The sequence below is a fragment of the Natrix helvetica genome, assembly GCF_964273705.1.
Source record: "Natrix helvetica genome assembly, chromosome: 6".
In the NCBI taxonomy this organism is placed as follows: domain Eukaryota; kingdom Metazoa; phylum Chordata; class Lepidosauria; order Squamata; family Natricidae; genus Natrix; species Natrix helvetica.
The window spans coordinates 29,796,301-29,868,389 of NC_138553.1; the positions used below are offsets into that span (position 1 = coordinate 29,796,301).

The window sequence follows — 72,089 nt, forward strand, 5'->3', positions numbered from 1 at the left end:
CACAATGACTTTAATATCCAGCATCAGAATGGCCATTGTCATCCAGAAATTCCTGGTGGCCTTTCTGGGCTCTGCCCCAGATATGTGCAATGTGATATTCCTTTCATGAGGTTTGGCTGTAAGAATCTGTTGGAACCCCTTTCTCCCTGCAGTGTAGCAGTGTCTTCCCATGTTTATTGACTTTATGGCCGGCTTGGCTGTAGTTTCACATGCTTGTGATCCTGGGAGGTTTCAACCTGCCTTCTTTGGGCCTGGAATTAGAGGTGCTCCCCATGGCTACCATGGATAGGCCCAGTTTATTTAGAGCCCAGTTCTCAGAGCACGTCACACATTGCGTTTTGTTTTTGTTTTAAGGCAGCGGCATCAGGGGTGAAATTCAGCAGGTTCTGACAAGTTCTGGAGAACCGGTAGCGGAAATTTTGAGTAGTTTGGAGAACCGGCAAATATCACCTCTGGCTGGCTCCAGAGTGGGTTTGGTTTGGTTTGGTTTTATTGGACTTATATGCCGCCCTTCTCCCAAAGGACTCAGGGTGGCATACAACATAAAAACACATATGACAAAAGTTAAAAAAGATTAAATAGAAAATCCAATAACCTTCAGTTGACAATTTACATCAAATTTAGGTAAATTAAAATTGACAATTTAAAATTAATAATTTACTTTATTCTATTCAGGCTAGGCCGGCTTGCTGAAAAAGCCAACTTTTTAAGGCGCGCCGGAAGGACCGGAGGTTGGGGGTTATGCGAAGCTCTGAGGACAGCTCATTCCAAAGGGAAGGAGCTCCCATAGAGAAGACACTCTCCCTGGGGGTCGCCAGACAACACTGCCTGGCCAATGGCACCCTGATGAGGCCAACTCTGTGGGATCGTACTGGACAGTGGGAGGCTACCGGTGGCAGTAGGCGGTCTCGCAAGTACCCTGGACCTAAGATATGGAGCGCTTTAAAGATCATAATACCTTGAATCGCACCCGGAAAACAACCGGCAACCAGTGCAGGCCGCCTAAAAGGGGTGTAAAAGCAGCCCTTGAAGAGCATCCGGAGGCTCCAACTAGTCCAGAATGCGGCCGCGTGGGTTGTCATGGGGGGAGCACCTAGGTACCCCCATGACAACCCACGCGGCCACATTCTGGACTAGTTGGAGCCTCCGGATGCTCTTCAAGGGCAGCCCCATGTAGAGAGCATTACAGTAGTCCAGGCGAGAAAGGACGAGGTTAGTGACTGTGTACAGGGCATCCCAATCCAGGAAGGGGTGCAACTGGCGTACCAGGTGAACCTGGTAAAAGGCCCCCTGGTCATGGCCGTAAGATGTTCTTCTAAACTAAGCCATGTATCCAGGACTCCCAGATTGCGGGCCCTATCTGAGAGGGCTAAAACGTCTCCCCCAATCATCAAAGATGGAACGTGATGCACAAATCTGCATGACAGGAACCACAGCCACTCAGTCTTGAAGGGATTAAGCTTGAGCCTGTTCGTCCCCACCCAGATCCGCACAGCCTCCAGGCACCGGAACATGACATTGAGGGCATCGTTTGGGTGGTTTGGGGTAGAGATGAAAAGTTGGGTATCATCATATGCTGATGATACCGTACCCCAAAACTACGGATGCTCTCGCCCAGTGGTTTCATATATATGTTGAACAGGAGAGGTGAGAGAACCGACCTCTGGGGCACCCCCACAAGTGATGCACCTCGGGGTTGATCTGTGCCCTCCAGTCAACACGAACTGTCCCCCACTCCCAACCCCACGAGTCATCGCAATAGGATACCATGGTCGATGGTATCGAAAGTCGCCGAGAGGTCTAATAAGACCAGGACAGAGGAACAGCCCCTGTCCCGGGCCCACCAGAGATCATCAACCAACGCAACCAATGCCGTCTCCGTGCTGTACCTGGGCCTGAAACCCGACTGAAACGGATCCAGGTAGGGTGGGAATGGGGCATGGGTGGGTTCCTGCCAGTTCTAACTTTCTATAGAAGAGGTTCCACAAATCTACAGTGCCGTTTAGAACTGGTTCCAGCTCCCTCCCCCCGCCCGTCTGCACATCATCAAGATGAAGAGCGAGAGGAAGAATTCTGGGAGTTGAAGTCCACAAGTCTTAAAGCTGTCAAGTTTGAACACCCCTGGGAGTTTTTTTCTAAAGGGTTAGGGGTGCAAGGGTCTTGTAACTTGACAGCTTTAAGACTTGCATGCTTCAAATGCCAGAGTTTCTGAGCCAACATTTTGGTTGCTAAGCAAGAGCATTGTTAAGTGAGTTCCACCACATTTTACAAGTTGGCCACGCCCACCTAGTCACATGGCCAGCAAGCCAATCCCACCCGGTCACATGGCCGGCAAGCCATTCCCACCCGGTCATATGGCTGGCAAGCCACTCCCACAAAGCAGGCAACACCTACAGAAGAGGTTCTAAAAAATTTTGAAACCCACCACTGGAATTGGGATTTTGCAATATCCTTCCCCTGCCATGCTCACCAAGCCACACCCACAGAACCGGTAGTAAAAAAAAATGAATTTCACCACTGAGCGGCATGGTGATCTGAAATTGCAGAATATTAATATCAGTTCCATAGACAAATAAAGCCCTTTTGGCCCAGATATCCTGTGGCCACACAAACACACATACACTGCAAAGAGACAGGGTCTATTTAATTGGCCTGCCCCAGGCGACTGATGGAGACAATGAAGTTTCAGCCAAGGCCTCTTGTCATAGTTTGGAATAAGCACATGGCAAGGGCTATGGATTGGATCACAATGGTATGGACTCTGCGGTTGCTGGTCTTGTAGAACTCCTGCAAGCTCATTACAGAGCAACGTTGAGATGGGAGTGTCTGGAGATTCTCAATCATCCAGGTCCTGGTTGTCCCAAAGGTGCTTTTTCCAAGAGGCAACTGGACTTTCTGGTATGTCTTTGAAGATGTTTCGCTGCTCATCCAAGAAGCTTCTTCAGCTCTGAGGGGATGGTGGGGAATGAAAGGATTTATACTCCTTGCAGACAGCTGGACATTTGCATTCTTTTAGCGGGTCATTAAGGTCCCCTGAAGGTTTCTCTGTGTCATCAGGGTCACCTGAGTGGTGCACATTGGTGTAGATGTGAAGCCTCCTTGGAACTGTTGAAAGGACTGTGTTGTAGATTGGAGATAGATGATGTTGTATCCCCCTCCCACTCTGTTGAGAGGGCTGTTCAATTTTGACATAGATGGCCTCTTTAACCCCTCTTTCAATCCAGCGATCCTCTCTGTTCAAAATATGAACTTCCTTGTCTTTGTTGTCTGTTGAGGTGGAGTGATGCAAGAAATGCCAATAGAGCTGCTGGAAAAAGTTGAAGAGAGAAGGTGACCAGCCACAGGTAAGAGCCTCTCCTGTGAAATACCCCATTCCCCAAGGATCTGGCAGGTCCCCACTCTTCTAACCTTCTGAAAGGCCTTAAAAAGCTGGTTCTTCCCAAAACCACTGGGATGAAGTGAGGCTAGAGTTCAGTTATTGTTTTAGGATGCCAGGATTTGGGTTTGACTGTTGGTTTTATTATGATTTTGTGAGTTGCCCAGAATAGTGACCCAGAGAATTCTTTTGAGGGAATGAATGAATAAGATAAACAATTTGTGATCCAGCTGGCCCAGTTTATAGTACATCAGTAATAGAAAGGGAATAAATTAATATCAAAGTGTACTTCTTGCATGCCTAAAGCTATGCTAGATATTAATTCAAAGGGAATTCCATTACAAATCTTTACTGCATCAAAATATCTGCTGTTTACGACCAAATAAAGATTGACATATCACAATATAAACCACAAAAAGAGCAGGGAAAATTACATTTTTGGAATACTACTCACGTGGTTTCCCTGCTACTTTAAATTTAAAGTGATCATCCTCAAAAAGGGTTAGACACTCCCCCCCCCCCCAAGTTTTATCTATATTTCTATTCTCAGCAGTAAGAAACTATTTAAAAATAAATTGTTGGAACAAACCACTAAGCTTTTATTTTGGGTAAATAAAAGTGAAAAAGTGCGCATGTACACATGCTTCTATGTATACAACACCTTTGAATACAAGGAGATAAAAAGATTACAGATTTTCTTATAAATATGGTATAGGAAATAGATTCTTCCTTGCCTTTTCATCCTTCCTGTTAAAACCATTGAGATTATATCTTGAAAAGCAACTCCAGCCCCAGGAAACTCACTCCCCTCCTGCACATTCATATTCCAAGTCCCAATTTAGACAAGATGAGCTAGCAATAAAGGCACTGCTGTTCCTCATGCCATAGTTCTTGCCTCCACCAGCTGATCCGATGACGGCAGTTGGGAGTCTACAATAGGAGGGCATTGACTGTCTGTGCCACTTAAGTACAACCAGTTCTGATCTTTCTCTGCAGAGGCTCCATCTGACTAAGAGCAGCAGATTCAGGCTGGCTTCTGTGCCAATAAAATGATTGTTTTTCTTGCTATAGATTGGCAACAATGAAATCTGTACCTATAGCAAGTCTGTTTTCTCTTTTAAGTAATAGTGAATTATTCTTATACTTGAAACGGGAGGGATTGTGGACCAATTGTGGATGATAAACTACTGTTCATGGTACAGCATGGAGTAAATTAATGGAGATTTATTCAAACCATAGTGAAGTAATTAATAATTAATACAAATGATAAAGTAGACTGGACTTTTAATGCGATGCACGAAGCAGAGGAATGCTTTGCTTTGTTCCAAGTCAGCTGAGCAATAATATTCAAAAAAATTCAATGGCTTGTGTCTTTAATCTCTCCTAATTATTTATATAACTGTTCCAGTTTTTAAGATTGTTTTATTTTGAATCAAGTTCAATTTTCTATTTCAATGTGCCAATATTACGCTGTACTTTCGAATTCACATAGTGATGGCTCTTAGTTTGGGCTGATTTTTTATATGTATCTTAATGTACACATAAACATACTAATGAATTCTGTACCCCAGTAGCACAAAATGGCAAAGCACATTGTGCCCACTGAGACAGCAGTTTTCTGGTGGTATACGTGCCCAATTAAGACCCAACCATCACAATCACTGACTTCCCATTAGCAGAAAGAGCTGCTGCAGCTTCTTTGTAATTTAGAATATTCACTATTGGAAGCCAGCCTTCCTTTTCAAAGAAGACCCTTTGTAGAGTCAACAGTAGCATTACATTCATAGTAACAATTCTGTGGTGGGAAAGACCGAGGGGAGGGTTTTTTTTTGTGCTAATTCTACCATTGTTAAGCACCAGTGACTCCACTAAGGAATCAAATTAAAACATCAGAAGATCTCAACTAGGCTCCTGCAGGGAACAACTGAACAGGGTGAAGAAATCTGGTACGGCTTTCTCAAGTGTAAGAGCAACATTTCCAGGCAGAAGCAGAGAATAGAGATAGCCAAGAGGAACTTTATAGCCCAACAGGGCATGACGAGCTCTCCTTCCCCCAATCCTTCCCTCAACATAGATAGACTATTGTGGAAGACATGGGGATTTTAGGTAGAGAGCAGCTACATGAAAAGAGTTGCCAATACCATTACGTGTGAATAATAGGCCGTGGGAAACAAGCTATATAAACCGATAGAATCTGGTGATAAGAGCTTGTGAGTCATTTACTATACCGTACTATATCTGCAATGCAGGGTGAAATCAACTTACCTTTGCTACCGGTATGCAAATGTGAGTGCGCACACACCACCTCCACACATGCACTGCACATGCGCAGAGGGTAAAAAACAGGACGTGATAACTTTGGGTGGGTGGGCGGAGCCTCTCGCCACCACTGCTACCGGATTGGCTGAACCGGATAGAATTGGCTAAATTGCACCACTGCTGCAATGCCTTCCATATATTAGGCAGTCGGGGTGAAAGACAAAGCTGCACTTAACATCTGATATGAAGCAGGCAGAACAGATCCATCTCTGTCTATTGTTTAAGTTCAGTGGGAGGAACGTGATCTAGATGGGGCACCTTTCTGACAGCAGTTTTGGACTACTGAGCAAGAGTGGCAAAAAGATAGTTACTATTAATGACTTAGAGCGAGGCGGCACAGTGGTTAGAGTGCAGTATTGCCTGCTACTTCAGCTGACTGCTAGCTGCAGTTCAAATCCCACCGGCTCAAGGTTGACTCAGCCTTCCATCCTTCCCAGGTGGGTAAAATGAGGGCCCAGATTGTTGGGGGCAATAGGCTGACTCTGTAAACTGCTTAAGAGTGCACTAAAGCACTACGAAGCCGTATATAAGTCTAAGTGCTCTTGCTCTTAACCCAGATCTGATTGCCATGGCGGAATGTTATTTGCCTATATTTATATAGGGTTACGGGGGAAATGACAGGTTTGTGCTGGATACTGCAGCATCTTGTTCAGACCCACCTTTTAATCATTGGTATGTTGGGGTTCTTCATATGAAAATTGCCATACACAATATGAATAGAACATTACAAACTGCTTTTATTCACAGGAATTCTGCTACATCCTGTTTATTTTTGGTGAATTTTTACTTGAAAGTATAAGATCATCCAAATGGTGAATCTGGGTAGCTAATGTGAGCTTAAAAGCAAAGTAATGTGAAAGAATAGAGATTTGATCTTGGGAACAAAGAAGAGATCATTGAAGCATTAAAGGAGATGAGAAAATAAAAAGTGTGAGAAAGGAACAAGAGTACAGATAAAGAGTTGGAAAGGACCATGGAGGTCATCTAGTCCAACCCACTGCTCAAGCAGTAGACACTATATACCATTCCAGACAAATGGTTGCCCAATCTCTTCTTGAAAACCTCCCACCCACAATGTCTGAAGGCAAGCCACTCCATTGGTTGATTGGATCTGCTTCTGAAAGGTATACATGGCCCACCAACCAATAAATTGCAGCAAAAGTTAAAAAGTGGTTAAGAAATTCAGAGGGATTTTCAAAGGCTCAAAATTTCACAGGTGCATTTTGACGCCCACCAAAACAGGCTCTCACTGACTCTTGTCTAGCAGAAATGCCATCTGGTTTCTCTGCTTAGAAGTACCTTAGGTGAAAACTTTGTGGTGCAACACTTACATTCAAATCAATCCCACTTTGTATGATATTACAAATCAATCCCTCCTTGATTTTGTATGATATAAAATGGGGCAGAGAGAAGAAACTTGACAGGCTATTAAGATGTTTTCATCCCATTCTACAACAATTAAAAATATTGTTGGAATTTTTCCTGCTTCTGAGTTTTGACCTGGCCTACCCTAAAGGCTAAAAAGAGAAAAATGCAGAACCAAATCAACCCACAAATATATTCCAGCCTGAGATATTGGGGCTATTTTAAACAATGTTATTAGTGTTTCCCTTTGAATTTTGGGGAAGTCTATTAGAGGTTAGAGATTATTTTTCTTATACAAAGGACAGGAAGCAATTAATGCAGGATTCCTTAATTACGTGCAATGGAATCCTGTTAGTTTAAAAATGATACATTCTCTACGCTAAATAGAATTCCAATAAGTATTTTTATTTTTCATTATTTAAATTCTAAAAGGAACCTTGGCTAATGCATTTTTGGAAATATTGATTTTTGAATTAATTTGGATTGGCTTTAATCTGAAAAGAAATTTCAATTTCCAGAACCTTTATCGTTTGAGTCCAAAACAAAGATTGCACAGTTTGAAGCCTGTACAATTTGCTTTTCTGCTATTATACCAGTGTTCAGAAAGTGAAAGCTATATCTGCTTTATTTTTAGGTGAGCAAATGATGTACATACTCTTCTTAAGTCAATCTTTTTCCTGGAACTTGGAAACAGAGCAATGATGAGGTTGCATGTAAAATGATACTTCTTGCCTACATCACAAGGTTGACTGCAGAGAAGAGAAAGAAAAAAGGCAGCAACTTCGATCACTTTGTCATTTTCTACTTTATTACTTCAAATTAACAACCACAATAAAGCTCAAAAAAGTCCAATATTTACACAGGAAAAAAGTACAAAATTCCCACCCACCCCCCAAAGTTCAATTTTTTGTTTTTTTGTTTTTGTTTTAAAATTACAAAGTAATAAAAAGGTTTTTTTTTACTTAATTAAAAAAAAGGAGAGAGAGAGAGAGACAGTAAGCAGGGTAAATAAATTAGGGGAAAACAACGACAAAAAAACCTGTTAAATAGAAGAATTAAAAAAAAAAGAAACCCCCAAACGCCAAGGCCGAATCCACTTCCAAACATTCCAGACTGCCCAACGTTTTTAAAAAAATAATAATTCCAAGCTATAGGGCTGGGGGACAGTTGATGATGGCTGTGATGCAGAACGAAAGACATTGTTTTCTTGAATAAAACCTAAATATTTAAAAACACGAACGGGGCAAAAAGGTAGAAGAAATCTTCTTACTGAGGAGGGAAGATGTGTCTGTCCTTCTAAAATTGATGGTACAAGGAGTAACCTCTGCAATCATGTGGCTTCTACTCCCACCCCCTTCATTCACGTACCCCTCCCTTTTCCTCAGCTACTCCTGCAGGAAAATAACAAAAACGGAATAAAAATAATAAAACTAAACACATCCAAACCGGTTGCTTGAGAGAGAGAGAGAGAAAGAGAGAGAGACCACCATCCCTTGCACTAGAAGCAGGGTACATTTCTACACCCTTCACATTTGTTGCTGCTTTGCACAGCAGATATCGCTACCCACATCCACACCAACACACAACTGCTGCCGTGCCAGTCCTGTTCACCTTATTGGTATGCCTGTAGCATCCCACAGGAATGCACGCACAGGGGCAGTGGTGTCCCCAAAAGAAAGAATGCCTGAATACAAATAGCAGCCTTCGTCCACTGAATCTCCCCTGGAGGCAGTGCCAGCTTCCCACTGCAGCCAAATTTGAAATGAATGTTAAACCACCTCCTGAAGCTCCTTGGAGCTGGAATTTTTAAAGTCTCCTGTAAACATCCTCCTCCCCACCCAAGAACCACAGAACAAAGATGCGATTAAAATTGTGTTGGAAACCACCTTTTCTTAACTATCTGGACTTTCAAAAACAATATCGAATAAGGCTTCTCTCTTTTTTTGTTTTGTTTTTTTTGTGAGCGGTACATATAGATCGGAAAGGGGAGCAGAAAGATCTGGGTGGTAGCCACGGCCTGCTGGCATGAGACGGGCAAGGCCTACGGAGAGGAAGCTGCACAACAGCAGCAAAGGTATTCCTTGCAAGGCTCCTGCATGAGTGAATCGTCAAAGGCAATTTGGTTCGGGAACACAGCCGATGATCTCAGGAAAGACAAGAATGCCAGCACAGGGCAGATCCTCTCCTTGTTGCTGGCGGGGGGGAAAAAAGGTTGGCTTTTTTTGTTTGTTTTTTTTCCTTTTAATTTGTTTTTGTTGTTTTGTTTTTTAAAAGAAAAATACAGTGAAGACACTAGAAAAGGAAAAGAAAAGAACAGAGCGTTATAAAGAGGTTTCTTCTCAGAAATTCAAACATTGGATTGTCTTCTAATAAACTGGCTTAGCGCTAAATAAGTCACCACTTATTTTCATGAAGGAATCCCCTTGCCTATCTCAATCTTTGGAACTTTTAAGGGCTAGCAACTGCATTGAAAGAAGGAAAATCATACTCATATCTGCACTCGTGTTTTTAAAGCTATCCACCAAACAGAATTTATACAATATTGTTTTATTTGCAAGGAGTGCAAAGTTATCTCTGGAGCTTCAAGGTGTTTTCATGTTTGATTACTTCGCTTTTAAGAAATTTTCTACCAATTCACAGTGAATATTTTTAAGAACCAAACAGAAACCACGGAGATAAAAGTGAAGCACAAAATGGTCTAAAGTGCTGTATTTATTTTATGTACACTATCTGTTTCTTGCTTGTATGACGTGAAACGCCCAGTTGCATAGATTTAGATCTGCTTTTTAAAGAAAAGAACATCTAATTTTAATGAATTGGCAGTAAAATTAAATAATGGCAATTCTCTTTAGTCTATGGTGTTTTTTCTCAACCTCAGCAACTTTTTAAGATTCATGGACTTCTCCTAGCAGGCTAGCTGGGGAATTCTGGGAACTGAAGTCCACATACAGTATCTTAAAAGATGTTGAGGTTAAGAAAAACAGACCTATACCCTTCCCCTGACCCCAAGACAAATATTCACTATCATATAAATCATTACAGAAGAAATATTTTCTTCTATTAAATCTATGCCTGATTTTCTTTCAGGAACTTGAAGCAATAATACAAATCCCCCCATGACAGACTTAGTATTATAGTTTAGCCATAATCAAATGGGGATGTGAAACTAATAACCCTATCCCAAGTCCAACACCATGGACACTACAGTACAGCTCTTCAAGAAATGTTACATAATAATGATTTCAATTCAGGCTTTCAAGAACGTCTCTGGTGAAACAATGCCAATACCCTGCTACACAGGACTGAAACTTGCTGCTCCTAGCACTCAAACTGCCAGTGGGGATCAATACTTCTGTGAAAACTTGTGTGACTTCACTTGCACAATTCCACTGTAATAAATTACCATGACCACACCGTCTAATGCACACTAATGGAAAGAACTGGCAATATTATTATTATTATTATTATTATTATTATTATTATTATTATTATTATTATTATTATTATTATTATTATTATTATTATGTTAATCTTTGGTGAGATTCACAGCCTTTGGGGCTGGTTGGTAGCCTAACAGCTCGGGTCCTAACCAAGGACCTAGGAACTGTTAAGGTAATTTATTATTATTATTATACGATTGTATCACAGCGGCCAGTTGTTTCGCTGGATTTGGCATTGATTACTAGTTGGGCCCCACCCAGGGGCCTAGGACGCCGTAACGTATTTTCGTAGTATACGTGCAGATCCAAGCAATGCAGCTTTTTGCATTTGACTGATGGTGATTTTGTCAAGTTTTAACTGTTTTAAATGTAATTCCAGTGCTTTTGGAATAGCACCTGGTGTGCCAATTACCACTGCTGGTTTGCGCCATAATTGCTGAATTTCAATTTTTAAGTCCTGGTATTTCGTGACTTTTTCATGTTTCTTCTCCTCAACCCTGCTATCACCTGGTATTGCGATGTCTATGATTGTAACCTTATTTTTCTCAACCAGTGTAATGTCTGGTGTGTTATGCGCCAGTATTTTGTCTGTTTGTATACGAAAATCCCACAGGATCTTGACCATCTGATTTTCGGTGACTTTAATTTAACTGTTTTAAATGTAATTCCAGTGCTTTTGGAATAGCACCCGGTGTGCCAATTACCACTGGAAGCTGGTTTGTGCCATAATCGTTGATTTTCAATTTTTAGGTCCTGGTATTTCGCGATTTTTTCATGTTCCTTCTCGTCGACCCTGCTATCACCTGGTATTGCGATGTCTATGATTGTAACCCTATTTTTCTCAACCAATGTGATGTCATTATTATTATTATTATTATTATTATTATTATTATTATTATTATTATTATTATTATTATTATTATTATTATTATTATTATTATTATTATTGTTATTATTTAGAACATTATGTCCCTTATTGCAAGTCCAGTTTTCTCATCATGGGATGAGGTCATTTGGGCCTTTTAAACATCCTGATTATCCCATTTCCATTTCATTGAGATTTAAGCAGAAAATATGTGGGTTCAGCATGAGCCACCATTCGCTTGATCACATAATAATATGAGCCGTAGTGGCGCACTGGTTAGTGCAGTACTGCAGGCAACTTCCGCTGCCTGCCGGCTGCCTGCAATTTGGCAGATCAAATCTCACCAGGCTCGAGGTTGACTCAGCCTTTCATCCTTCCAAGGAGGGTAAAATGAGGACCCAGATTATTGGGGGCAATAGGCTGACTCTGTAAACCGCTTAGAAAGGGCTGCAAAGCACTCTGAAGCGGTATATAAGTCTAAGTGCTATTGCTATAATGCTGTCATCATAGAACAGGCTGCCAAGGCAGACACTCACCTAAGCAAACACTGGTCTGGTGGAATCCACTCTTCATTTCCCCAGGTGATCAAATGGCACACTGGTCTGCAAATAAATAAAGAACTGAATAGGCTGCAGAAAGAGACCATAGGAAAGGTTGCCCTACTTCAGGTCTTACGGTGTGCCACAATTGTGGGTGTGCGGGCTATCCCGCGCGCACGTGCACCCACACCAATTCAATCCTCCCCGCCCACCTGTGCCCCCCGCGCACGCACACATGACCCCTCCCCAGACTCCGGAGGCTTTCCTGAATCCCAGAGGAGGTGAAAACGGCCTGCTCCGGTCCCCAGAGGACGTCCGGAAGCAGGAAACAGATCATTTCTGATCTGGTTGGCCTGTTGGGCCTGTTTTTTGGCCTCCCCAGCCTCCGGAGGCTTTCCTAAAGCCTGGGGAGGGTGAAAACAGCTTCCTCCGGCCCTCCTGAAGGCAAAAAATCAGCTGGCCGGCGCACGCATGCACACCAGAGCCGATGACTGGCGTGCCAGCAAATACGGCTCTGAGTGCCACCTGTGGCACACGCGCCATAACTTTGCTACCACAGCCCTAGTTCCTTTCTCTCCCTTCTGAAGAGGTGATTCATCACATTCCCTCTCCTAAAATGTATCCCTCTGTCCTCCCCTGAGAAAGATTTTTCATCAATGTATTAAGTGGATAACTTAGGGTGAATGCATTTTTTAATTTTTAAAATGTTCTTCCCAAGGTGACTTAGATATTCTTGAATCTACTGGAAAAGGAATTTTCATACTTAGCAAATCCACAAAAATAGACGATGATGCCAACTCAGATGTTACAAAGGCAGTTGGGACCAGAATTTCTGCCAAGCAATACAGTCATAAAGGGCAACATCATGGGACTGACTGTATGTCAATGAAGATTTCTGTCATTCAGGCAGAGTTGCTTGGAAGCTGAGTCATGGCAACTGGATTTCTTTTCTTGTTGGTTCAAAACATTTCATGGCTTATCCAAATAGCTTCTTCAGCCTGAACAAGTGGGTTAGAAGGATCCCATAAATGTCCTCCAGGGAGGTTTTATTTCTCATCTAACCTGCATAGCTCGTTAGTTGAGTAGGCAGAGAGTTATTGGGATGTAAATGTTTGTTTGTTTGTTTATTGGATTTATATACCATCCTTCTCCCAAAGGACTCAGGACGGCGTACAACATAAAAAAAATCACATATTACAAAAGTTAAAAAGGAAATTAAATAAAGTATCCAAAAACAAACCCAATTAATATTAACAATAAAAATTTAAAAATTAGATTAAAATTAACAATCAAATTAATCATTTATTTTATTCTGTTGAGGCCAGGCTGGCTTGCTGGAAAAGCCAACTTTTTAGGGCATGTCGGAAGGACTGGAGGTCAGGGATTATGCAAAACTCCGGGGCAGTTCATTCCAGAGGGAAGGTGCTCCCTGGGGGTCGCTAGCCGACACTGTCTGGCCGATGGCACCCTTAGGAGGCCAACTCTGTGGGATCGCACTGGACGGTGGCAACTGGCGTACCAGGCGAACCTGGTAAAAGGCCCCCCCTAGTCATGGCCGTAAGATGTTCTTCTAAACTAAGTCGCGTATCCAGGAGGACTCCCAGATTGCGGGCCCTCTCTGAGGGGGCTAAAATCTCTCCCCCTATCATCAAATATGGAACAAGATTCACAAATCGGGATGACGGAAACCACAGCCACTCAGTCTTGGAGGGATTGAGCTAGAGCCTGTTCCTCCCCATCCAGATCCGCACAGCCTCCAGGCATCGGGACATCACGTCAAGGGCATCGTTTGGGTGGTTTGGGGTAGAGATGAAAAGTTGGGTATTATCAGCATATTGATGATAGCGTGCCCCAAATCCACGGATGATCTCGCCCAGCGGTTTCATATATATGTTGAATAGGCGGGGTGAGAGAACAGACCCCTGGGGCACCCCACAAGTGACGTGCCTCGGGGTCGATCCCTGTCCTCCAGTCAACACGAACTGCAACCAATCTGACAAGTAAGAGGAGAACCACTGTAAAACGGTGCCCCCCACTCCCAACCCCCCGAGTCGTCGCAGTAGGATACCATGGTCGATGGTATCGAAAGCTGCCGAGAGGACTAATAGGACCAGGACAGAAGAGCAGCCCCTGTCCCGGGCCCACCAGAGATCATCAACCAACCAACGTGACCAATGCTGTCTCCGTGCTGTACTCGGGCCTGAAACCCGAATGAAACGGATCCTGGTAGGCAGCTTCATTCAGGTTCTGGGGAAGCTGACATGCTACCACACTCTCGACAACCTTCGCTACAAAGCCAAGATTGGAGACTGGACAATAGTTGGCTAAAGAAGCTGGGTCCAGGGAGGGCTTCTTAAGGAGGGCCCTCACCACCGCCTCCTTCAAGGCGGTGGGAAAGAACCCCTCTCTCAATTAAGTGCTGGTAATCTCCTGGAGCCAGCTTCGTGTCACCTCCCGGGAAGCCGAAACTAACCAAGATGGACAAGAGTCCAGCACACAAGTGGCAGCACTCAACCCAGATAGTCTCCACAAGATTCATCCCCATCGACTTACCTGAATCTACCCAGTCAGAGTCCAAGCCTGTCCGGATCTGAGCGATTTTATCCTGCAGATACTGAACAAATTCTTCAGCCCTACCCTGCAAGGGGTTTTTCCCAGTTCCTTGGTTAAGTAAGGAGCGGGTCACCCTAAACAGGGGCGGCTGGGCAGTTATCTGCGGATGCGATAAGAGTAGAAAAATGTTGCCGTTTTGCTGCTTTTATCGCCACTAAGTAGGATTTAATATGAATTCTTATTAGTGTTCAATCAGATTCGGACCGGCTGGTCCTCCAACCACTCTCTAGGTTTCTTTTCCAGCGTTTCATCTCCCAGAGCTCCTCGGTAAACCAGGGAGCCACCCGGGATCGACACCGGATCAGAGGCCGCAAAGGCACAATGCGATCCAAGGCCCCAGTGGCCGCCCTATCCCAGCTTCCACTAGGGCTTCGGTCGAGCTGTGAGCAAGGGATTCAGGAAAAGTCCCAAGCTCCATCAGGAACCTTTCAGGATCCATCAGGCGCCTGGGGCGGAACCATCTAGTCGGTTCCGCCTCCCTGTGGCAAGGGGTAGCAGTATGAAGTCAAGCCTGATAAGGAAATGATCAGACCATGACAAGGGTTGGATAGAAATATCCCCTAAATCTAAATCATTTATCCACTGCTCAGAGACAAAAATCAAGTCGAGCGTGTGTCCCCCGTTATGGGTGGGGTCTTGAATTAACTGAGTTAGGTCCATGGAAGCCATGAACTCCCGAGCTGACTTGGATCTCTCACCAATGGAAGGCAGATTGAAATCCCTCAGGATCATAAGCCTGGGGAAATCAACCGCCAATCCGGCTAATACATCCAGCAGCTCTGGCAGGGCCAATGAAATGTAGCAGGGAGACAGTTACGTAACAAAATGTTCCAACAGCTAAATCATCTACCCTACTAGAGTCATTAAGAGTGGCCTCCCTGATGAACCTGAGAAGTGGCCTCAATCTTCCTAGGGAATGGTGAAAGAGCAGCATAAAGAATGGGGAACAGATTGTGTCTGAGGCCTCCATCTCTACTGAGGGAAGGATTTTCCACTCTAGCACAAATGGACTCCTCTCTCAAACCATCCATCTTCCCTATCCAATATGTGAACATTATTATCCTCCAAAAAGCATCCTTTTTCTTCTAAATGAAGGTGCCCTGCCGATTCAGGTCCTGTAGTGTTGCTTTTCCTGTGCTGGGGGCCACCTTCTTGTGTAAAGGCTGCTTGGTTTTCTCCAATGTAGAGCTCTGAACACTCCTCACCGCGCTGGACTGCTATGCACAACATTACCCTTATATTTTGGTATCCGCTCTTTAGGGTGGACCAGCCTCTCCTAGTGTATTGGTGGGTTTGAAGAATACAGGTATGTGGCATTTTCCAAATATCCGTTTTAGCTTCTCCAATAAGCCAATGGTGTAAGGAATGACCAGATTTTTCTGTTGACTTTGAGTCTCAGCTTTGCCTGCAATTCTTTTGTTGGATCCAAATGCTGATTTAATAAAAGCCCAATTTGGATGCACACCGGCTTTAAGAATTGCCAGGTGCCTATTTTTCTTCTTTTAGGCATCCCTGGTGGTGGGGATGTTTTGTCCTGTGATGTAGTGTCCTGATGACTCCTATTTTAATCCACAGTGTCTGTATGGTCTGTGAAAGCCTGTACTTCCTGGATCTTGATTTCTACTCAGGTGACTGCATTGCTTAGTGACAAAAATCTCTGACGTTCCTATTGAGCAAGCACCTCCTTGCAAGTTCCTGCCAGCTTCCAACAAAGTCAACAGGGAAGCTGGCAGGAAGTTGCAAGTCCCAGGTGACTTGCAAGCTAGGCCAGCATGTAGGTAAATGGTGGCTGCCAGGTGGGAGAGATTGTGTGAGTGATGGGGGAGGGGCAGTGTTAGTGTAGCAGGTCTGCTGTGATGTCCAGAACTTGAAGGAGCCACCGTTAACTACATTGTAAATTCAAATGGTCACTGAGCAAGTAACTGTAAACCAAGGACTACCTGTAGATACTTCTCAGAATCCAAGGAAGCTGAGGTATCATATATCAATAATATTTATCCTCTCTTTGCCTGATTAGATGGACTGTTCAGTGGGCTAGGATGGGATATACTTAAGCTTTTATTGCTGGTCTTATTATGACTTGCTCTGATGATTTTTATCAGAAATATTTTTTTCAGTGAAACAGGATCATCAAAAGAAACTCACCTGTGATGCTGAAATCCGTGACACTTCTTGCCGTCCTGTGAGGTCAGACGAGGAGATGTTGGCGGGGGCTCCTCGGTGTAACCTCATGCTGACCTTGCGTTCCCTGTCTACCCGTGAAATTGCCCTAGGAGATGTGTTTCCTGGCAAGAAGGGAGTAATTATTTATAACATTGATATTTTGCAGTTATATAAAGAGGATGAGAGAAGAAAGAAGAAAAGAAAAAGAAAGAAAAAGTTATAGGATGGGAACAGGGAAGTGTCCATGGCATACTAAGGCTACATCCTATGGGCCCTGGGATGTTACGTTTGTTGGATTTGTACTCTGAAAAGAAAGAGAGCTCCTGCTTCTAATACTGGAAGGGAGATGGACTTGTTCTTCAATAGGTCCCATAGTTGGGATTAATCTATTCCAGTTTTGAAACTGAAATATATTTACTGTATTTTTCGGCGTATAAGACGCACCGGAGTATAAGATGCACCAGGGTTTTGAAGAGGCAATTTTTTTTAAAAAAGTAGATAGGTAGATAGAGGGATAGAGAGGGAGAGAAAGAGAGAGAAATACAGTAGGTAGGTAGGGCAGAGAGAGAGTAGTTAGGTAGATAGGTAGATAAAGGGATAGAGAGAGAAATAGAGATATATAGAGAAATACAGTAGGTAGGTAGGGAGAGAGAGAGTAGTTAGGTAGGTAGGTAAGTAGATAAAGGGAGAGAGAGAGAGAGAGAAATACAGTTGGTAGGTAGGGAAGAGAGAGAGAGTAGTTAGGTAAATAGGTAGATAAAGGGATAGAGAGAGAAATAGAGATATATAGAGAAATACAGTAGGTAGGTAGGGAGAGAGTGTGTGTAGGTAGAGGAAGAAAGAGAGAGAAATAGAAAGATAAAGAGAGAGAAATACAGTAGATAGGTAGGGGGAGAGAGTGAATGAGTAGGTAGGTTGGTAGGTAGAGGGATAGAGAGAGAGAAATAGAGAGATATACAGTAGATAGGGAGAGAGAGAGTAGTTAGGTAGGTAGGTAAGTAGATAAAGAGAGAGAGAGAGAGAGAGAGAGAGAGAGAGAGAAATACAGTTGGTAGGTAGGGAGAGTGTGTGTGTGTGTAGGTAGGTAGGTAGGTAGGTAGGTAGGTAGGTAGGTAGAGGGATAGAGAGAGAGAGAAATACATGAGATAGGTAGGTGTTTCTGCTGGCACAGCACTTGATCAATGTAATTCGCTTCAATCAGTTAAGGAGCTTTCCAAAAGGAAAAAAAAAGTTTTTGCACTCTGCAAACCTCCCAAAAATGGCCCGTTTTTTTTTAAAGGCATGAATAGCCTTGGGGGGACAAAAACCAGTCCATTTTTCATGAAAACGTGCCTGTTTTTTATCAAAAAAAAAATTGCATGCATAGCCTTAGGGAGGCTTATAGAGTGCTGGGGGGCGGGGGGGGGGGGGGGAGAGAAACAGGCCATTTCTGCCCTCTCCAGCCTCCAGTTCTCTGAAAGCCTCCATAAGGCTATACATTGCCATTTTGGTGAAGGGCGCATGGCTTCAGGAGGCAAAAAATACTATATTCGGTGTACAAGACGCACCCAGATTTTCAGCCTCTTTTTTGAGGAAAAAAGGTGCATCTTGTACTCTGAAAAATACGGTACTCTTTATTGCCTCTAATAAAAGATTCCTTTAAAAAAAAAATATATCTTATTTTTGAGGGATAAATTTTCCGAAACAGAAGATAGGGTCGACCAGTCAAGATTTGGGATGAAAAGAAAGTGCTGAAATGCGCAATAGATCAGCATGGCTTGCATGCCATTTTCTGTCCACTCACCAGACTGCTGGATGCGGGAAGTAGGTGTGGAGGCCATGGGTTCAGCGACATTGCGGAGGCGGTTAGCAGTGGCCCCAGCGGGAGGGCCAGGAGGCAGTGCCCGCGTAGCAGAACCCCGGAGCTGCCCCATCCTTTCCTCTCGTTCATGCTCTCGCCTCTCCCGGTCCATATCCTCAGGATTCCGGGCTGCTCCCTGAAATATTTAAATGGCCCACGATGCTTTAATAACCACTGGGAGGTATCAATCGCCTTATGCACAAGCATAAACAACTGCAACAGCAGCTGAGAAAAGCTGAGAAGCAAAACTCCCCGATTTCCCCATCTGAGTCAGAGTCTATTTCGCAAAGCTTTCCCCAAGTTCCTCCACTTCTGAGTGGGACAAGAAGTATGTGTGTGTACGCCTGTAGCCATCAAGCTCTCTGCTTACACATTCAGCTTTTGCTGTACATCAGTATTTCTCCTTTCAGTTCTGCTGTCCTAAGGGAAAAGAAGTCTAGCCAAGCAATATTCCGACTGAAGATTCAGTAAAACATCCGGATCCATTATTGTAGTTGTAAAACATAAAGGCGCTTGGAAAACAGATGCACCTTTGGAAATTAACGTCTTAAAATATAGAAAATTAAACTTGTTTTACTGTAGTAACTACCTACTTAGAAAGAAGTAAAATGTGGCCACTTCTGTCTTGCCACAGGGCTTGTTAGAATGGCTATGTGCCAATGAGAAAATATACAGGACTTGGATCTGCCTTGGGAGTTCCTATGCACTTAGGTCTTGATGCTACTTTTTAGGCAAGCACTATAAAAGCCACTATAACCAGTACACTGAAAAGTTTATTTCACAAGGAAAGCTTCTCAATTTAGAACCCCATAAATACAATACAGGATTTCATCCCATTCCCCCCACCAACTACTAATTGGATATTACAAGAACCAAAGTCCAACAAATTGGAGGGAACCAGGTTGCAAATTCTGGCCAATTTGCACTACAGGGACTCCAAAATGTAATCCAGCATTAAAGAGAGAATGGCTTCCTTAGCCTTCAGCCCCTCCCCAGCCCCCTGATCTGCAAATAATTCTACTATACCAGTGATGGCGAACCTATGGAACCATTTGTCAGGGCACGCGAGGCGCTGCCCTGTCAGCTGGCCAGCGCGCATGCGCGCGCTGGCCAACTGAGTTCACCTTTTTAAAAGCTATTTTTCGCCTTCCCCAGGCTCCAGAGGCTTTATAGGAGCCTGGGGAGGACGAAAAGAGCCTCCCCCGCCTCCCCGGAGGCTTCAGGAACCGCCCGAGGCTTCCCTGAAGCCTTCGGAGTGCTTAAAACCACCCTCCGAGCAAACCGGAAGTGACTTTTCGCCCTCTCCAGGCTCCTATAAAGCCCCTGGAGCCTGGGGAGGGCAAAAAAACATGTAAAAATGGGGGGGGGGGTCGCGCGTTGTGCGTGCATGCGCACTGGGGGGGGTCGCGCGTTGCATTATGGATGCGGCACGCCCGCACACGACCCCCCTGCGCTCCCCCCACTTGTGGCACGCGAGCCAAAAAAGGTTCACCATCACTGTACTATACCAATCACCCCCACCCCCCTTAAAAAATTTGGGTTACTCACAAATTTGAGCATATTCCAGTCAAATACATAGTCATAGGAGAAACCCTGACGGTGGAAGAGATTGCGGAACAGCTGCCTCAGATAAGAGTAATCTGGTTTGTCATCAAACCGCAGTGAACGGCAGAAGTTGAGGTATGTAGAGAACTCAGCTGGGGCAGAAATGAGAGATGGCAACAAGGAATAATTAGCACGAACAATTTTATTCCTCTCTGAGCACTGTTATTCCACCACCCCCACCAGGCCTATATATAGTTTCATGCTATAGATCCCAACGGCATTAGTCCTGTTCAGAGGGCAATGAAAGCCTTCTGTCTGCAATGCACACATTAATCTTAAGAAGTGAAGGGGGTCGTCCTAGTCACCTAGATAAAATAGGAGCCTCCAAACATTTGGAAACAGAGGAAAAATTTGGAATTTTGAAAGCCCACTATAGACACTCCTCAAAATGACGGCCGTGATGGATGTGGCCAGTCACAAAATACCTATTTTTAATAGCGCTTAGCAATAGCACTTAGTCTTACATACCGCTTCATAGTGCTTTTACAGCCCCCTCTAAGCAATTTACAGAGTCAGCCTATTGCCCCCAACAATCTGGGTCCTCATTTTACCGACCTCGGAAGGATGGGAAGCTGAATCAACCTTGAGCCTGGTGAGATTCGAACTGCTGAACTGCTGGCAGTCAGCAATTAGCCTGCAAAACTGCATTCACTGCAAAGCATGGCTCATATTAAACGGCAAACTGGGGAGACCTCCTCTCAATTGTCTTTCTAACCACCTCCAATGTTGCCTTTTTCGTAAACAAGTGAATCTCCAAACTAAGCTACAGATCCCTACAATTTTTTCCTGTTTTGGCATATGCCAGTTTGTATATACCAGGGATTTTAGAAAAACCCCTGGTATATACACAGACTACTGAAATATTATTGGAAATATTTGCAGTTTTCAATTGTGCTAGCTTTGTAGCAAGACATCTTCCCGTTTAACTCTTTTTTAGTTATGAAAATAGAAAAAAAATGTCAGGCAAATATCAAGACAGCTACCTAATGGCACACTGAGGTTTGCAGATACCACCCTAAAGGCCCAAAAGAGGAAAATTAATTTTGTCTTTTGATTCTTTTAAAATTAAAATTAAGCTGGATGTATTGGAGAGAGGATTAATCTATTCCAGCTATTAAAATCCTCCCTGGAGTTCCCCTTTGGCTCCTTGTCACTAAAAGAGGATCTAACTATTTTGGCCATGGCTCTCTGGATCTTTTCCAAAGCTGAACCTAATTCTGCACTCCGCACCCAACCCCCGCTGAAGTAAACATATTATTTATTCACGCTAATCCTTGGTCCTATTTTCATCTTTTTACTCCAATCCACTTATGGAGCCATCTAAACATGCAACTTTCCCTTCTAAATTCATACAAGCTAATCTGCATACCATCTTTCTAACAGCTATTATCCACTATGGTTTTTACTCCTAAAATATGAGACTCAAGGCAGCCTTTCTTCACTCAGGGGCAGCTCCCTAACCACTTCTGAATTACAGTTGCTATTAAATGGCTAATAAAGGTAAGATTCACAGGAAAACTTGTAGTGCTGTCCAGAATAAAAAACTTCCACCTAAATTGATAAGATAGGCTACCAAAAAACTAGACTAGGAGTGTTAAATTGGGCGTGCTTATTACACCCACAGCACTAAAAAAAGAAACCTAGAACTTGAAAATAAGTACAGGGAAATCTTACAAGGGTAGCCTTTGCACAGCACTTCGATGGGTGTCGACATCTTCTTTTCACTGATGCGCTCGTATTTCTGTCGCTTTGTGGCAGCTTTTAGGCCTTGCCAAGGCAATGAGCCAAGATTGAAGTACATCAGTACGTAGCCCAAGCTCTCCAAATCATCACGGCGACTTTGTTCTGGAAAAAGACAGATGCAAATGCAGGCATTGCTAGAGATGTTCCAGCAACAACTCAAAACAAAGGAAAATTATTGTCATCTTGCAACAGCTCAAAACAACACCAGGGAAAGGGAAAAAGACAAACTGAAAGCTACATAATCTGCTATTTGGTCGAATCTGCCAGAAATCCAGGCATTCATGCTTATATTTAAAATGCATGTTAAGTGTTTCATTGCTTCTTATGAAGTCCCGAAAAACTATGTAGGAAGTTATAGGGAAGGCTCTGAAGCTGTACCACTTCATACAAGAAATATAGCAGATGCAGAAATCATCCCTTCCCAGCCCAATCAAATCCTTATAATTAGATATCAAAAAATATATGTGTAACATCTAGCAAAGCTGCTACAGTTTTGTAATATCAATGTTTGCTTCCTCACAATCGAAGATGAATTAATGATACAAACAAATGTTAAAAATCCAGAATTTTCTAACATTAAAAAAATAGTTTTGTACATAATTTCAGAGTATAAATTCTTTTGATTTCTTATTATACACTCCATTGTTATACCCTACTGATTTCAGAGCCAGATTGCACAATAAAAATATTTAGAGTTAGTCCTGTAATTTTATTTTCCACTTTAAATTCAGATTCTCTTCAACATCCAGGGAATGTCTTTAATACATGTTATTTCGCTCTCATAAATTTTGAACTTCTAACCTTTTTCATATAATATAGTACACCTTTTTTCCAGTATGTCTTCTAAAACTCAGAAAAGGAGCCCTAATTTAAAAGAAAATGATTATTTTAGATTTAAATTGTGGGATGTAAGATGGGGAGGTTAGAAGTAGAAATGGGGGAAAATTGTAGTATATCCAATTCAATGAACTCTTGGTCAGCTACAATGGATTTTGACGAAACTTTAGCCCCATGCCATTGGCAAAATAAGTCTATTTTGTCAAAAAAGAAAAAAAATCTATTTTATAATTTTGGTTTCTTTGTATATTATGCCATTTTCTTATTGGGATTACATCCAGAATACTGGAAGAAATATTCTTTAAATATATAAGATTGCTTAATTAATGATCACATTCTCAACAATTTGAAAAAAAGGGAGATTTGTACAAATGTGGTTTTTTTTTTTATCCTGTCTACTTTAAAAAATCTACTTAATGAGACTTCAATATATTTTATAACTGGATATATTTTATCCAGTTTTATTCCTATTGTATGTTTTTGAAAGTCCACAACCCAAGTGAGCTTTTAAATTAGCCAGTCGAGGATACTGTAATAGTATCTTTGCATCAGTGTTGAATGAGGTACTAGGATATTCTAGTTCAGGATACACCCTCTGGGTAATGTTGGGTCAGTCATTCTCAGGCTGGCTTACCTTTTAAGAGTTGTTGCAAGAACAAATTGGAATAGGGAGAAATAACCCCAGAAATAATCCCAGAAACTCCCCAGAAGTAGTTCCCCATAGAAATGCTAGTCCTCAACTTATTACCACAATTAAGCCCAACATGTCCATTGCTAAGCAAGGCAGTTGTTAAGTGTCTTTTGTCCCATTTCACAACCTTTTTTTGCCAGTTGTGAAGTGAATCACTGCAGTGGTTTAGTGAATCCAGCTTTCCCAGTTGACTTTGCTTGTCGGAAAGATTACAAATGGCAATCGCATAACCCAGGACAGTGCTTCTGTCATAAATGCATGCCAGCTGCCTAGTGCCCAAGATCCAATGTGATCAGAAGATCATATGATTATGGGTATGCTGCAATGGTTTTTAAGTCTGAAAAACAGTCATGTCACTTTTTTCAATGCAGTTGTAACTTTGAACGGCCACTAAATGAGTGGTTCTAAGTTAAGGACTACCTGCACATGTATTATTCAAGGCAACTATCTAAGTGACTGTACCACAACACAAGATGATACAAGGCAATGCCACAGGCTTTCAAAAGGGCTATGTATTGCTTAAAAATGCTCCTAAGAGCAAGGAGGGGCACACGCAAGGCCCGCTTTGTAATTCCGGAAAGTAAACATGCTTTTTCCTGACACTATGCTGCAATCCCAAGAAAAGACACAGCTGCATCAAAGGAGCTTCAGACAGGTGGGATGTCAGCATCTTTCTGTGTTTTAACTTTGAGCTCCTGTTTTGCCTTAATAGGGATGCAGTGGCTCAGTGGCTAAGACGCTGAGCTTGTCGATCAGAAAGTCAGCAGTTCAGTGGTTCAAATCCCTAGCACTGCGTAATGGATTGAGTTCCCATTACTTGTCCCAGCTTCTGCCAACCTAGCAGTTTGAAAACATGTAAAAATGCAAGTAGAAAAATAGGAACCACTTTGGTGGGAAGGTAACAGCGCTCCGTGAACCTTTGGTGTTTAGTCATGCCGGCCACATGACCACAGAGACGTCTTCAGACAGTGCTGACTCTTCGGCTTTGAAACGGAGATGAGCACCGCCCCCTAGAGCTGGAAACGACTAACACCCATGTGCAGGGGTACCTTTACCTTGGCCTTAATATTAAACAGAGCTGATATTGAACCACTGAACTGCTGATCAAACTATCTTTTTAAAGACAGAAACGAGGGCCCAGACATTGCCTCAGAGGCAGAGCCATGTTTTATATTTTATTTCACTTTAACTGAATATCTTCCTGAACCCTATTTAACAAACAGAATAAAAAGGTGACATCTATCAGAATGAGGTGTGCTGGGGCAAACACAATTTTTTAAAAAGCAACTCTTGTCAACCTCTATATAAAGGTATGATACTGGCAATCCATTTTAAGAGAAGGGACACATCTGTGTGTTTTTCCACCCACCTTTGCATGCTAATAATATACATTTCTGAATGCATTTTATTTATTTGTTCGTTCGTTCACTCAATTTCTATGGTCGCCCACCTCAGTCAATGACTCTGGGCGGCTTACAATTCAGAAAATATATTACGCTTAAACATCGAAAAGCATTTTAAAACAATAAAAACTGCAAAACCAGTAACATTCAAAACATTCCATTCAGCACCAGAAGAGCAGGATATTGGATCAGGAAATACAGACGCAATAAGGCCAGGAAACGGGGTTATTGGCACATTCAGTGCCCCAGGCTCAGAAACAGAGTTAGGTTTTTAGGGACTTACAAAGGCTACAGAGTTCATGCCATTCTGATCTCTGAATGGAGGATGTTCCATAGAGATGGAACCACTACAGAAAAAGCTTGCCCTTTTCCCCAAAGATTAAGTAGATTCGTTTAAAATGTTCCATGTGTAGGCATTTTAATGTACATTTTTCTTTTAACGTACACATCTTTGTACAAACCAACATTCAGGAGACACAAAGGGTTAACGCATCACAGTTTTCACATCCATATGAAAATTCAAATTAGTTAAGCTCACACTAGTGGGGCAAAAGATTAACCTTTTTTTTTTTTCACTTGCCTGTCGCTTTGGACTTTGAAGTCTCTCCCGACCTCTAACGTATATATACTTCAGGCAGATCTGCATTTTAAATTCTCTGCCATTATCTATTTGGCACTGTACTGTTACAAATAGCAAGGCCCCTGCGGTACATTAAAAGAAACTAATGCATTAATTGCAGCACAATTCAGTCACAAGGTTACTTCAGTTTAATCAATGTGTTTAACAATCTGTTGATTCTGCTCTGTGAAAACAATTTCATAGAGCGCAGAGCAAAATTGCAGACTCCTGGTTTAAAAGGCAAAGGACAAAAATAAAAACAGCTAGATTTCCTGAAAGATTTATGAGTATTCACACGGCTTCTGTCACTGACTTTGCCACAGCTTCATAAGGAAGCGGATACAAAGCCAACCAAGAACCCATTTTTCACTGCTTCCCTCAATGCTGGAAGCCATTTTGCATCATTAATAGGAACAAAACACAGGACTGCCATCCTTATCCTTCTAGTGTTCTCCCTCATACCTGCCATCTTCTTATGCTATGAAGGCGCCCGGCTCTGATATATTTTTTCTTGCCTTAGTCTGGATGAAAGAGACAATGAAATCTGACACAAGCAGATAGCTGTCTCCCAACGTAAGTTGCCATCAAAAGGTTGGAGGATGATTTATTGCCAAGGAACAGCAGTGAGCAAAGTCTCTTATCCACAGCTTTGACGCCCATCTTTTGCCTCTGTTTTCCCTAGCTTAAATCAGCTACAAGCAAAGTGATTTGCATTGGAAGATATGAATCTGCTGTGACACTTTAGTTTTAATTCCCTGGCTATCATGCCCACTTTTTACTAATTCAGGGAAATAAGCCACATATTGAGCTTCCTAAAAGCTCAAGATTTTCCCGCCATCAAATGGATTCTGATCCGCGTCTCTTGTTCTGACCGTTCCCCTGGACATCTGTGTATTGACCAGAGTGGCTCTTGCACAAAGCTACTATGTGGGCAGGTCATCAACATTGCTGGATTTTTTTTTCCCACTGCAGAATGGCAGGAGGAATAGCTCAGCTCTTGTCACTGTGAGCCTCTTCGTCATGGATGTAAGCTATTATTAACAACAACATACAAACATAAAGGGGACTATGCAAACATTTGCATGGCTACAACGGAGGGACTGAATCCACAGCCGCTAAAACTGAGCCTTTAACTGCATCTTATGTTTCTCTCCCCAACTCCCACATTCAATTACTTCTATGAAATCTGCATGAAAAGTTCACATGGATAGTGATTTATTTTAGCATGGAGTCCCTTATGGGTCCTGGGAAAAAAATGATCAGCAGGACTAGAAAGATCTAGTCCTCTACTGAACAATCCAACACTGGGGGAAGTGAACAAATGTACTGAAAAGCAAGAAAGGAGAAGTCACTAGCGTATTTTTATCCTCTTCCAGCTATTTAGACAGGCCTGTTATAGGCCCTTCTTCTGGGCACCTTGGAGTGTGCATTTCAGATATCTTGAGCTCTGAAAGGGGCAGGATACGCAGGAAGTCATCTTCTGAGCATGTGAAAATTGACTGGAATGTATGATTCAAGAGATGCCTTTTCATTTTGCTCCTCCCAATTCTAAAGTCTCCGGCTAAAATTCCCCTCCCAACTTTGTGCTCTAATCTTCTATCCCAGCAGATTTGATTATCCTCACTCCCCAACTCTTCTTTTCCAGACCTTAAACTTGTTCTTGGAATTCATATAAAGTGGTGGGGTTTGCTGCACAATTCAGAAAAGCAGAGACTAATAATACATAAAACTCAAGTCCATCCTTCTCCTCTCCCTAAATCTTATTTTAAAACAACAGAATAAAAGCAAAAGGAAATCCAAAAGGAGTGGAAAAAACCAAGCACAAGTTTATCTACATTTAAGAAGAGTAGAATGTAGCATTTTAGAAGTTTAGAATTTCAGTCTTCAAACATTTTTTCCCCATTTTTATCAGTGGTCTGAATAACAATATATTTCAACCAGAAATATTGTAACCCTAAAATTGAAATAAAGGCTTGAATTTAACTGTTTCAAGTTTGAGACATTTTGCACACTTACTGGTAGCCACCTTTGCCAAAAATTAGGAGCAGACCCACAAATCATACTAAGTCACAGTTCGTTATAACTATGGTACGAACAAACCACAGTGGCTAGGTTTAAAGGTAAAGGTTCCCCTTGCACTTATGTGCTAGTCGATTCCAACTCCAGGGGGCGGTGCTCATCTCTGCTTCAAAACCGAAGAGTCAGTGCTGTCCGAAGATGTCTTCGTGGTCATGTGGCCGGCATGACTAAACGCCGAAGGTGCACGGAACGCTCTTACCTTTCCATCAAAGATGGTTCTTATTTCTTCTACTTGGATTTTTACATGCTTTCGAACTGCTAGGTTGGCAGTAGCTGGGACAAGTAATGGGAGCTCACTCCATTATGCGGTGCTAGGGATTCGAACTGCCGACCTTTCTGATCGACAAGCTCAGCGTCTTAGCCACTACATCCCTTTGACTAGGTTTACAAAAATGCTAATCCAAAACCAAATAAACCAAATATGACTTAGCACACAATGTCATCTTAATCACAGAGAAAAGAACCACAGCTTAATTATGATATTTCTCATGTTCATTTTTCTAGGCTAACATTTTCCATCAAGACCCAAGGCTGGTGTTTCCTGAAGGATCCAGAAAGAAGGATGACAACTTTAATTTCAACTTTTACAATTGAAACCCCCAATATGTGCCAAAAGCACTTTTTATCTTTCTAGGACCAAATGTCCCTAACCTCGGGCTCTTTAAATGCAAATATATGTTTCTGCCAAGTACGGTCGTTGAAATCAGTTTTAAGTGTTATACTTTTTAAAACACTTCTTAGCCACCCGGAGCTGTGGATAAGTAAATAGCTGTAAAAGTTGACATTATAAATTTCTTAATGTGCTATTAATGTGCTATATCTATCACTTGAAACCTGCACAGTTCTATAGATGGCCTACAGTTTACAATTTAAAATGCAAAATCAGTATCAAAATGAATTGATAAAACCAATAACCTAATTTACAGATCTAATACTGAGAATATTAACTAAAATTTGACATTATATAGGGGCTTTTAATTGCAACTCATCTCTAAAAATCCCCTGAAAGAGATACCTTTTCACCAGCTTCTGGAAGGTCATAAGAATGGGTGCCCTTGGCAGACATTCCCAGTTGTTCCAGTTGTGTAGTCAGAAACTACTGGGAAAGGCTGTCTAATGGATAACCAGGCCCTGCACCGTGGATTATAAGTAAATTTAATTCTCATGTGGAATGATCTAGCTAGGATTGCTGAATTTAAGACATCCCAAACCAAGGGTCTCCAACCTTGGCAACTTTAAGCCTAGCAGACTTCAACTGGCTGGGGAATTCTGGGAGTTGAAGCCCTCTAGGTTTGAATTTGCCAAGGTTGGAGACCCCTCTCCCAAGCCATCTCCAAGCTAGGGAAACAGGGCATAAGGAAGATTTTAAAATCTGTCAATCTAACTACATTCTTAGGAACCAAGGGCTCCCTGGAAAATATTTATGAGAACCAAATTGAAACGCAGTTTAATTTGGGTTTAATATAATATGTGAATCCATTCATTATGTTTCATCAACCACATTTTCTTTTGGGGATATGGATTTATGTCATCCCCATAACAGATACCCAACATTATGGTGTAGCACTGGGAACCAAGCCAGCAGTTCCTTTTAGCAAAGGGTGGATTGCCCCTCTTACTAATCATCCTCCCACTGCATGCTGCCTAAGGGGGAGAACAGTGAACACACTTGAAGATTATATAGCTTGGGTTGCATGGAGAAACAGCTAAATCAAGGAGGCCAGTTGAAATTCTGAGCAAATCACTTGCATTCAAATAACACATACTTTTTTTTGTCTAATATTTTTTTGGGGGGAAGCAGATCCTTGGGAAAGGATTTTTTTGAAGTTGGAACATCCCAGTCAAGCCCAACAATGAGCACTGCAAATCTCAATCAACCCAACCCACCCCAATTCTAATCTCTCCCTCCCTCCCTCTTTTTATTATGCTATCATATTTATTTATTTATATCCCATCTTTATTATTTTTATAAATAACTTAAGAGTAGCATACAAATCCAATACTTCCTCCTATTTTTCCCACAACCACCACCCTATGAACTGGTCTAAGAGTGACTTGTCCAAAGTCACCCAGCTGGCTTTCACGCTTAAGAGGGCTCTAGAACTCACAGTCTCCTGGTTTCTAGCCTGGTGCCTTAACTACTAGATCAAACTGGCTTTTATTTGTGAAATCAGGCAATAAGAAAAATCAGGCAATAAGAAAAATCAACCAAATGTTATCACAAATGTTGGAGTGAGATGAATATTGCATACAATTCAGTTAGATAAATTACAAATGCAGAGAAAAATCTAACATCTAATCATTCCTGCTGCTCAGAACTTTCCAGGCAAATGAAAGTGTATCCTGGATTAAATCAATTATTAAAAATATAATTATTTGAGATAGATAGATGATAGATAGATAGATAGATAGATAGATAGATAGATAGATAGATAGATAGATAGAGTAAAGCCCATCTCTCACACTTCTAGCCAGCTAAAAACAGAAACTTGTGAGGGAAGTGCATCCCAATCTTTCTGGGCAATGTTCAAAATGCAGAGCGTGTGGAACACTCGTGGTCTCTCTACCCCGTCATCTATGTGTGACGTAGATGATGTTTACAACACCCCCACCTCCCAATTCTCCCAAGTAGCAACATTTATTTTATCAGTTTCAAGACAGTCAAGTAGAGACGTTCTATCAACTATAAGTTTTTCTGCAGCTGCAAAAACTATTTCCGTATCCAAACTCCCCAAAAGCAACACCACATCAGGTCTGTTTGTGGAATGTGGGATCAGTTTTGCATGCTTTTGAAGCCATAATGGCTCCTTCTTTGATCATGCCAGTGGCCAATGCAAGCAACAATTTTATTTATTTTTATCCCATGTTTATTATTTTTAGAAAGAACTTAAAGCGGTAAACATACCTAATGCTCCTTCCCTCTTATTTTTAGTTATGTAGTTATTATTTGTTTTTTTCCACGTTTCTGAAACACCCATTCCCCCCAACAAAAACCCTCTGAGGTACGTTGGGCTGAGAGAGAGAGTGACTGGCCCAAAGTCATCCAACTGGCTTTCATGCCTCAGGAGGGGCTAGAAGTCACAGCCTCCCAGTTTCAAGCCTGGTGCCTTAACCACTAGACCAAACAGACTCGCAATCGACAGTCCAATATTACACAGCACACAAGGTTGGTTAAAATTTGACGTCTAAACATTCACCAGTCAGGACAGGAACTCTAATAACATACTGTATCACTGCTTCATATTCTGCAGTGATGTGATGTGGCAGAGAAAGGTGATTTGGAAACTGCCTACAATTTTTACTAGATCCAGAAGCTGGCTGCCTTGCTGCATCATAGAATAAATCAATTCAGTCCCCTTCATCTCCTAGTGGACAGCTAAGTTTCATGGTAAGCTAGCAAGCAAAGAAAATATATTTAGTTGTTATAGGCATATTGTATCTGAACCTAGACGTTTTCAATTGCCATTAAAACATCCACACATTTGTTCAATGCTTTAAAAATATCCATTCAAGCAATGAATCCTAAAATATCTAAATACACATTCATGTGTTTGAATAATATATGATTATTGGTGTTGGGTTCATTGTTTAGATCTCTTTTTACAAACCAGATCACAAAGGGACCTGAACTTCAGAAGTCTGGAACAGAATCAAATAACCTAAATAATCAATTATTCTGTAAGTCTCTCTTCTCTCCTAAAATTAAAGAGCCCAAACACCTGATCTTTACCTTGTAAAAGCATTGTTGCACTTTATACTCTTCTCTACATTCTTTAGCTTTTTAACCTTCATTAGGAGCAGTCAGTAAGAGAACAGACTATGCTGGCTGGTTTTTGAATATTAAGACTACACTGGTAGGATGGGAGTGCAAAAATCCCTTTGATTAATTGAACATGCTGGCATGTTCAATTAAAATTTTAACTAGAAATTGTAATGCGTCACTGAATAGCTGGTGTTGGTGAAAATGCTTTTATGACAAAGGACAAGCCAAAGAATAACTTGCACACTCAAATTTAATTCGAGGGACATAATCCCAAATAGCAGCCAATTCAATATAGTTATGACTAAATAAATGGTTGCCTTCTTTAAAATGCATTAAAAAAGCACTTCTGAAATGCTTCAAATAGAAAATTTGTATTTGTATTACTTTATACATGGTGGCTGGGTTCATATACATGTAGTCCTCAACTTACAACCACTGAAAAAAGGGACTGCCAGAGACTGTGAGTTCATGTCCTACATTAGTCATGGAATCCAGCTGGATGATTTTGGACCAGTCATATTCTCTGAGCCCAACCCCCCTCACAGAGATGATGTGGGGGGGGAGGAAGAGGAGGAGGAAGGTATGTTAGATAAATTAGCTACCTCATTTGCAAAAATAATAAAGGCAGGAAATATAACATTCAATGGAGAAGCCAGATTCACTTAACAATTGTGTTACTAACTTAACAACTGCAGAGATTCACTTAATAATTGCAGCAGGAAAGGTCATAAAATGGGGCAAAATTTACTATCTTGCTTAGCAACAGAAATTTTGGGCTGAATTGTGGTCATACGTTTAGGACTACCTGTAATGTATTACAAACCAGCAAGATGAATTTTGGCTTAACTTGCTATATAAATTCTGTCTTAAGAGATTCAACCTGAAGAAAACCTAAGACTTTATCATTTCTACAGAATATTTAATCAATTTCTACATGCACACCTAATCTGAAAGGTAATGCAATCATTTTGCCCTGTCACAGGGCAAAATAACATGCAGTAAGAACAAAATACCTCAAGATTAAAGGAACAATACTTCCATTAAATTGGTAATTAGTATATCCCACTCCATCAACATTATAACCAATATAATGATACAGATTTAGATTTAATTGCTCTCCCACCATGTGTCGGATTTTCAACAATGTGGGAACATAAAATACTTACCAATCCCAAGGTGAGTGTTGATAGAGGCATAACGGGCTGTGCCGGTTAGGTTTTTGTTTTCCCGATAGGGAATGTGCTGGTGGGTACGGGCGTCTCGGTACTTCTTGGCCAGACCAAAATCAATGATGTACACTAGGTTGCCTTTTTTGCCAAGTCCCATAAGGAAATTGTCCGGTTTCACATCTCGGTGGATAAAATTCTTGGAATGAATGTACTCAATACGGCTGATCTAGAAATAAGATTGGGACAAATGGAGGAAAGGTGAGAGGAAGAGAGTGCCAATAATTTTATAGCAAGGTATACATTGTGATCTCATGAACTGGAAGATCCACTGTCACCTCAAACAAGAAATATGGGGATCTCAGTACTTCCCACAGTTCAACGCAAAAGTGAAGCCCTACCTATCCACAGCAGATGAAAGTGGAACACATGTCAACAGTCTTAAGCTGGGAGCCAAAAGACAGAATTTTTCAAAGGAATAGGGAAAAGAGCACGGAGATTTCTTTAAAGTTAACACAAGTCTTCAACTTTGGCAAGATGTCCCAGCTGCTAGTCTACAGCACAGCACTGCTCCTTTTACAACAGCTAGAGAGATAATAGGGACTTGCCTATGTTTTTCAGCTTTATCTGAGTGCCCCAGGTTTGGCTATTAAAGGACAAGCAACTGCTGTGAAAGGGAATCAGGAAGAACACAAGGAACAGACAATCAAATAAGAACTTACCATTTGATCTGCCAGAAGCAGAACAGTCTTGAGACTGAACTTGCGGGAGCAGAAGTTAAAAAGGTCTTCTAGGCTGGGCCCCAGAAGTTCCATCACCATCACATTATAGTCACCCTCTGCCCCGCACCACTTAATGGAAGGAATGCCCACTGAAAAGAGATGAGAAGAGGACGTTGGTGTGCGCACACACTATTCATTCATTCACAAATGTCTTTAGGCCTTTCCAAGCCTTTATGAACCACTGAAACATAAGCATCAGGCTTTGAAGCCTACAAACTTACCTCCACCTTGCATCATCTTGTAAAATTTGCTTTCAATGTGGAGCTGTGGGTGCTTGGTTTTCACACATTCCAATTTAATGGCTACTTCTTCTCCTGTGGCAATATTGGCACCTGCATATGAAGCAACAGCAAAAATAAAAAAATCAAGCCCTTGGTATGTTTGCCATTTTATCTTTCCCTCAAGGAGCTTTGGGGGAATCTTTTCCCCTATTTTACCATTCTACCAGCTCTGTAAAGTAGATTGAGTAGATGGTGCATAATGAGGCTCATAAATAAACATAACCTACATTCATGACTAGGGATTTGACCTTATTAGCTCTACCCCAACAGTACTCAATCCTAAGAGAGTTTGGAATGAAACGTATTAAAAAAAAAACCCAATTGCACTATTCCTGCAAACATTTGATTATCACTATCTGTATCTGTCGCCTGATGTGAATATATAGTCCTGTAATGTTACAGATAAAGCTGTAAGCATGTTTTTAAGAAATGGCACATTTTTTTTCAACTGAAGTACATGCCACCACAGCAAAACCATGTCAACTTTGCAAAGGTTATGTATAAGAATGTTGTAAGGGAGGGTGGGGAGGGATGCTTTTATTTGGTTCACTTCACATACTCAGACGACTGCTAATTCCACTTCCAACACAACACAGTAGATGCAGTGAACAAGACAACAACCAGCTAGCTTTTATTTCTGAAAACTACACAATCCCGTGTGAGCTACTTCACTTGCCCCTTTTGGGTATCACGGTCTTCAGCTTTAGGTAATTACATTTGACAATATCAAAATCTTTACAGATCAATCCTTTCAGAAATAAACACTGGGGGCAAAATTAAACCACACAGAGATTACTATACAAAAGCTGCTATTGTATTTCTGTTTCAATGAAGGGTTGACAGGGAGCCAAATTTAGCTGCGACCAAATCCAGAAACTGTTTTAACGTAGTATGTAACCCTATTTTTATAAATAAAATGGTTTTTCTCCCCAAAGGTAGGGGAGGGGGCGTTGTGTTTGTGACCTCTTTTTCCTTGTGCAAGTGATGTAGCTTATGTGTATGTGTATATAAAAAATGAAAACAGGAAGCAGGGCGCATAAGCTGCAAGCAATTACACCACAATCTCTTTCATAATATCAGCATTGTGCAACGTGTCTCGGTGGCAACCTTTTTTCCTCCCCAGACACTATAGCTCTACAGCAGTGATAGTTGTAGCCCAAAGTAAAGATTTCCATTTTTGGAATACATTCTGAAAGAACAAATGCAACACAAAAGACTGCACACAAATAGCGGGATGAAGAGGAAGGCTTATAAATTTTCATATTCTTTGAAATGCTGAGCTTTTGACATGACGCTCCAACTGAAGCATATTTATGTCTATCTGGCCAGGTTAAAATATACACTATATTGCCAAAAGTATTCGCTCACCTGCCTCTACTCGCATACGAACGTACTGTAAGTGACATCCCATTCCTAATCCATAGGGTTCAATATGACGTCGGTCCACCCTTTGCAGCTATAACAGCTTCAACTCTTCTGGAAAGGGTGTCCGCAAGGTTTAGGAGTGTGTTTATGTGAATTTTTGACCATTCTTCCAGAAGCGAATTTTGAGGTCACACCCTGATGTTGGACGAGTTTACGTGGCCTACCACTTCGTGGCTGAGTTGCTGTCATACCCAAACACTTCCACGTTCTTATAATACAGCTGACAGTTGACTGTGGAATATTTAGGAGCGAGGGAATTTCACGACTGGATTTGTTGCACAGGTGGCATCCTATCACAGTTCCACGCTGGAATTCACTGAGCTCCCGAGAGCGACCCATTCTTTCACAAATGTTTGTAAAAACAGTCTGCATGCCTAGGTACTTGATTTTATACACCTGTGGCCATGGAAATGATTGGAACACCTGATTCTGAATATTTGGATGGGTGAGCGAATATTTTTGGCAATACAGTGTACATATTTACCATGATTAACGTGACTTAAATAAAATATATCCTCATAAAGCAAAAACAGAAGTAAACTAGCAGCAGTTATCAAAAATATTTGTATTTTTCTTCAGCTTTCCAAAGATTTTTCGCACCTGTGCTAGGACATGAGACCACATTCTCCTTGTTTTTCCCACACTATTATATGTATTTTTGTTAAGAGTAACTCCATCATAACCCTATCCAAGCAGCTTCTTCAGCATGGAAATGCAGAACGAAAAGGCTGTGGGAAAGGAACTTACTCTGTATACAGCTTCAATCAAAATGAGGAACATTTTTTTTCACTTTAATCAAGATCTTATTTTTTCATATAGCAGCCTTTAAAACATACTTATATGCTTCAACTGATGGAAAAGAGGTTATCAAACATACTACAAAACGACAAGTAATTTTTAAAAACTATTTTATGATCTAACATAAAATCATTTTATCAAGCTAGGAGAGGAAATAGGAACCAGGCTATTGCATGGGCCCAATTGCAAAATCATAATTTTAGGCTGATGCTCTCTTTTGAATTATTTCTATTCTATTCTTAATAAAGGCAAGACTCCCAAGAACTTCAACTACACAACCGATCCTAGTAGCTGAGTATTCATGTTTTCTTTTGCCTTCCCCATCTGGACAGCAAGATATTTATTTGTAAGAATTTATGATATACACCAATCCCCAGAAATCTGAGCAACACACAAAAATTTCAAATAACAAAACGGTAACAATAACTACATCCAAATTAATCTCTAAACCAAGCCTTAATCACAAAAAGGAAATCCAAAATCAAATCCAAAATAGGCACCGCTGGGAATAAAAGCACATTGGAGTAACTTTAACTTTAACTTTATTCAATTTCTAGACCGCCCCTCTCTCAAAAGAGACTCGGGGCGGTGTACAGTCATATTAAAATAATTGAACAATAAATATACATGGTATAAATACAAAATAAATAAATTAAATATAGGACTGGAGGAGGTAGTAATGATTCACTGTACAATTTAGTTAAGTTAGATTAAAATTTTAAAAATTATAAAAACATTTATCCTAAAAACTATCCCAAAATAAAATATCCGCCAGGAGGTAAGAGTAGAACTATAAATGGGCCAGGCCGGCTAATCGGAACAGGTGAGTCTTAAGTTTTTGTCGGAAGGAGCGGAAGTCGATAGTAGTTCTAATATCGGGGGGGAGGTCATTCCAGAGGGTTGGGCCCATTACAGAGAAGGCTCTACTCCTAGGCGCCGCCCGTTGGCATTGCTTAGTGGACGGCACCCGGAGGAGTCCCTCCCTGTGAGAGCGAATTGGTCGCAGGGATGTATGTGGTAGGATGCGATCCCACAGGTAGCTAGGTCCTGTGCCATGGAGCGCTTTGAAGATGGTAATCAACACCTTGAAACGCACCCGAAAAACCACAGGCAGCCAGTGCAGCTCGCGCAGGAGAGGTGTTATGTGGGAGTACCTAGTACTCCCCAAGATGGCCCGCGCGGCCGCATTCTGAACTAGCTGTAGTCTTCGGGTACATCCCAAGGGGAGCCCCATGTAGAGAGCGTTGCAGTAGTCCAGACGAGACGTCACAAGCGCATGAGTGACTGTGCGTAAGGCATCCCGGTCCAATAGGGGGCGCAATTGGCGCACCAGGCGAAACGCCCCCCTTGCCACGGCTGCCACATGGTCATCCATCGACAGCCAGGCATCTAGGAGGACGCCCAAATTGCGCGCCCGTTCCACAGGGGGCAATTGTTCGCCCCCTATGGCCAGTGATGGGATCAACTGGTTGAACCGAGGTGCCGGTAACCACAGCCACTCGGTCTTGGAGGGTTTAAGCTTGAGTCTGTTGTCCCCCATCCAGACCCGGACGGCTTCCAAACACCGGGACATCATTTCGACAGCCTCGTTGGGGTGGTTTGGGGTGGAAATGTACAGCTGAGTGTCATCAGCGTACAGATGGTATCCAACCCCAAAGCCACGGATGATCTCACCCAGTGGCTTCACATATGTGTTGAACAGAAGGGGCGAGAGGACCGACCCCTGCGGCACCCCACAAGTGAGTGACCTCAGGGTCGACCTCTGCCCCCCTGCCAGCACACATTGCATCCGGTCGGAGAGGTAGGAGCCGAACCACCGCAAAACGGTGCCCCCAACTCCCATCCCCTCCAGCCGGCGCAATAGGATACCATGGTCGAGTAAAACAAAGTTAACATGGTTACGGAATTGCAGCAAATATGGGGCTGTCCCTATTCCATAGGGCAAGTTACTACAGAGAAGATTTCAATCGCTCCTATACCCTGTGGGCCTTAAAAAGGAGGTCTTTAATAACTTCTGTAACCTAAATGGGCAGATTCAATTCAGGTAAAGTATTGCCTGGTGAATCCCAATCCCAAGGACCATTTAGGACTTTAGAGGTAAAGGTTTCCCTCGCACATATGTGCTAGTTATTCCTGACTCTAGGGGCGGTACACATCTCCGTTTCAAAGCCAAAGAGCCAGCACTGTCCGAAGACGTCTCCGTGGTCATGTGGCCGGCATGGCTAAACACCGAAGGAGCACGAAATGCTGTTACCTTCCCACCAAAGTGGTCCCTATTTTTCTACTTGCATTTTTACGTGCTTTCGAACTGCTAGGTTGGCAGAAGCTGGGACAAGTAACAGGAGCTCACTCGGTTATGCAACACTAGGGATTCCAAACTGCCAACCTTTCTGATCGACAAGCTCAGCGTCTTAGCCACTGAGCCGCCGTGTTCCCGTACTTAGGACTTTACAAGCACTTTAAATTGGACCTAGAACAGTGATGGCTAACCTTTTTGTTGTTGCGTGCCGAAAGCGCGCGTGCATTTGTGACATGCACCTCTCCTGCGCGAGCTGCACTGGCTTCCTGTGGTCTATCGGGTGCGTTTCAAGGTCTTGATTACGATCTTTAAAGCGCTCCATGGCTCAGTACCTAGTTACCTGCGGGATCGTATTCTGCCCCATACATCCCTACGACCCATCCGCTCGCACAGAGAGGGACTTCTCCAGGTGCCGTCCACCAGACAGTGCCATGGGGTGGCGCCTAGGAGCAGAGCCTTCTCTGTGGCGGGCCCAGCCCTGTGGAATGACCTCCCCCCGGATATTAGGACCACTACTGACCTTCGCTCCGTCCGTGTAAAGCTCAAGACCCACCTATTCCAAATAGCCGGCCTGGCTCAATCATAACTTCATAACGCTCCTGATGGGTTTTTTAATTCAGTAATTTTATTTAATGGGATTTTAAATTGTGTTTTTAATTGTCTTGCACTTATGAGTCTACCTCCTCCATGCACATGTATATGTCTTTGTTCTTTATGTATGTATGTTTGTCTTTATCTGTATTTTATCTGTTTTGATTGTACGCCGCCCCGAGTCCTTCGGGAGAGGGTTGCGGCTAATCAAATAAAATTATTATTATTATTATTACATCATGTGTGCGTGCCCACATCCATAATGCAATGCGTGTGCGTTTCCCCCATGCGGCCTTCCCCCCCCACGCATGGGTGGCAAAGATCCGAAAATCAGCTGGCCGGCAGCAGGCATGCACCACAGTGGAGCTGAGCTGTGGCGACGGCTTGCGTGCCCACAGAGAGGGGTCTGCGTGCTCCGTGGCACACATGCCATTGGTTCGCCATCATGGGCCTAGAAGCTTACAAGGAAAGCAGAGCAATGGCTTTAGTATAGGTGTAATCTGATAGGTGGGACAGTCCTGTCAGTAATTCTTCCGCCAGCTGTAGCTTTTCACATCAGTAGCTTCCAAGGGAAGCCTCACACAGAACATGTTGTACTGTCTTATCAAGTGGTGATCAAAGCATGAGTTTCTGAAGCCATGCATCCTGGTTGGGTTTGGCAATGGGCCCCACCTAACCATGAATTCTACTGCTGTTTAGGCATGGTTGAAAGCCCAGGAAGTTCCCTTAAGTCACAAAGTACCTCCTCCTTCACAGGGAGCCCAAGTCCATTCAGTGTAACTGCTGGGCCAGTGTTATCAGAGTGCACAGATGTCTCCTGACCTCTATCAATTCTGTCTTGACAGGATTTAATCTGAGCCTGCTTTTGCCTGATCCAGATTCTCACAGAGTCCAAAGATCACTCCGAGACTTCCACAGCGTCACCAACTTTTTAAATAAATACACTTTTGAACTTTACTTCCTTAGTCCTACACAGCCACAAATCCTGAAACAGATTTTTGGTGCAGCAAAAAAAAAACCAACCCCAAACCCCCACGTTCTTAGTTTAGTAGAACAGCACGCAGCAGCTCACGAATCTTTAAAATACCACAGCCACACAAAAATTAGAAACTTGCATAAGAAAGGCATCAAAGAATGCAGACGGTGCCCACTGAACTATCAAAACACAGCCCTTCCTCTGTGGTATTTCTAGCAACCAGCAAAGTACCATTTCAATATTCTACATTGAAGGCATCCTTTTTCTCCCAGTCAGCAGACTGAACAATCTGTGAGAACTGCAGAATTTATTTTCCCAGTGCCACTCTTAGTTTCAATATGACAATAATGCAACATAAACAAGCTGAATGTTATCACCATGCTGAACCAGCAGAGGAAACCTCAGTGCGCTTTTCATTAATTGTGGGCTATTTCTCTATTATACCCCCATCCCCCCCCCCCGTGACACCATCAAACCAAATAACTCACTAGGGCAGTGATGGCGAACCTATGGCACGTGTGCCACAGGTGGCATGCAGAGACATTTGTCAGAGCATGCGAGGCGCTGCCCTGTCAGCTGGCCAGCGCATGTGCGCTGGCCAACTGAGTTCACCCTTTTTTAAAGCCATTTTTCACCCTCCCCAGGCTCCAGAGCCTTTATAGGAGCCTGGGGAGGGCGAAAAGAGCATCCCCCGCCCCCCCACCCTGAAGGCCCTCCGGAAGCTTCATGAGCTTCCCTGAAGCCTCCGGAGCGCAAAAAAACGTCCCTACGGGCAAACCGGAAGTTCGGGAAGCCTCTGGAGCCTGGGGAGGGCAAAAAAAGCATGCAAAAATGGGGGGGGTTGCGCCTGTAGTGCACACATGCGCAGTGGGAGGGGTCACACATTGTATTATGGGTGCGGTACGCCTGCACATGACCCCCCTGCTCTCCCCCCACTTATGGCACGCGAGCCAAAAAAGGTTCGCCATCGCTGCACTAGGGAATATGAAGCTATCACAACCTCACAGTCCCAGTCTTTGCTGGGTGACATCTCTAAGGCAAACAGAGCCAGTCCTTTGCCCTCTGTCCAAACTGGTCAAGAGGTGGCCTACCTGTTGCACAGCAACCAGGCCATGTGATCACTGGGCCCTGTAGCATTAACAATGCAGACTGTTCTTGCTGCACCAGTTTGACATATGATTAGTAGGCTCCGTTTAGAAGGGAGGCATGCTTGCTGGAATGACAAGAGAAGCACCACCAAAAGATTTCCAAACATAGCTTATTTCTTAAGAACGGCAAAAAAAACCCAAGCCACAGCTCCTTTTCATTCAATCGGTTGAATGAATCTGGGTTTTCGGGTTCAGGCTTTTTTTTTTAGTTCAAGATGTGCATTACCACAATTACAATTCAGTGTTGTCTGGAAATGACTGTTGTGAAAAACCTGTTTTTAATATTCTCTGTGCACCTTTTTTATTTACTTTTTTATTTCCTTAATTATTGTAATAATAAAACAAGTGGCACTTCTAGAAATTCTACTACATTATCAGGTATTCCAAAGTCCCACCCTTAGTGTTGTAGAAAAGCTAAGTAGGGAGCAGACAGAAAAAGACTGGAATAAAACTTACAATGAACAAAAAAAAAAAACCCCACCCATAAGGGTGCCGAATAAATTAACTTCTATGACAAAGAAAGCATTTCCAATAACAATGTACTCATGATTTCACCATCGTATCATTCTAGCCATTGTCTATCTGGCTTCAGTGAGCTGCAGAAGTTTAATTCAGAATCACAAATACACGTGTTTCAATCCGATTGTGCAGCTAAACACATAGCTAAATACACACCAGGATTCTGGAAATATATTTAGAATGTGCTGCTATTCAGAGGATGATGCTGAAATCACAGGATGCTTCCCTCCACCCCAAAAATACCATTCAGCTGGGCCAAGGAACTTATGAATGTCTTGTATTGTTGGACTACACTTCCCACTAGTTACATTGAAGTATTTAGCCTATGATCAATGATTGAAGGCATAGTCTTACAATGTTAAGGAGGGATGTGCTGCCAGCCATGTTCTAACATTTAATGTGACATTGCAGACAACTATGTGCACTGCTAACTTCCATGTTTGTATCATTAGAACTATACAGCTTTGATCAATTCTCTGTAAGACACATCCTTCGATTTGCTGCCTGCCAGATGGACAGAATTAGAGATCCCACTATTGCACAAACTCAGAATTATGGGAGTGTAGTCCGACAAATCTAAGGGGCATCAATTCAGTGCCTGAATATATATATATAAACACTATATACATATTGCCCTTAAAAGGAAGACAGGATTAAACTCCAGCATTCAGAAATAAATAACTGGCAAATGACAAAGGAGTTGAGATTTTTGCATTTTTCTGCAGATTGGCAGACGAAGTCAGATGTTCTTACAAAGCTTAAATTATAAGAAGATAAACGTAACAACGAAAAAGCCTTTTGCAACTAATATTTATTCTGCCATGGAATAAAGATCAAGGTATCACAACTTCAGCTGTGACATTATTAAAAAAAAATATATGAGCAGAAACAAATCTCTGAACAAATGTAGTGATGCAATCACAGAGCAAAAGGGGAGGGGAGGGAACACCCACAACATGAAACAACATATCACTGACCCAAGACTGAACTCTGTTCTGGGGTGCCACGATATTCCATTTTAATCACTGCCCTGAAGGCTGGGTGTATATTAATTACCGTGATCTTCCATCTTAATCCTTTTTTTAAAAAAGAATAAGACAGAACATGCACTTACACAACTTTTATTTCCGTTTCTAGAGAGTCAGCCATTATCTGTCAGGCTCAACATTACTCGTGTGGAAGATAGGTGTTATACTGCCGGCTATTTCTCTCTACTCCTTTTCTTTGGGAGCTTCTGCTTCGCTCCACAGTCTTATTCCCATCAGCTGGGCTCTGACTGCATCTGCTAAAATCATCAGCAAACCAAAGTTAGTGCTGACATTTAAGTCATGGTGTCACTCAGCTTGAGAGCTACAGCCCCAATGAGATTGGCCAGGGGCAGGGAAGCTGCAAGCACACCGCAAATGATATCCGACTCACTGTTTCAACCTCGCTATCTGGAGGCTGAGGGAAAAATGGCACCCGTTTAGAACAGCAATGGTTATTTTTGTGAATGGCCTTGGAATCCCACCAGTGATAAAAGTATACGAAACCTGAAGGTACCAATTAATAATAGTGAGAGAGATGACGTTGTGGTTGGAGGCTTCACATCTTTGAAGAAGGGTGCCATATTTAAATTAACATCTAACCTCATATTATCTGCTGTCTCTTACAGATGTCCTTACCATCCTTTGTTATGAACTTTCCCAGGTAAAGGGGTTTAAAAGATAGGCATTTAAGCTATATAACAAAGCATTAAATCAATGATTTTAAATTCTAGACATTGCCTTCAATAGTTTTTGATGCATTTGTAAAGTAAGAAAGCAGATACTAATATGTTACTTTATAACTCGGTACGGTAGTGCTTTTACAACCAGATTATACACCCTATAATTTTTGGGTAAGTCATTCATGTAGAAATTTGTACATACAACTCATCTATCATCCTGCAAATTTAGCAGTGATGCCTAAGTATGCCCATGTTCCCACTGTCTTCTACTTGCCTCAGCCCTTTTCTATATTGGGCATGTCTTAACTTCCTTCTCCACCATCTAAAAATGTAATTCTCCTGCATATATCACTTTAATTCAAGAAGTATGAACCAGCATCCCAGATTAGCTGGTTAGGCTGGATTGATCCTGGAAGCCGGATGATCCATTTACATGACAATAAAATATAAAATCCATGCCCACACTGGTTACATAAGCACTTAAAACAGAAATGTGACGCTCTCATATTTTTTTTCATGAGTTAACCCATTCATGGCGTTTAGTTGTAAGTCAAATGAAGAAAAAAATATTCCAATTTAAGACAACACTTTTTAAAAGTAGTTTTTATCAAAAATGACCCTTTACAGACATTAAATGTTAAAACGATGACTTTCTGCATTCAAAGGATTAATATTCAAATACTGAACTGATTGTAACACAAGTTGGGACAAATGCTATTTAAGTTAGATGTTTTTCAGACACTGCTGCTGATTTGCATTTGGATTTTGGAAAATATTTGGGGCATGGCTAAACAAATAATAGTAAAGCTTTTTAGTTTGTATAAGTAAGACATCAGAGTCAACTTTTTCAGTTTGGACATTAAATTAAATGCATTGCAGTTACAAATAAAATCTTTCCCCCTTACGGAGCTTGACTTCTGACGACTTGGGGAGACATTCCATATTCCACCATTTGGAAATGGGTTGCCACTTCTATCATGCTTTTTAAGACCTTCTCAATCTAGTCTACCAAATAGCCTCCAATTCAAATGCAAACTTGGTTCAACCATGCTACACTTTTTGAAACCAGCCATGTTCATAATATAAAATTATGAAGTTGAGCTCAAGTGTATTCTTCATTTAAAATAGTACAACTTTAGCACAACAATATATGGTCATTTTATTTCTGACAAAAGTATCAAATGCAGGATAGGCATGATTTTTTTTTTTTTGCAACAGCCAACCCATAAACCTTTCTGGCCCATTACAAAATTTCTACCAAGTGCACTAATAAAGTCCATAAAGTATAAGTCCAAATCTTACGCAGAACACAATGTACTTGAACGAAGTCCTTTCAAGCCACCAGTAGCCTCCCACCGTCCAGTACGATCCCACAGAGTTGGCCTCCTCAGGGTGCCGTCAGCCAGACAGTGTCGGCTGGTGACCCCCAGGGGGAGAGCCTTTTCTGTGGGAGCGCCTTCCCTCTGGAATGAGCTGCCCCCAGAGCTTCGCATAATCCCTGACCTCCGGTCCTTCCGACACGCCCTAAGAAGTTGGCTTTTCCAGCAAGCCAGCCTGGCCTGTTAATTTTAACTTATTTTAAATGTATTGTCTTTTAAATTCGGTTTGTTTTTTTGGATATGTATTTAATTTTTTTTTTAACTTTTGGGATGTGTGTTTTTTTTAATGTTGTACGCCGCCCTGAGTCCTTTTGGAGAAGGGCGGCATATAAATCCAAATAAACAAACAAATAAGCATCCTTCTCACCCTTCTATTGCATTGCCTCACAAGCTTCACCCTTCCATTCTATCCCAGACTTGTGGTTCTCCATTCAGACATGTAAAGTAGCATCTTACAGTATTCACAGACCTCAATCTTCTTTCTCAACCAAAATCTGCATTGTGTCATTTAAAGCAGGTAAGTGTTTCAAAATATATACTGTGTTATATAAGGCAGGTAAAGGGCTTTCAGGGCAATATGTCACCATGCAGTAGCTTGAGATACACTAGAAACTGTTCCTGTTTAAAAGATGCAAATGTTACTGAGTTTTTGATTAATGATCTGAGAGATCTGAAAATGATTTTTTTAAAAAAGTTCTATCCAGCATTTGTCCCATCTCATTCAAGTGTGCGTGGGCTGCTTGCTCCAGAACCTGTTTGTTTCAAATATATGTGTAGCCGATCAGTCCGTGTGCAGTTGGCTATATTATTGAAGTTGGCTATGTTATAGAAAAGAGAATGTCACCAATGTAAGCAAAAATGGTGCTCCTCACCACTGCATAAATGCACAGGCAAGTTAGCACACACCCGCAAACATTTACTAGTGTTCCACAACAGAGCCATGACATTTCTCCTTCTCCATCCCCTCCCCCTGTCATTTTTTGTTACTGACTGGCAAATGAAAGGGAGGACTAGAACAGATGGGTGAAGTCAGGCATAGAGACAGAATTAACAGGCCAAGAAACAAAGGGAATGGATCCTCTGCCTGAAGAAGGTACAAGCAATCAGGAACCGTCCAAGCAAATATCACCAGCATGCATTGCTAAGCTGCCTTTGGCTCACTGTCTTTTTTTTAAAAAAAGAAACAGCTTAGTAGAGGAGCAACCTAGGCCTCCATGACGGTGAGGTTAACGCAGAATTAAACCAACTGCTATTAAATTCTTCCTCTGATGCAACGCTGCTTTTTTCCATGCTGCATCAGATTCTGTTCTGAGAACTATATCCCCACCACCCCCTCCTCTGTCGTATTAGTCCACCGGTACTACTCAGATGAGCCTAAAACCAAACAAACTTCACTGCTGAAAGCAAAGTATCCACATTCCAGACATTTGTTTACAAAAGCCATTCAGCAATAGAACCAGAGAATTCAAGGGAGACTTAGGAGATGTCCAGTCTAATGGAGGCCGGTCTCGTCAGTCTACCAGTCCAGGATGCTTCCACTGGCATTCTTCCCCAGCAAGAGGTATGACCCAGGTTAACTCACACATGAATCAGAATCCGAGATCCAGGTCGGCATACCGAGAACATGGGCTGAATAATACAATTGTCCAGATTGCACAGATGCTCATCAACCAATATTTGACTCTTTGCTCTCTTTCAAAAACTTTTGCAGTGGAACATTTATGTTCTGGAACACCTAAGTACTTATTTCATGAGATATGTTGTTGTTGTTTTTGTATTTTTGTACAAAGAAACACAAAATTAGAATAGCAAAAGCCAAGCTTACAGCAAGAAAACATGTTGTTCAGTTATCCCATAATCAGATCAGGGTGAAGCTGAAATAATTACTGGTGAATCTGGGTCTTGGGAAAACGCAAACCTGTCTACTCAAACACTGATGTTTGAAGCTTTCCAGAACTCACTGTTCTTCAGGAAACCAGTAGCCTTTACATTCTTCAAACATAAAATAGGATAACTGAATCTAAAATAAACCAAAACAAAGACCTGTATAAAGCATATTCATCTTCATCCTTGCTAACTTATATGGAGACATTCCTGCAGTTTTCTTAGCGTGATATGGAAATTGCTTGCCACTGATTTATTCTGAGATGCTCTTTTGAATTCACAAACTAGCCAGTACCTAGATTTTCATTTAAATTTTTCTCATTCAACATTAAGAAGAAATTTCGCATGTTTAAATAGGAATGTATAACATTTCCTATGAAAGAGACACCATTTTCATCTTATAATATGGGGGCATAAAATAGTTTCCCAGTTTCGGCAACCCCCAGCTATGGACTTTAAGTCACAGAACTGTACATCCAAAAAGTTCATTGTTGAGAATTATGGGAATTGAAGTCCACTTCGTCACACATAAGGTAAGGCAGCACTACAAGTTTTATTTTGAGTTGCTCAGAGCACTTTGGTTACTGAAATACAAAACTGCAGTAAATAAAATAATTTAAAACTATTTGCAACAGGTATTCAATCTTTGTCTAAATTCAGCTTCTTACACTGAAATGAGATATGTAGCACCACTCTTGATTCCTGCGGTCTAGTATACCCTTCTTTAGTAAAAATTCAATAAAGCAGCATCCATGGGACACCTGATGCAATCATAGTGGAAGCAATAAACCCACTGCATTTATTGTCTCAATGACCAACATCCAGTTTTATATTCTGTATGATATAAACTCTACATCAATAACAGCCATGTATTAATTAATATACACGGTGAAGCTGAGCTTTTACCAAAAAAGCTCAACAAGTCATTGAAGTTACATTACTTAAATCAGGGCTCCCCAAGTCCAAGGCTGTGGGCTGCAGCCTGTTTGAAACTGGGCTGCATGAGCGACGGACAAGCGAACGCATGCCAAGCTCCACTCGCATGAACGGTGTGCCCTTGTACTTACATGTGAAGCTCCACTCACGTGAGCAAAGGACCCTTGAGCCCTCTGTGTCAGCGCAAGGATTCTCCACTCAAGTGCCCTCTACTCGCGCAAGTACAGTTTTGCATGCAAACACCTTCCACTTACATATGAAACTCCACCTGCCACTCACATGACCCCCCCACTCACCGGATTGCCAAGGAGGCCGCTGACTTAAATGACATTACTACTACCACTCCCGAAAACTTTGGAAAGAAAACCATGGAACTATGAGCAGAAAACCATGGTGTCTTGTCGTCTGTACTTACTGCTTATATGATTTAGTAAATTAACAGGCCAATTGGAGGGGGAAAGTGTCCAGCAAATTCAAATGTATTTAATTGAAGCAATTTACATAATTTGTGCCAGTTTATATCATCTCTGTGATTATATATTTGTATTAATTACGCAAAGGATACAAATTATGCAAACAACTTAAACAGAGGTTGGTTTCACATAACCACTGATTCGCTGCACATCAAAAATGTAAGCGAACGCCTGGGGCCATCTGCGCATGTGTTTTGCTCGTGTGTATGGCTTGCACGCATGTGCACGGCTTAGAAAACATGGCTAAATAGGATAACATAGCACCAGGGCGGATGGTTACTACTGCCGGTTCGCCCGAACCAATCCGAACCAGCTGAATACCACCACTAGACATTTAATTAATTAAACATTAATTACCTGGATTGTTTCACTTTGAGAATAAAGTTTGAACTAAAATTTGGTTTTGGTTGGAAGTTTGCTGAATAAGGGTCCGTTAAAAAATGTGGTTTTATTGTGTTCTCACAGTAACTAGGGGAGGTTAGAAAAAACACAATTCATAATCTAATTAGTAATATTTTAAAGTTTTTTTAAATTTGTAAAAGTTTGCTATAAAACCCACTTCAGGATCAGTTTTTTACAATAGGCCAGTGTTGCAGAGTCTATAGTGATGGGACAGACCCAGAGAAAGTCCTAATTCTCACCCATCATTTCCACTGCAGTAGGCTTCAATCAAAGCGCTTTCACAAAATGCTTCACAGGGTCATTCAAAAGTAAGAAGAGATTAGCAAAAACTAAACTTGCAAAGAAGGAAGGACACATATTTAATGGCTCACTACTGTACTATAGTATGGCAAGAGGAAGAAGAAATAAACTGGGCTTTTGAGACAGAAGATAACCTACCTGGACACAGATTTTTAGACAAATGGAAGTTAATTTTCTAAAATAAAAAGACAAAGGAAGGAAGAAATGGGAAGGAAGTTCAGCAGAGGCATATGCTTTAACAGGCTCTTCACACATAAACCTACATCCAACGTAGTCAAAATATCTCAGTCTGTTATATATTGTTTACTGGATCGGAGGTTTTGATTTCAATTAAGTTCATAGGGAGGTATGCATTTTCAGAATCAAACAAAGTACGTCTAAGTAAGAGAAATGTTAATGTGCAGGCAAAAGGAAACATACTAACAAAGCCTGCCTTTACTGTTTATCATGTTTTCTAAAATTCTGTGCAACAGCTTTTTAAGAGCTCTATTGAGAATAAAATTAGCTCAACAAAACGTAACATGAATTACATGCAAATAAAAAAGGACGGGTCAGTTGAGAAGGAAATAACCACAAGTTGCCGTACTGAAGAACTTCAAAAAACACTAAAGGTGAAGAATCTTGTAACAATGCCAGGAAGCATTGCAACATGATACAGTGTGGCTGGAGGCTGGGAAAGCCAACTACGTGCAAAGGAGTGTAATGTAGAGGCATTGTGTTACTGAACACTCCATAGGTAGCACCCCTACACCCCTAAGATTTCAGCTTTCTTTAACCTGGTGCTCTCCAGGTATTTTGAATTATAACTTGTTAATCTCTCTGAAAAGTGTCTACCGTCACGCTAACAAAAATATAGTCCAACGCATAGAAACAGAGAGAACCATACCTCAGCAGCATAAAGAGTAAAGATTGCTCAGACTTCACTGAAAGATTCACATATTTTTAAAATGGATGACCAAGGTTCTGATGTAAGTTATTTAAGGTAAATCCATAAGACGACAAAAGCCCCTTGTTCCGTCTCCTGTTCAGACAACACAATGCAGGAAGTAAGCATGCCCTAAATATCCAACTTCCTTCCTCCGGTTCTGTTACATGCTGAGCAAGCAGTCTAAACTAAACATGAGACAAATAATTTCTCAAATCAGCCTGCAAGTTGCTACTGGGGTAGCAAGCACCAATTCCTAAGTTTACTATTCTTTGTTGATTATATGCCAGACAGTATAATCAACAGCTCCTACACTGAGAATGGCCAAATGTCCCAAATATTATTCTATCTCATCCCCCTTTTAAAACCCTTACTATAAGCCCCGAGATTATTAATAATATATTTTATAAGAAGCAATCAATATTAGCTATCCAGAAACAATATTATATATCTATTATTAATACAGGGGAGTTTTCTTGCCAAGTTGCTACAAGTGAGTCAAAATGATTTTACAATTTTAAACCATGTATACTCCAAACTATTCAGCATCTAACTCCTGGTATTCTCAGAGGGCAACTGGAAATCAGCAGGAACAAGGCCTTGGTCTATTATGATCTTATTTATGTTAACAGAAAATAACTTTGAAAGAGCAGCAGTGTACATTCCATTCTCCAGGATACCAGAGCTCCTTAGCCTGAGATAACAAGTCTACAGTAACGAGAAACTCACCCAAATAAATATCTCCAAAGGATCCACTACCAATTTTTCGTCCCAGCCGATATTTGTTTCCCACTCGAAGTTCCATGATTCAGATGCGCTGGAAATAAAACAAAAGACAGGCAGGGTAAAGTTAGAGGAATATATATCAAAAAGATCCAAGAAGTTAATTCTTAGATATCCTCTATAAAAAATATTCCAATCCTTGGGTATAGTGCTTTACACTTAGGAAACTCTTTGATATAAGATATGTAGAGTCAGTTTCCTGACCTAGTGGTGAGACATTTAACACTTTAGTTTAGCAATCAGTGCCCGAATCAACAATTTGTGGGAAAAGGGTAAAAAATAAGAGAGGACAACTCAGTCCCCAAAGTAAGCTTGAATCTAAAGCCATGGTCAGCCACAATCTTTTTTCATTTGCAGCAAACCTCACAGAAATTTATGAAACAGATTTTATTCTGTAAGCTCATGCACTCATGATCGTTTCTGGCACAAATTTCATAAAAGAGAACCTAATGATTTAGGAGGCTAGCCCATTTCAGGAAAATCATTCTAGTATACCTATACTGCAACAGTGACGGATCCTCTAAAGTCAATCCCAACCATTGGATGAGACCAAGAAGGGATGGGAAATAAAAGAAATTGGTTCCCCAAATATGCACATCTTCTACTCTACAATTATTCCTTCCAAGCTTGCCCATAAAGAGGTCAAATTACTTCACTGTGTGCTTTGCCACATTATTTACAACTTAGCTTGGGTCGTAAATCCATATGCTTCTAAGATTTGACAATAGGCCCATTGCTGATTTTTTCCCCAAGCATACTCATTAACATGAGATCTAGCCAAATCTGAGCCTTACCACCTCTGGTGCATATGGCAGGAGCAATCTCTTTGCATAGGCCTGTACCAAATGGAGTTCTGGAGGCTCCCCAGCAATATTCCCTGATGGCCACCATCTTGTGCTTTCTCCCTGTTCAAGTAACATGGATCTGTCTGAAGGAGGGAAGGAGAGACCATGGCTCCTTTAGAGGATGCTGCCATACAATTAATTTATGTAACACATGTTGATTAATGCATTCTTTGCTCTTGTGATGTAAGCTGCGTGGAAAGGGCAAATGTCAAGACAAAGAGGTAATTTTGCTTGACAAAGCCCATCCAAACGTAAACATCAAAAAAGACCAAGCATTTTCTCCTCCTCCCCATATGGATTGGTCATAATCTATACATTCCTTTGACTCATCCAAGTTATGTTCCTAAAACTATAATACAATTAACAGAAAATTGGAAAGAGCAATATCTAACACAAGTTACTTTGGAAATGTCTGATCTCCAAAGATGAAGTTTTTTCAAGATTTCCCTACCATTACTTCTGAAAGCATGATCCAGGGGTAAAGAACACATAGTCCAGGTTCTAATCATGCTGCAACCCATAACATACAGAAAATCATGTTTCTGGTCACTGGAGGCCCATCCGGCCACCACATTTTTTCAGTTAGTATGACCATGCATCTTCTTGGAAAAGCAATAACAATTTAGATATGGATCATCTAAGATCAGAGGAGCATTTCCAGCTAAGTCACCTCCAAACAGATTTTTTGAAAAACAGTATTATATGCTAAGAGAACCACCAATGAATTAGGAAGGAGCTGAGAGTTCACAAGCATTTCTTATCATCAGTCACAAAGAATTCCAAGTACTTCCCCATATAGTACTTATTTCTAGTAAGGGTGCTTTGGATTGTAATATTAATAAGACAGAATCTTAGGAAAAGAGTTTACGAAGGCGGCAAGCACAGTTCATGGGAAAGTCTAAGGTCCAGTTAAAACTGGGAAAATTTGCTCCCACTCCACTTGCTTCCAGTCTGAGATCTTTGCTACAATTTGATATTTAATAAAAAGCAAGTTCTGTCTGCTTTTTCCAAAATGAAACAGCCAGTCTAATGAAGAATTCAATCTTTTCTGGGTTCATCTCTCCACCCATCAGCTTAACAAAGCATATACTCTGCATGAATAGATGCTTATAAAATACAACTATCCCCTTTTTTCTGTTACTCAGAAAACTACCTCCAGCACACACAACCTCATGCATTATATAAATATAAATCATATTGCATAAACAATTACATTCTTCTTTCTCATATGCACACAGGCCCCACACATCTCGCTATAGTGCTGAATCTACAGGTAAGAAATCCACCCACGCTTTCAAACAACAATTGAAATTTGAAGTACCTCCACATTAGCCTTGCTTGATTTGCTGGGAGTAAAAAATACAAATAAGATTACTACGGCCCAAATTGGGTGAGAACTAACTTAATGTATAAATAATGCTACTAAGGTTGTAGAAGACAGGCATATGGAAGGCAGGTTTTTATACAGCTTCAAATATAATGGAGGAGAAATGATAAATATGCCATCTTTTTTTTAAAAAAAAAATCTTAATGTGCCAGAACAAAGATCCTTGCTCCTCTCCCACCCCCTTTGAAGTGTTATCAAAAAGGAAGGAGCCAAAGGCAACAAATCAGCCAAACAATAAATCCAAGCCTTAAAAGGAGAAATTTAAAAATTGATGAGACCATCTCACTTAGCTATAGACACAACTTAGAATTAAATCATTGTTCATGTTACATTTATATGTTTAGTACCAAAATAATTGAAAGGGGGGGGGGGGGAACAGGGCAGCAGTCCATGAGAAATAGCACAAAACTTACATTTGCTAGACTGTACAATCCTATTGCAAGGCTCTGAGCCACTACACTAAGCAATATTAATTTAGAAGAAATGCTGAAGAAGAGAAGGAGAGACGGAGGCTCCCTTGCTATCCCCCTCCCCAATGCCCAGCCTTGTGTCTGTGCACAAAAGGAGATGGCTATTTACAATAACATCTCCCCTCATACACCACACACACACACACACACCCTATTTGCCAAAGGCAGCACTTTTAGGCACACAATGCTGGTTACTAACCGATTCTCCCCCTTTAATAAAAAGCACAGATAGGGGTTGGCAAAGAGTGGGGAAGGGGGGGGGGACACCCGTCTCAATGCTGGCTATTTGGAAATCACCAGATGTGGAAGCAGAATGGAAGAAAAACAATAGTCCCCCCTTCCTCTCCCCCCCCCAAATGGATCCCGATGGCGATCTCAACTCTCCCCCCCCCCCATCTCCGGTGAATCAACTGAGAAGAAAAGGATCGGGTCTCTTTCTGCCTATCAGAAGGGACAGGCGAGAGAAAGGGAAGGGGAACCCATCCTGAAATTCAGGCGCGGGAGGGGGTGCCTACGGTCCTTTGTCTTCATCCAAAAAACCCGAAAACAAAACGAACATCTCCCCCCCCCCTCCCCAGTCGCTGAGACTCACCTTCCTCTCCCGGACGACGGCCGCACCGCTGTGGGTAAGCGTCGTTCCCCTCCCCCGCCTAATCCCTCCTCTCAACAACAAAAAAAAAACACAAAGAGGCGGTGGAGCCGCCTTTCCCCCCGGATTTGCACCCCAAAACCTGCCCGGAGCCCCTCAATACTCACCCGGCCTGGAAGGAGCCTCCCTACCGCTGCTGCTCCTGGGACTGTCAGGGGGGAGGGAAAGCCGGGGGGGGAGGATGACGGAGGATTGGGAAGGGAGGCTGATGGCCGTAGCCAGTGCTGCGCTGCTACCGCCGCTTCCTCTTTCTCCGTGCTCTGCCTGCTCAACCGCCTCCCTCCTTCCCCTTCAGCCTCTCTCTCCCAGTGTACAGCCGGAGCGCTCGCTCATTGAGTTTCCATTGAATCTCACGGCCAAACCCACTGATGTCATCCTACAGATCCTTGGGCCCTCCCTCAGAAATTTAAAGGGCCAGCACCTTGTTTTTGTTCCTTTCGGCTTCGGGTTCCTTGTCAACAGCCGATTAATAGCGCTCGTTGGGAAAAAGGAAAAAAAGAAAAAGAGAGAGAGAGAGAGAAAAAACGCCACTAGAAGCCGACCCGCCCGCTGTTTTCGTCGTTACACACATGCACAAAGTTTGCTAACAAACACTGTCGTCGCAAATGCCTGCCGATGTCACATCTGCAATGCAAAACCAGTGAATCCAGCAGAACCCCTGCGAGAGGTTTGGCGGAAAGAATGAATGATGTTCACGTATTTCAGCTGAAGACATTGGAGGCGGCTCTGCTCACTTACTTGGGAGTAAGAACGGGGAATCTCGAGGCATTTTTTAAAGAAACTGAAATAATTATTCTAGCATATGTTTTCTTTCTATGGTTTCTAAATTTACCTATTTCAGGCAAAAAATAGCAGAGGCTTAATAACAATGGAGACTAAACTACACAGGCTGGATTTTTATGTGTGAAAGTGTACAAGAAGACAGTCACACTTTCAAGCCTTATTTTTTTAAACTTCTGGCAACTGACTAGACTAGTCCCTGCAGTTTTCTTGGCAAGGTTTTTCAGAAGTTATTTGCCGTTGCCTCTTCATAGACCCAGGAGAGAGTGACTGGCCCAAGGTTACCTAGCTCAGGATTCCCCAACCCCCAGGCCACGGACTCCTGAGCTGATACACAAGCAAGCAAAGCTTCATCTGAGCATGGGCAGCATCTAGGTAGTGCGCAGAACCACCATTACCTTAGTCCCTGCTGCCCAGAAGCTTGGGTGTCACTGACCAAGCTGGTTTTGTGCCTAAGGGAGGACTAGAAGGACACACACAGGACTAGCTTGTCGCTTAACCATTACACCAAACTGACAAAACTTAAATTATTTACTACTTAACAATCATTAATAATATCAAGTGTTATGAGTCCCATTATATTTTTGAAAAATCAAGTTTGGGTTAAAATCGCATCTTTCATTTAGTTTTCAACATGATTTCTTTTAAAAACAAAAGTTACATTCAAAAGCAACATCTACATTTATCTTCTTGGGCCCTGAGTCAGCTTTGCAAAAGTTGCAAGTCCTGTTCTCTGTACAGACATTGGATGCATAAATACACATTTCTAGCGCAAAAAGTATGACCATTGCGATGATGCTATGAATCAACAGTTATGCAGCTAAATACGTGACAAATGAGAGCTGGATTTTTACAATTGTTTTATGAATCGTGATATAATTAATAGTATAATCCTATTTTCTACTGAATTCAGTAGTCATCACTTCTAAATGAACCTGATACCTGAGAACATCTTAAATTCTACAGTTCCGCAAACTTCTTTCTTCTGGATTCCAGATATTTAATCCTTTATCAAATTACTTCCTTATATGTATGTGTAAATCTCTAATCATACCACAAACATATGTATTCAGATTTTGTGCTGTATATATGAAACAAGCTTATTTCTCATGAGATATAAAATCAAACACATCAACACAATACTTTAAAAGTTCTACCCTGTTAACTAAATTAATCGTGAAATTACTTCCCCCCCTAATCTGCAGCAATCAATAAGATACTTTATTAAATATTGTATTACTGTATTGCATGTAAATTACCTTTTGTCTGGAAACTCAAAGCAGCATATTTAGTGGAGTTCTATTATTTTGTCAGCAACAACCTGGGGAGGTAAGCTGACTGGCCAAAAGCCATCCAGTGACTTGCACCTGGACTTCATCTTGACTTTTCTCATTGAAATCCATTTTTCTCATTGAAACCCAACACATTTTTCTATACCCTGGCTCTTGATTTTAAGCATAATCTTTAAATAATCAAACTCCATGCTTCTTTCAGGTTCAGAGACAATATGCCTGACTACCAGTTGCTAAGAAACAAAAATAAGAGAGGACTAGGGTGCTTCTAAAATGTTTCTGTTGGGTTTTTGTAGTAAACAGGACAGGTTTTGCTCTATTACAAAAAGATTTCTGTTATATTTGAATCGGGCCTTTCCCATAGAGGTGGGTTATTACCAGTTCGGCCCGGTTCAGCCAAACCAGTAGTGGAAGTCAGGCCTTGGTCGCAGAACCGGCAGCAACCCAGGCCTGCCACGTCCCTGAACCGGTTCCTTTGCTGCTGCTGGGCTGCCGCCATTTTGGATTTCAGTGATTGCGCATGTGCAGTTCACTGTAAATTGTTCTGCGCATATCCGAACAATTTACATTGCGCATGGCTTGCAAACCGATAATAAAACCGGCAGCAACCCACCCCTGCATTTAACACCAGATCAAACATGGCCTCAAAATCTTTTTTTTCTGCCATGTCCGCATGACATTGCCTTCATCTCTTCCCCATCCTATTTTCGCCCTCCCCAGGGTCCTATAAAGCCTCTGGAGCCTGGGAAGGGAGAAAAAAGCATGCCAAAAATGGGGGGAGCACTTGTCGTGTGTGTCACGATGTTAAAAGGTTTGCTAGGCCTGAACTGCCTGAATTGACACTCAAGAGTTAAACTAAGAAAGCTTTATTGCGCAGGTCATAAAACAAAAAAAGGTTCTTATCTGAAAGTGATTTATTGCGCACGCGTTACACATTCCAAAATTCCTCTCTTTTTTGTTCGGCAGCCAACTTTGGCTAACGAAGCTTTTCATTATCAAAATGTAACCAATTAGTTATTTTCTGTTTTATTTTATTATTAAAGTTTGTTTATTAATTAGAATACTTTTAAAGACTTATTTTTCTCAATATCTCAAAAGATATGCAGAAGGGAATCAGCCACGGTCCATCGGTCTCTAACAGGGTGTTTTTTCCCCTGACAACTTGGTAGCAGAGGTTTGGTTGACACCTTGGTAGCAGAGTTTTTGGCTTTTGATGATACCAGCTGAGATGGTTACAATTTATGGCTGTATTTTCCCTTCATGCTATCTAAAGATAACCGACTAAGCCTAATTAGCAATGTCGGAGAAAAAGAAAAAAAAGAAAAAGAAAGATGGGGCGAGCACAGAAGGATCAGCTTCCTCTGACAAGGAGGCTCCCTCGGACACAGAGAAGCAAGATCAAAACGTGCTTCAGGAACAACAAATTCCTTCAGGTGCCGAGCCAAATATGGGAGAAGGAGCTACAGGACGCGACATCCACGAAACGAGGTCAGTGGTTCCTCCTTCTAAAATATCTCCAGGAGATTATGAATTTTTGGGGGCCAAGCCAAAACTTCCCACTCTGCCAGAGCCACTCCATTCCCAGACCCTCGCAGATTATCAAACGATTGATGAATGGCAACTGCCGGCAGAGTTAAAATCCTCCCACGCAGAAAGCAAATTTTATAACATCTCCCCAGATGAGCAAGAAATGCAAAGCTATCTAGATCAAATAGAACTGTTTGAAAAATATGCTAGGGAGGCGAGAGTGTGTTTTGAAGAGATAAGGCGAAGTAGAAGAAGCTCCCCCACTCCCAAAATGTCTGAGGACGCCATCTTGTCTTCTTCAAAACAACAGCCTAAGACACACCCCACAGAGTTCATTGGTCAATTAGAACAAAGAGACATGTACACGTCACCGAGGTCACGTGGTCCCTTTGAGCCCATTGAACTTCAGCATACGTATAGAAAGGAGAGGCAGCCAAAAAGTGAAGCTGCACTGCCATCTGCTGGCGGAGAAAAATTATTACAGCAAAAGATTAAGCAATTGGACCAGATTTTCAGAGATATGTCTATGAGTCCTTTAGAAGCCAAAACTTTGTCTCCAAAGGTTAAGTCTTCAACACCTCCTGGCGGTGTGGAATTCTCCCTAGATGGAATAAGGCAAAGCCAGAGGCAAATTCGAGGAAGCCAATTTGATGTTGCCACGCAAAGGCCAATGATGCAACCCCAGCATCCCCTGGTTCAACAACCAGATTTGCAACCAGAGCAACAAATTGTTCCTCAGCAGGTATTCACAGTCACCCCCTTGACTGGTGAGTCCAAATTAAAGGAGTCAGGAGAGAATTATAAAGCCTGGGTCAGTGAAATTGCGCTCTTGCTTCGAAGAGAAGGCACATATTCCATGGTTTTTGATCCTCCCCGTCAACCCTGGACACCTGCAATAAGAAACCTTGAAAACAGAGCTATCACGACTTTACTCATGTCAATGGAAATTGAGATCCAAGGTATCTTTCCACCTGATGCAACTGCCCAAGAAATTTGGGCTATTTTGGAAGATTGCTACAGGCCCGTTTCAATTGAATCCTCATGTTTGCTCATGTCTGAGTTCCATGGTTCGAAGTTGAAACCTGGTGAACGAATTGGTGGACATTTGACCAAACTGAAAAGAATGAGAAGTGAATTGAGACAAAATGGCCATGTAATCGATGATATCCAAATGATTAGCATCATCATTAACTCATTGAATTATGAATGGAAAGATGCTGTTGCAAAGATTAACTACGTGCCTATTGCTCAACGCACAGTTAACCACGTTTGCAGACTTTTAGTGGAAGACGAAGCTATCAGGTTAGCTACCCCACATCTGCAACGGCCTCCAGCACCGAAGGCTCCAGCCAGACGTCCCTTCCGAGGAAGAGGCTACGCTCCAAGGATGCCAAAATGCTACACCTGCAACCGTGTGGGACATGACACCCGGGATTGTCCCCAACGAGTTCCAGCTCCCGCCACGTACCAGCCCAGAGGAACAGATTCCAGAGGCAGAGGTAGAGGCGGAAGACAAGGTCGTCGTGGTCCAAGGCGTGATCCACAAGCTCCACTTGCAACACTGGCCATAACCAACGTTCCACAACCTGATCCAAAGTTCGACAGACGTCTTTTGTGGACTTTAGATAGTGGAGCAGCTGTGCACGTTACCCACAGAAGGGAACTTTTCACAGAGATGGGCGAACCAGAGCCCGAGTATCGAGAACTGTATTCCTTCACCAACCACACTTGCAAGGTTATGGGAAAAGGAACTGTTTACATTGAAGAGCTCGATACACACATCCCTGATGTTTATTACATACCTTCAGCAACCAGTAATTTGCTTAGTCAAAGTCACTTGTCTAGAGAGTTAAAGTTCCAGGTTCACCACCTCGAAAAAGCAAGTTACTTAGTTAAAGATGGTGATATTGTTGCTGAAACCATGCTGATTGGTGGTGTTTATTACTTAAAGCCAAAGCCTAAAGGGCAAGCACAGGCAAGTATGCAAACTCCAAAAAGGCACAACGCAGACCCAGAGAGAGTTGTCCCAGAGAGAGAAAGCGTTACTGTGCCAAAGGCTCCTAAAGCCAACAAACAAAGAAAACAGAAACAGATTGCTCAAAGCAAGCCTGAGGGTCCTCATGAAACTGTTAATGTTGAGAATTCACTAACTGGTAAACCTTTGCATTCCAGGTGTATTCACAAGTGGCACAGAAGATTGGGGCATGCCAGTTTCCGTGTTCTTAGAAAGATGCCGGAGTTCGCAAAAGGTTTGGATCTAAAGGGGTGTAAGGTGTTTTTGGATTGTGCGGTTTGCAAAAAGGCTAAATCCAAGGCGGCTGCAATTCCCAAACACGCTACACGCCGGTCAACACGCATTTTTGATTTGGTACACACTGACATAGTGGGTCCTTTCCCACCAACACTTGGTGGCAGAAAGTATTTTTTAACAATTGTAGATAATCATTCTAGATATGGATTTGTATATCCTATGAGAGAGAAATCTGAGACCTTTCAGATCTTTAAAGACTTTGCAGCGTTTGTTTCTACACAATACCAAGTTCGCATCGCCAGAATCCAAAGTGACCGTGGTGCAGAATTCATGTCTCAGCGTTTCCAGGACTGGATGCGTAAGAATGGAATTCTTCATCAGACATCTGCTCCATATACACCGGCTCATAACGGAGTCGTAGAAAGAAGACAAGGGGTTCTACAAACCATGATGCGTTGTCTTCTAGAAGATGCCAATCTCAGTAACGCATACTGGGGTGAAGCAATCAAATATGCAAATTACATTGTCAACCGTACTTGGAGCAGTGTAATCAATCAAACTCCTTTCTACATGCTGTATGGCTACAAGCCTAATCTCAAGAACCTCCACATTTTTGGTTCATATGCTATGGTGAACACTCCTATAACTCAAGGACCAAAGAGACTAAGATTTATGGGTATTGATGATAATTCAAAATGGTACAAATTCATTGATACTAAACATGTGATTGTCATTTCACAATCTGCTAATTTTGAGGAAGACATTGACTGGTCCAGGATTCATTCCAATGATCCTGAAGTTTATTTTCCTAGAGATGGTGTTCCAGATGCCACGCAGCCTGATGACAATTCGCAGGCAGATATTCCTTCTACCAGTTCTTCACAGCCTGATGTTCCGTCTTCTCAAGCCGCGGATGCTGATGCTAGCGACGAACGTGAGGACGAGGATGATGATGAAGAAGAAGAAGAAGACTGGTCTGTTGTTCCTAGACGCTCCAAGAGGGCCACAAAAGGAATCCCTCCACAACGTTATTCATGGCAACTGACAAAAACACCATTACCTTTGATTTGCAACGTTACTCTTCCTCCAGAGACATTCACACAAATCAAACAGCTTCCTGATTCAGAACAAGACAAGTGGTATGATGCAATGCAGGATGAAATGGACAGTTTAAAGAAACTTAATGTATTCACACCTGCAAAACCTCCAGCAAACAAGAAAGTCATTGGCACCCGATGGGTCTACAGAATCAAGAAGAAACCAAATGGTGAGTCTTTATACAAAGCCAGACTTGTAGCTCAGGGTTTCGCTCAACGTTATCCTGAGGACTACACAAACACTTACTCACCAACAGTCAGAACTGAAAGTGTAAAAATTGCTTTAACCACTGCAACTATTCTTGGTTTAGAAGTTTTTCAATTTGATGTGGACACAGCTTATCTACATGCAGACCTAGATGAAGAGATCTACGTGAGAAGCCCTCCAGGATTCCGAAAGCAAGAAGGGGATACCTGGTTCCTGAACAAAAGTCTTTATGGTCTGAAACAGTCAGGTTTAATGTGGTATTTATGTCTTACTGACAAACTAAATTCAATGGGCTTTATTAAGTCCGAAACTGATGAATGCGTGTTCACAAAAAGATCTAACAATGCATATGAGATAATTCTTGTTTATGTTGATGATATTGTTTATATTGGTCCAAATAAGAAAATGAGTGAGATTTTTGCTAAAAGTTTGCAGAGATACTTCACACTAAAATCTTTAGGACACATTAGCACTTATTTAGGTGTTCAAATTGAAAAGACACAGAAGGGGTTTAGTCTTTCACAAGAAGAGAAAATTGACCACATTCTACATCATTGCAACATGAAAGATGCTAGCACAACAAAGACACCCATGCAAACAGATTTTCACAACTTAACACATGAACCAAGTCCTGAGTTCGAGGATCAAACACTTTATCGTTCAGTCATTGGTTCACTATTATACATTAGTAGTTGGACCAGACCTGACATCGCACTTAGTGTTAATCTTTTATCACGACACGTAGGTAAGGCAACACAATTTCATTGGTCATGCATTAAGAAGTTGTTGAAATACCTAAAACACACTAAACACATGAAGTTATTGCTAGAACCAACACACACTGATCAACCAAAGCTGATTTGTTTTGCCGATTCCGACTGGGCGAGCGACAAGAAGTCACGCAAAAGCACTTCTGGTTACATGATGTTCCTAAATGGTTGTCCTGTTTACTGGCAAGTGAGAAAACAGAGTTTTGTTTCATGTTCATCTACTGAAGCTGAATATGCTTGTGTTTCAGATGCTTGTAATTCTCTAACGTGGTTTGATGCTTTGATCACAGATATCTGGACACGTCCGATTCGACCAATCACCGTGATGGAAGATAATGTATCTGTTGTTTATATTTCTGAGTCACATTTCACAGGTTCTAGGTCCAGACACATTGACATTCGTTATCAAAACACAAAGCAATTAGTTAAGCAAGGTTTTGTTAAATTGCAATATGTTTCTACACATGATCAGATTGCAGACATGCTTAACAAACCACTCGCCGCAAATCAACACGAGTATCTGCGAAAGAAGATGTGCCTTAATTGATGATTTGATGACGTCAGCCCAGACTAGCAAAAGAAGGGGTGTCACGATGTTAAAAGGTTTGCTAGGCCTGAACTGCCTGAATTGACACTCAAGAGTTAAACTAAGAAAGCTTTATTGCGCAGGTCATAAAACAAAAAAAGGTTCTTATCTGAAAGTGATTTATTGCGCACGCGTTACACATTCCAAAATTCCTCTCTTTTTTGTTCGGCAGCCAACTTTGGCTAACGAAGCTTTTCATTATCAAAATGTAACCAATTAGTTATTTTCTGTTTTATTTTATTATTAAAGTTTGTTTATTAATTAGAATACTTTTAAAGACTTATTTTTCTCAATATCTCAAAAGATATGCAGAAGGGAATCAGCCACGGTCCATCGGTCTCTAACAGGGTGTTTTTTCCCCTGACAGTGTGCGCATGCATGCTGTGTTCATGCGCATAGCATTCTGGGTGTGGCACACCTGTGCATGACCCCCCCTGCACTCCCCCCATTTTTGGCACGTGATCCAAAAAAGGTTCGCCATCACTGCTCTAGTCAGTGGTGGGTTCCTACCAGTTCAGACCGGTTCAGCCAAACTGGTAGTGGTTTGGCGGCCTGAGTTGCTGGAACTGGTAGTGACCCAGGCCTGCCATGCCCTAAACTGGTTTTATGGGCGGCGCCTATGGTGCCGCCATCTTGTTTTTCACTTCTGCACATGCACAGTACAATTTTTATTGCACTGCGCATTCGCGCACAGCACACCCACAAGCGAACCGGCAGTAGTGCCTGCCAGAACCCACCCTTGCTTCTAATGATATTATATACCTTTTCCACTTCAGACTTGTATCTATAGAACTCCCTATTAATATGGTTTTAAAACGTTTTCAAACAGACGTCAGAGAACATCTGCCTCCTCTGTAAAATCATTCTCCCCCGCCCCCCAAATCCATGAACTCTGACTTTTTAGAAACTCTATATCTTGGTTCCTGTGACATACAGAACACTTGGGATTGAGACTTCTGCTAGAGAAAAGATTGCAAAATGAACAAGTTTATATATACAGTAATTAATGTCATAGAAGGTAGAGCTGTTTTTGTACTGGTAAAATGAGAGTGCTTAAATATATAACTTAAATAAGCATTTAGTTCTTAATGCATGTACTGGGTTCATATATCACATTAAGGCATAATGTGGTTTGATTGATTTTGACAGAGTTTATTATGTGAGCCTGCCCATTGTAATTTTTAAGCCAAGTTGATGGTTCAGCATATCTGGCAATCCTACCCAATGGTGATATAATAAACTATAATTAAACAGACTATAGCCTATTGCAATGTATAAATTAGATAACTTTGTTTTCCCCAGCTAAATACACTTTCAGAGAGTAACTTTTCATTTTAACTAGATTCTCTTAACCTTTACGCCTATAATGTTGCATTTTATATTGGCTTATATCCAACCCTTACTATATAATTATCTGAGCTTTTATTTTTTTATGGCAAATTTCCAACATTCATTCATTTCATTTCATTTTTTGCACATGCCTCAGCAGAAGTTCTTTCAAATTTAATTCTACATAGCTTAAAAAAAAACCTAGAACACATTTATCGAAGAATATAAATGCCATCACAAAAATTCAATCTTTATTATTCTACTAGGATGAAATTCACAATTTAGCCCTATCTAGAATAGGCTCATTAAATCTATAGGACCTATGGCACGCGTGCTGGAGGTGGCACACAGATCCTTCTCTGTGGGCACGCATGTCGTTGCCAGCTGCTCTTCTGGTTTCTGGCACGCACATGCGTGCCAGCCAGCTGGTCTTCGCAGGCGCTGGAGCGCCAGAAAATGGCCTGAAATCGGCCCATAAAATGGCCAAAAATGGCTAAACACCAGACCATGTTTTGGGCCATATTCAGGCCATTTTTTGCACTGTTTTCAGGCCGTTTTTGGGTCAAAAACAGCCCGAAAAATGGCCTGACCATAGCCCAAAACCAGTCTGAAAATGGCCCCAAAATGGCCTGAAAACCGGCAAAAAAACAGGCATGCACACGTATTCCAGTTTGGGCATTTGGTGCCAAAATGCTTCGCCATCACTATAGGATTTAAATAAATCAAATAAACCGTAATCTGTTATAAAGAAGGCTAAGTTTAGATTTCATCGTTAACCAGAGTGCTTGTCTATTTTTCCGTATTCAATTTTCATACACATATGAACATGAACAACAAACACACAAAACTTGCCGGAAAGATGATAAGTTCTGGAGTGGAGATGTAATTTAGAATTCCCACAGCAATGTTAAAATAATTTTAAAATGGATAGCTAGTAATGCGGACCCACATGATTATAAGACAATTCCTCTTTACTCTCTGTGGCCCAGGCAAGTCAAAAGTTTGGACACCCGTGCTTTAATAGCTAAGGGCAGAAAAAAAGCTGAATCTATTTTCAAAATGATAACAGGTAAAGACAACATAAATGTTTTATGGAAAGCTTTTAACAGAAACAAGCCTACTTTCAAGATGATACCAGGCTTAGTATTTATTAGATCTCTAACAGAAGGTACGCTAGATGAGTTTGAATTGCTGCTTTGAACCAGTAAAGACTTTAAACGTTAGTTACATCAATATTTTGATGATGCTTCCTGTGGAAGGAGATGTCTCCTTGCCCTGCTCTGGAGAACTTGGATTCCCAGCAAGTCCACTTAGGATTCTTTGGATATTGACAGATAATGTTTCATTTCCCCAACATGGTTACTAAACCAATGGGTGGCTGTCAGGATTCTGGAGATACACTGGAGGACCTTTATAATGCCCGAGGCTTCCTTCCGGAGACACTCCAGTGTGCCCTTTTACTTCTCCCTCACATTGTCCCCAACCAACACTACAGTTTATAAAGTGTGGGCTACGTGTGTGTCCCATGTGTCCATGACAGCCATAATAAGGCCTATTGCTATTCCTTAGAGGAGCTGTGAAGTAGGAGAATGGATAGAACCACCAATTGTCCAATCCTATCACCACTCATCACTGAATGAACAGTAGCAAGTGCCGTATTTATTGGAGTATAAGACGCACATTTTTCCCTCAAAAAAGAGACTGAAAATCTGGGTACATCTTATACACTGAATACAGCCTCCTGAAACCCCGCCCCTTCACCAAAATGGCCGTGCATAGTCTTTCAGAGAGCTCTGAGGGCTGGGGAGGACAGAAATGAGCAAAAAACGGCCCATTTTTTGCACAATGTTGCCCGCCCCCAGCCCCCAGGAGCACTCTATACGCCTCCTAAAGGCTATCCATGCCCTTTTTTGGACAAAAAACAGGCCCGTTTTCGTGAAAAATGGGCCGCTTTTTGTTTTTGCCCCCCCACCCCACCTCCCAGGAGCACTATGCCCTTTTTTGGAAAAAAAAATGGGCCCGTCTTTGGGAGGTTTGCAGAGTGAAAAACTTGTTTTAAAAATTTGCCTCTTCAAAACCTTGGTGCAGCTTATACTCCAGTGCGTCTTATACTCCAAAAAATACAGTAGTTACTCAGGCAGCCTTCCTGCCAAATCTCCCAGAGATCCCCAGGAAGATTACAGCGTATTAAGTAACTCTTAATACGAGAGTGGGCAACTCTCATCTTCCTTCCTTATGTCAAGTATCCTCCTTCACCAAGACCTTCTATCTGCCAATAGGCTCAAGCCCATGTCATCCTTATAGGTAAATAGACCAGCCAACAAAACAAGAAAGGTGCACACAGTCTTCACATCATTGCCCATGACATCTCCTTCCAGAATTAGTCAGACAGGGGAAAGGTAGAACTGTCTCTAGACAAGGATTATGAATCACAGCCAGTTCTAAATCAATCCGAATGCTCTAAAAGTCAGCGTTCCTGAAGCATGTCAGAAAAATCTGCAATACTAATAGATGTCAGATAGATGATCTTGAAGAAAATAGGCAAGAAGTGTTACATAAGCCAAGAGGGCTGAAACATTCCTTCAGACTTAGGAAACAAGATAATATTTGGAATAGAATCAAGCAGGCTCCTCCCTGATTCACTGGGGTATAAGAGGGAGGAGAGGTAGAACACAATCAGGCTTGCAAGATTCTGTTAATATAGGCAATTTCAATAAAATACTGTCTAATCTTCCTCTGTAGTTGGCTTTCTTATCAACTCTATCCTGTAGGACTGACAACGTTATAAACCTCAAGGAAGTAAAATTGCTTCCCTTTTGGATCTGCTAAAAGATTAATTGGCAGCAGAGATATTCTTTGGCCAGCCATTCTACGATGTCTCTCTCCTTCCTTGAAGTATTCAACAAAGTCCCAGAGGAAAGTTAGGCTAGATACTGGTGGAGAATGTTCAGTATGGAGGCGGACTCCTTTTGGGTTACTTTACCTCAAACATTATCATCTCAAAACCTAACTAGTTATGTCCCTACGGTAGCACCATGGAACATAAAAATGGGGAAGACACATCCAACTTCCAAGAAGACAAGAAAATAGAGATCCTCCAGTATATGTCCCATGAGGTCACAGCCATAGTCACTAGGACTATCCTTTCCATTTCAGAGCTTCTGTTCCATGGACCGTACAACTAATCAACTCATCCTTCTTATGTTGGGAATATTAAATATTAATATTAGGCCAGTCAGCACCCCATCTCAGCCAGAGATATGGCAGCTTAGGAGTCTGTTATAGCTAAAGAACTGAACATACCTCCAAGTCCAAGTTGATCCTAATAGCTGACCCATTCAAAGGGGACAAGCTGTCAGAGAGCCCTTAGATTAGGTCCGCATAGAAATAAAAAACAAAAAGAAAGCCCTGTGAGCACAATTGACACCATGTACATACAGTAAATATATAAAGAAAGTGGATAACATCATATCCCAGAAAAAATATAAAGGCAAGAGAAGCAGAACTATCAGTTACATGTCCCAGTTCTTTTATACCTACTGCATTTAAAGCAAACCCTGGGACCATCCTTTGGGGGAGAAGAATGTCCCAAAGACAGACAGATCAGCCTCAACCTCACACTTGAGGAAATATTTTCTCCCATAAAAGGTGGAGGAGAGTGTGAACTATAACATCTCACCTTCCATGTAAACATGAAGCTAATGCATTTCACCCACAAACCAGACATTAGACAGATACGTCTTAAGTTTCACATGGTTATATTACAGCATTTAACAACGCCAGTCATGGCTGCTCATGGAATGGGAGCATATACCCGATTGGGAATTTACAGCAATAGGCTTTACATGGACTGCCCTTGAAGCACTTTCTAGAAAACAGTAGTTTTCTACTGAAGACTAGAAGACAGGAATTAAAATGACTACTCGTGGCTTCAGAGATACACAGATTCATTGGATGCCTTCTCTTAGGGATGCCATCTTCGGGGACTGGGGAAATGTTCCTTTTTAGTTGCAGCCATTCCTTGGGAATAACTAGGTTCCTGTTACTGAGATAGCCTCTTACCTCTTGGCTTTGAGAAAAGAGAGAAAAGCTTGGTTGTCTCAACAGGCCATGGGCTAGAATGCTAAGACTGCTCCCTCCAGTGAGGAAGAATGTTTGAATTTGGGGGGAGGGGGAGGCCAATGATTATAATATTCCCATTTTTTCCCTTTCACATTTTTTCTTATTATAATAGTGTGTGTGTATACGCGTCCGCATACACACACACACACACACACACACACACACACACACTAACTGATAACCCGGCATAGGTATTTATCCAAATCCTGTATTAGAGGGAGTCCACTTGTGGAGGACTGCAAAGCTGTTACCATGGCAACTCCACTGTGCTGTACAGTAGAAGCCATGTTAAGGCACAACAGGCTGTATCTTAACAGAACTTGAATCCAAAATCCATGCTATAATTGTCAAAAGTACGGTGACTTGACACTATTGATATAATTCAGTCCTTTTCGCCAAGGCATTCCGGAGTTATGCTGGAACAGACACACACACACACACACACACACACACACACACACACACACAGAGTAATACCCTATATCCCTTGTGTTCTACAACAGTATTAACAGTGTAGTATATTAGTGTAATCTAAAAATTAATTGCAACACATCATTTTCCAATTTTAGGCAATGTTTTAGATTGTCTCTGACATTTTAAAGTTTTGTATAATGAAGAAGGAGTTTCTGCCTTCTGTATTCTCTCCAACAATTCTCTTTGCCATCCCCTTCTGTTCCATTGCTACTTACCATTGTTCCCCATGGATCAACAACCTTAATGCAGAACATTCATTTGACAATTCTATGACTGTTAAACAGATACTAATTCTCTAAAAAAATTGTTTTGAGGGTTTTGTGGCCCTCTCACCAAACCATACCTTTTTTACCCTCATCTGACAGCATGGAGTTTAGAAGACAGATTAGCAGGCCGTTCTGTCCTGTGTCCTTGGGAGGCCGGGAAAAATAAGAGAAAGTTTCATTATTGCTAGAAATAGAAGGAAACGCAATGGCTTTATTTTAGCAGGAGTCTGATTTTAAAAAGAGATACTAAGAACTGATAAAAAAAATTGAAGTTGATGTTTACAAAATAGGTGGCAAGAATTTTATATTTTTATATTTCCATACAGTTATACTATCAACACAAATTATTATATTTTCTGTAAGGAAGAAAGGAAAAAGAAAAAAAAAGAATTGAAAAAAAATCAAACCAAAACCAATCTAAAAAATATAACATGTCCTGGATTGTAACTCCAAATATCAGCATTTAGTAGCAGTATCTGTGGGCACATGGATGTTTATTATCTAGTGCTTCATAATCTATTAAACCTACATGGAAAATTGCAAATGACTTTATAAAGTGGGGACACCCATTAATCAACCCATTAAGTTAATACATTACTGCCATATCAAAACCATGCCTCTTCAAAAACAAAAAAAGGTAATGCTGAGGTAATATATACCTGTAGATTTTCACTATTCTTTTTTTTTTCTATAATGGCTGGATTTTCTGGAGTCTGGAGGAGGAAAAAACAAGAATATAACTAGGAAAATCACAGGAGAACAATAATTTAATTATAACATTTGTGTATTTCCCATTTAAGAAATAGCATAAACATCTTCCATAGAAGCATTTTAGTCCAGCGGTTGTCTTAACCAAGTGGCAGATTACTAAAACCTGGCTTCATTTAAAAGATGCAAAGGTAAACACGTTTGAATTCAGTTCTGCAAAACTTTATTCCATACCATGCACAACTGACTCATGATACAGCTGAGCTAGGCAAACTATCCAACTTAAACAACCTCTTCAAACCTCTTATCCTCAAACTCTTGCCATTTCAAACCTATTGTACCTTTCTCCAGCCTTTTGTCTTCTGCAGAGAGATTCAGGATTCAGCAGTATCCTATGTAGTCCTTAGAGACTAGGAGAAAGCTAGGCTGTCAAGCAGCCAACAATGACCCACAACTTGTCCAGATCGATAAAGTGGTGTCATAAAGGCTAGAAGTTTACTTCATCTGCAGTTTAGGCTTCAGCCATCTGACAAAATGTCCCTCCATTTACAAGGCATTGATAACGTGCCTCTATTTCTGAAGATCCCAGTTCTTCCATTATAACAAAGAAAAACCAGGAATGGGACACCTCACACGGAAAGTAATTTTGCCAGAGCAAAGTTTTCTTCTATTCCAGATTTTCCATATCATGGACTCTCTCTTCAGACCGAGCTCATAGACACCCACCCATCCAGGCTCCAAGTCACAATTACAGTCCCTATGGCAACTGTGGTACCTGGTGAATTTGTACACACACAGGTTACATAACATTCAACACACTTTTTCTCCAAGGTTTGTCTCTTAAGTGAATGAATTCACACCCACCCACCCCATTTTTTTACTACATAAATTCTCTCCCATGTAGGATATTCCTTTTTGGCTTAACTCCCATATTTTTTAATCAATGGAGACATCTAAGTTATTAATTATAATTAGAACTTCCAAAATGATACCGTGGTAATTCTTAATTTAGATACTCTGTTTGTAATCTCAATCTGAAACCTTTTGTCCTGTCATAGAAGAGCCACAAACGAAATCTTGATCAGGGTAATTATAGAATTCAGTCTTTAGATTTGAATAAATTATTTCTTTCCAAGTGAACTCAGTAAGTTGCTATCCTGAAGATGCTTTTTAATAGGGTATCAATCAGTAATCTTCGACCTTACGCCAGTTTTTTAGCAGCTAGTTTAGACTTGAAGCAAAATGGAAACTACAGTGGTGACACCATCTTTAAGAAAGTGCATGCTATTCAGTCCTTCAGTCTTTAGTGTTCCATATATTCCCAATGCACATTTCAGGGACTTTTGTTTCCAGGAATGTGACAGTCAACCATTGCTGGTTTGTCCCAGAATGCTAGGTGGAATCTTGTGGACTTCTCCGGGTGCCGTCCGCCAAACAGTGTCGGGGGGCGACACCCAGGAGCAGAGCCTTCTCTGTGATGGGCCCAGCCCTGTGGAATGACCTCCCCCGTGACATCAGGATTATTTCCGATCTCCGCTCCTTCCGTGTACAGTTGAAGACCCACCTCTTTCAATTATCTGGCCTGGCTCAACCGTAATTTTTCATATTCCTCCTGACTGTCTTTTTTAAATTTTAAATTTTTATTGTATATTGGGTTTTTATTATTGGGGTATGTTAATGGTTTTAATTGTCTAAATGTTGTAATCTATTACCTCCTCCGTGCATGTATGTCTTTGTATATATGTTTGTTTATATATGTTCTAGTGTACGCCGCCCCGAGTCCTGCTTGGAAAGGGAGCGGCTAATAAATCCAAATTTTATTATTATTATTATTATTATTATTATTATTATTATTATTATTATTATTATTATGCTTATAACATCCACTAATGATGAATACATATTCAGTCACAAATTAAAACTGGTTTTATTATAATAAATTACCTTGTGATTAAGCCTAGTGTGCTACTTGAAGCAAATCATGGATTAAATGGATTAAATTTCAGTGAAGCAAGAGTTCAACCATAGTTTGCTGCAGATCCACTCAGTGAAACCATAGCCCAGAGGTGAAATTCAGCAGGTTCTGACAGGTTCTGGAGAACCGGTAGCAGAAATTTTGAGTAGTTCAGAGAACTGGTAAATGCCACCTCTGACTGGCCCCGCCCCCATCTAATTTCTGCCTCCCGAGTCCCAGCTGATTGGGAAGAAATGGGGATTTTGCAGTAACCTTCCCCTGGGTTGGGGTGGGAATGGATAATTTACAGTATCCTTCCCCTGCCACGCCCACCATGTCACGCCCACAGAACTGGCAGTTTAAAAAATGAATTTTAACACTGCTATAGCCTAGTGTACAGATCCACTCAATGAAACCATAGCCTAATATATCATACAAAGCCAGGAAATGGAGTTAATATGTGGTTAATTTATTTCCAAATGAAGTCCCAGTTACATAGTCCCTTCTAGTCATAACCTCCATAAGCATGCAGAGAATGTAATCTATCCCATCTGGACATAAGGTGTCTGCAAAAATAGAGAGTGGTGGGTGATGATCTAAGAGGAACTTGAGAAAGGAAGTATTGATGGAGAAAGGAGGTATTAATGGAGAATCCTGTCACAAGAAATAGCTGTGACATAGGCTGGCTAGAATGTAAAGAGAAGGAGTGTATCTGTGCCTTCTGACATTCCTCAAACACACATCTGGTCATGCCCAAAACACCAAGATATAAAACAGTGCTAAAGGTTTTGAAAATGTGAAGCTATCATAGGATAAGGTTAGCTTAAGAAGCAGGATGCTTCTTCAGTGCCTGTTTACAAAGAAGCATGTTAAGACTGTTTAACTTATGAGCTGGGGATGGAATGAGGACAATATTGTGTGGCCAAGGGAGAAAATGAGAATTGTCGTTTCCTCAACTGTAAATAGAGGAAGGCTTACATTCTTAGTGTTCCCTATCAATGAGAATATTTGAGGCTTTCCAAAGGATTTGCTCAAGCTGACGGGTTAAACATATTAGAACATATTTATTTAGCAAAAAGGCCATAATTTCAGAATAACTTGGTGATGGTATTATATTCCATCCAACTTCTTTATTAAAACTGATCCTTGTGTAAAGGAATAGCGAATGACTTGGCCAAAACATGTAAGTTGATAGGTGCAGTAGAAGTAAGGTAAAGGTAAAGGTTCCCCTCACACATATGTGCTAGCTGTTCCCGACTCTAGGGGGCAGTGTTCATCTCTGCTTCAAAGCCGAAGAGCCAGTGCTGTCCAAAGATGTCTCCGTGGTCATGTGGCCGGC

General features: G+C 41.5%; 1 protein-coding gene across 4 annotated transcripts; it reads right to left on the reverse strand.

Moving 5' to 3' along the window:
- Positions 1–2,632: 2,632 nt before the first annotated feature.
- On the reverse strand, positions 2,633–53,766 carry CSNK1E (casein kinase 1 epsilon). 4 transcript variants are annotated; one of them, XR_014175806.1, is made up of 13 exons: positions 53,494–53,766; positions 49,982–50,069; positions 33,430–33,540; positions 33,149–33,297; positions 32,427–32,655; positions 21,800–21,970; positions 20,069–20,217; positions 18,464–18,656; positions 16,663–16,802; positions 11,902–11,967; positions 8,331–9,352; positions 7,716–7,809; positions 2,633–3,304 (listed from the first exon to the last, which is right to left on the reverse strand). XR_014175806.1 is itself a non-coding variant. In XM_081958520.1 (11 exons), exons 2-10 carry the CDS (start codon positions 50,055–50,057, stop codon positions 11,935–11,937), a joined length of 1,251 nt encoding a protein of 416 aa, XP_081814646.1. In that variant the 5' UTR covers positions 50,058–50,069; positions 53,494–53,766; the 3' UTR covers positions 7,847–9,352; positions 11,902–11,934. The 4 variants fall into 4 exon arrangements, 2 of the variants coding, with proteins under 2 accessions (XP_081814646.1, XP_081814647.1); XR_014175807.1 differs by having other exon boundaries at positions 2,633–3,307; XM_081958520.1 differs by lacking the exons at positions 2,633–3,304; positions 7,716–7,809 and having other exon boundaries at positions 7,847–9,352.
- Positions 53,767–72,089: the final 18,323 nt, after the last annotated feature.

What these genes read in the sequence shown, in the direction of transcription:
- CSNK1E (XM_081958520.1), bottom strand. Translation starts at nt 50,057, where the DNA reads ATGGAACTTCGAGTGGGAAACAAATATCGGCTGGGACGAAAAATTGGT. An exon ending in CAACACTCACCTTGGGATTG is followed by an intron (nt 21,971 to 32,426) that starts GTAAGTATTTTA and finishes GTCTTTTTCCAG; the next exon opens with AACAAAGTCGCCGTGATGAT. An exon ending in ACTGGAATATGCTCAAATTT is followed by an intron (nt 18,657 to 20,068) that starts GTGAGTAACCCA and finishes TAAATATTTCAG; the next exon opens with GGAGCAGCCCGGAATCCTGA.